Source organism: Lissotriton vulgaris, chromosome 11, assembly GCF_964263255.1.
Source record: "Lissotriton vulgaris chromosome 11, aLisVul1.2, whole genome shotgun sequence".
NCBI lineage: Eukaryota > Metazoa > Chordata > Amphibia > Caudata > Salamandridae > Lissotriton > Lissotriton vulgaris.
Window position 1 is genome coordinate 228,981,001 of NC_141699.1, and position 72,089 is coordinate 229,053,089.

Sequence of the window (72,089 nt, forward strand, 5' to 3'; positions counted from 1 at the left end):
TACTTCAAAGTGAATCCACGCTATGGGCATTGAGAAAGACATATTGTTGTTGAAACGCATCTGGCATTTAAACTGAATAAAATATATTATTGGATACCAATAAATACTTCTGGACAATTTTAAATTGGGTGCAGCCACTTGCACGCATGGAAGGCACCTGTTTGTTAGTGTAGTGTTTGGCTGTTTCAATGTGGTTTTGGTGAAATCGAGATCCCACCGGAACCGCCATGTGTCAAGAAGAGGGTGCATGTCTGGTGATACTCAGTCAACATTACAAAATGTGAAGCACAGTTACTAAACCTGTGCTTTTCTGGATTCGCCTGTTCTGATGTGGCAATCTGTGGCAGAACAAGGGCAATCAAATAATTGAAAGTGGAATTGCTCCTGTTCACTTTAAGCTCTCTCTGGCCAGCGTGGATCAAGTAATGTGAAATGCATTATGTGACCAATGTGGCGGAATACATCTACTTAAGATTTATCAAGTCCATAACAGCGTGTTTGACTTAACATGAATGGTGACGAGTGTATGCTGACAGAGCGTTGTTTGAATTTTTGTGGACAACCTTTTAACCAATGGGAGCGGTAGAGGCCCTACAATAACGACTGCTTCAAAGTGAATCCACTCTATAGGCATTAAGAAAGACTTATTGTTGTCAAAATGCGTCTGTCATTTCAACTGAAAAAAAGGATTATTGGGAACCTGTGAGTGCTTCCAATTGATGTATAAATATATCTATATATAAGTACATACACACACACACACTTATGTATATTGTTTAGAATGAGGTAAGTCACAACAAGGAATACATTAAAGAACCTTGGCTATTTGTTTTGCATCTGTATTTACTTTGGACATCAGGTAGGTCATGCTCTTCGCACATACTACTCCATGTGTGAGAAGAAACTACTGGATAGTTTTTTCACACATTCTAAAGTTTACTGGAAATTTTAAAATTTCAAAAGTTGTTAGACAACATGTTCCACTATCAGATGTTTGGCAATACATACATGCACTGTCATCCTGGAACTTTCTAAAAAGATAACATCCTTTTTTCTTCATCTAATCACTTGAATGTCCCTTTAAGGGTCTAAGGGAGCAACAGATGGTAGCATGAAAGGATTACTGCAGCTGAGGTTAAAATAGAGTGCACATGGACTGCCTGCTTTCTGCATGCTTTATAGGGAGCTATACTCTTGCTTTTCGGTATTTGGAAGGTGACATGGTGCCACAACATGCAGCTGACCAGTTAGGCACTTCCCAGCTAACTGATTCGATACTGGAAAGTCTTGTGGACCTTTGCTGGTGGGGGCAAACTCCTATACTTACTTTCAGGGGGACACAGTTCACCAGATGCAGACCAGAACAAATTAGCCCATAGATTCATAAGAAAATCTTTTTTTTCAGAAAGGGTCTGTACTTTCTATTTTGAGGTACACAACGATCTATATTCTAGGTTTTGTAAGAATGGGGACCAATATACATCTTTACAACACATGTACAGATTTGTCATACACAGAAAGAGCCTGGTAAGAGACATCTAAGTTGAAGGAATGATTCCTGAGGTCATCCTCCTTCCTTTGATCTCTTCCTTTTGAGGGACCTGTCACCTTCCACACATGCTCAAGCTGCCTTGCAGTGAAGCAGTTTTGTGGCTGGGTGTGATACCCCTGATAAGATGTTGAGCCCTGGTGTATCTCCTTTTGGAGCGTATTTTCTCGCCTGGTGGGCTCTTTGACATGACAGCAGGAGGAGTAGAGATGCTAAACACAATTGAGCAGTAATGGCACAGAAATACCACACAAGTGAGTATTTCAATATAGTAAGCAAAAAGTATGCTTCCACCCCTGGGGTCCCAATGCCGCAAGACTCCGTTTACAGTATCCAAAATAATTGCACTGTAAAGGGGAGCATCCAAAGAATAAAGACATCCTACATTAACAAAATATCAAAAAATGAGTCCATTAAAAATACATGTGTGTATCTCTTCTCCATCCAGTCTATTGAGGTCATTGGAGCGAATATGTATTGTATAGAATGTTATTCTTCAAAAGTTGTTTTCTGAGCCCAGCCAACACATTTTGTCAATTCAACAGGACTTCATCATTGATCACAAAGTAATACTGCGATCAAAATCCTCCTTTATCAAGTACTGCCCAATCCATATCTCTAAAGAATGTAGCCATGTCACAAGTAGAGGAGATAAAACAGGCTTGGCACCTGGTTTGGTCCTACTGCCTGCCTGCTCCACTCCTCCGGTGCCCTTGTGTGCCAGGCTTCTCTCTAGGTTCCCCTGTCTCCCCTCCTCTCCCGGACCGACTGACCTGTCAGATCAACAAACCGACCCTGCTGAGACACTCTGCATTGGCATGCCAGCACCAACCATGTCTGAGTCGGGGCAGGTGCTGCAGGGATCAGCCTGAAATGAGAGTACCTGCTGAGAGTGCCTGGTTCAGACTTCCGTTCCCAAGCATTGGCCGTGCCTGCCTCCCTCTCGGCCCGGAGAGTGGGGGAGACCCAGGGAGAACCCAGGGAAGAGCCTGGCACCCAGTGCAATTTTAAGCCAGGTGTGATGGTCTGTGTATCAGCTACAGAAACCAGGTTCTACCCCATCTGAAGTTTTACTTTCACAAGTGCCATAGTATACAATGCACTTGTAATACAACTGTGTACGTTCCTCAATTAGCTAATGGGAAAGGCTATTAGGTATTTCCTCATTTTCAAGGGACTGGTGTGCCTACACCTGCATAGTGCAGGACCATTCTTTGTTATACGAACCTTGAAGCTATTTCTTGAAATCCCTTCTATTATAAGGCAGTGCTCTGCATGCTCAATGGATCAGTTAATCCTCTACCTGTATTTCTATAGTAAAGCATATAGATTCTTGCAAACTAATAATGTGATGCCAAATGATTTTTCCTATAATTGCCTGCTATTAGGTAAATTCTCTGTACAGTTCATGAATACAGGATGATTAAAACAAAGGTTTACAAATTGATTCAGCACAGTTTTTCAAAATATGTTCCACATTAATCTGTAACTTTATGCAAAAAGTATTTTCCTACTGATGACAAAAGCATTATCTTCCTATAAACAATTTACTCTCCCTTCTTCTAAACTCATAGAAGATTTCCTGATGTACTGTTAGTGAGCTTCTGAAAAACACAAATCATTGCTATCCATAGAAAAGAAGTGGAGCAAATAGCAGCGCTAATCATTCTTGGTGTAAAAAAGATTTTCTTCCTAAAGTTCAGGCGAGTGCAGTGCAACATCCCTCTGTGTTCCATACCATTAACTTAGAACGGGGAGAGCCACTGATAGTTAGAGCCATTTTCAAGCCTGAAGCCTGGCTCAGGCTCAGTCTAAGGTCCTGTTGTAACCTCAAGTCCATAACGAGCCGAGTATTCATAAGGTGTCTGCCTGCTGTCCTCACGCTACCCTGGATGTTACTGTATGGCCAGATCTGATGACTTTGGAACATGAGAACCTGATTCACTTCTTACTGTCGGCTCAACATTCTGTGAATCCAGACACTTCACTTAATCTCCCTATTCCTACAAAAGAATAATGTGACTTTGCGCGAATTAGCTGGTGCTCATGTAAAGTACTAATACTTTCGGGTCGAGTTTTCACTACATTAAAACTTTAGAAAAATGCACAAAGCAGTAAAAAATACAGTGTTAACATTAAAAAAGGAAAGATAAATTGAAGAAGCTGGCACACTCTGGTTGGCTGAGGTGAGGCCCTAGCCAGGCAGAATCTATCACTCCCATCAGGGGAGGGTAAATACACTCACTGTATAACCTGGGCTCACCCATGGGTAGCTTGGCACTAAGTAGTCAGGCTTATCACAGAAGCAATGCTTAAAGCATTGGCACAGCACTCTCACACAATAAATACACTGAGGGCCACAAAAGAGACGTCACACATGGTGTATGTAGATAAGGTTTGTATTTGATACACACATTAACTAACACAACATGAACATCATATATTTCTGAGCATAAATCAGATTCAGAAATATCACTAGCAGTACTAGGCCCAACTGTGTTAAAATGACATCAGTGATATGCACACTTGGGAAAGATCCTATTTTACCCCTCCATCACTTATGGCGTGCTAAACGTTGCCACAAAAAGGCCCTGCTTGTTAAGTATTACAATTAATCACAGGTAGTCACTCCCGCACACTCACAGTGTCTCAGTGCCATGGATATCAGGCATATCCATATGGAGCACACTGGCACACAGCACCTTAATGTGGTGCAAATGATATCCGGCAGATCAGTTGATAATGCAAATCCAGACCCCGCGGCCCAAGCCCTCTTCCACCATTAACCTCACCCCGACTACCAAACACCCACAGGCTGGAGATAAATAAAATCTGGCTCACTGATTCTAGGCTGATTGTGGCCAGAGTCACACCTAGTCAGAGTCTTAGAGAAGAAAGTAAAGGAAGGTAGCATTGCTAAATAGGCAGCAGTAAACAAATGGAGCTTTGGCCACTACTTGGTAAGTTCACCCACAGTATGCAGAGCAGAAGTGGACTAAGGGCAATATTTGTTCAATTAATGGGTTCGTAAATAGGTAAAAATGAAAGAGAGGGGCTCGTGATAACCCTTAGGGAAATGGAGCACCAATATACTGCAAAGTAAAGCCAAAAGGTTTTCCCTATGGGAGGTATTATTTCCTGCTTCTAAATCAGGACTCAAAACGACAAACTCAATTCACACCATTCATGTGCCTTGCATTTCGTTGGATGAGAGAACACTTACCAGAAAGGAACACAAACAATCTATTTTTTTTAAAAAGTATACAATTTATTATAAATAAAAACATATGAATTCCAAGTTAAAAACACAAATTACACAAGTAAAACCACCTAATGTGGATGTGGAGAATTTTTTTTTTTTTTTTTTAAAAGACACTACTATCTGTCTTAGTTATGTCATTTCGGACCCTTGTTTGTCAACATTGGGGGAATAATATTCCTTTAGACCAGGTTATTTTGTTGGCAACGCCGAATATGACTCGATGAGAATGCGTCGACGCGTTTCGGAAGCTTAAGCTGATAATGGCTTCCTTCTTCAGGACAGACTATATGTTTTCTCCACTGAATTGTATCATACCATTGCAGTTGCGTTGTATGGAAAAATCTACTGAATGCGTAGTATTCCTGTAGTGGCCGCCTCTAAGGTTCGCCGACTCCCACGGTCCTCTCAGTATGTAGGAGGTTGTTGTATCAAATCAGGTCTTTTTAGTAGTTTAATTTAATGCACGTGGCTATTGGATACGCACGGCAATCTTTCCCGGGCTGCAAAACGTCGGCGTCTGTCCGATCACCGCTCGCGTAGTGGCATTAAATTATCCGGCTGCGTGAAAGGACCCCCGGTGTTTGAAACAGATCGTTGTTATCTCCGATACAACGAAGAGCTAGCATTCACGTTCAAGCAGCCACAAGCATAATATCACCGAGCTGTGTGAAAGGACCCCCGTTTTCGAGGCAGAGTGTTGTTTTTATCGGAATGTGAGGATAACATCATATCTAAAAAAACTACTAAAAAGACCTGATTTGATACAACAACCTCCTACATACTGAGAGGACCGTGGGAGTCCGCGAACCTTAGAGGCGGCCACTACAGGAATACTACGCATTCAGTAGATTTTTCCATACAACGCAACTGCAATGGTATGATACAATTCAGTGGAGAAAACATATAGAGTCTGTCCTGAAGAAGGAAGCCATTATCAGCTTAAGCTTCCGAAACGCGTCGACGCATTCTCATCGAGTCATATTCGGTGTTGCAAACAAAATATCCTGGTCTAAAGGAATATTATTCCCCCAATGTTGACAAACAAGGGTCCGAAATGACATAACTAAGACAGATAGTAGTGTCTTTTAAAAAAAGAAAAAAACTTGTAAATAAAATGCAAATTTAAATGGATTAACGCAATGATAAAACTCTCTCTTGCATATAGTTTTGTTCATATGCACGAAATGAAATAGGTGTTTTGAACCATTTGGCAGTATTGGCATTTTGTTTGGTATTACTACTTGAGATGCAGCAGTAAATGAGGGAACTTAAGAGGGCACAGCTCTCTAGGTCTGACAAGTAGATGGTGTGGGTCCCTTGCAGGAAGTGTTTGATGTTCCTGAGACATCCACAAGAGAACAGGGGGCAAGCCAACAAGCCTTTGGAGAGCACACTTCAGGGTGCCACACTGCAGCAGGTCAGCCCAGGCCAGCCACTATTCCGGAAGGGTGCACGGTCCCTTCCAATGGCAGTAATCCTTCTTGTACTCAACAGATTTCTCTGGAAGTGTGCACCACACAATTCCAGGGTCTCCGGTCCCACATCCCCATAAGTGTATCTCTACCCTGCTGAAGTATGGCACCAGTGGCTATACTGTAGACTGCCTTTGAAGAATGGGGTGGTTAAGAGGGTTTCCCTTTGAACCATCGATGTCTCCCCTAAATGTCAGTTCTGTCTGCCATGGGACCATGGAATGCAGATCTTAATCTTTAGTGGGGCCATGATGTGGCTCCCAGAGGCCAAGTGTCAAAACTTCTTCCTTCAAACCAACCAGTTAGGCAAATGGCAGAAGTCAGTCATTCCAGTTGCAAGCCCAATGTTTATAGCAGTCTCTGAGGATGGCAGAGATGTAATCCCCTGGCCTCCAGTGTGGACTGGAGTCAGACTAAAAGGCCCACAAAGAGTTTCAGAGAGGAGAAATACACACTTACTAGAAGTGGCATTTCTAAGCTATTAATATTCTAAGCTATTAATGATGAATCCCTCATCATCACAGGAGAGTGGTTGTCGTTGTGAATCCAATGATAGGAGACATTATGAGGCTGCTCCAATGTAAGCCACTATTGCAGCTTGAAGTAATTTCAACCATTCGCCCATGTTCACCTATGGGAAGTGCAAACCTCATCGGTAATGAAGACACACATGGGTATTCTTCACCAACTGGGCAGGGAACACACATGTGTACCTGCCCTGTCTTTCCAATCTCACTTTCTTCATCCCTTAAGACTGACCCAGGGGCACCCTACTGATAGTGGAAGGTCCCCTTAGGATTGGCCAGGGGTTTAGAAAGGCCAACCTTATCATAAGTGCAATTGTGCATGCTTGACACATGTTTAAAAACATCATGGGTGCAAGTGCGTACCCACATGCCAGGATTGGCAGGATTGAGGCATGTTTAAAAACATCAGCTAAGCACCATTTCCTAACGTGTAGGAAGGACGTGCAAACTTTCACACCGCATTTTCAGTGGAAAGGTGCCCAGAGCCCTAAGGCCACTAAAAGAGATTATGCAAAACCGTGGCGTTGTACCATTTGAAGAGCTGTTCGACTAGGTAGGAAAAACCCACATGGGGGTTCTTCACTACTCGGGCAGGGAACACACATGTACCTGCCCTGCCTTTCACCAACCACTTGCTTCACCGCACAGGGCTTACCCTAGGGGTGCTCTAGTGTTAATGGAAGGCTACTCAGGGTTGGCTAATGAGTTGGACATGCCAACCTGAGCATAGCCACAACTGCACACTTACTGGTCTGCAATGGCAGGCTTGATACATATTTCAAAGGCTATTCTGGTGAGTGACATAATCAGTGCTGCGTCCCTCCATCAGTCAGTGTAGTACTTGCTCTGGTGTACCTTTTTACAGGGTGCTCACATGTACAACACCTAAACCAACCAAATAAGCACCACTTCCTAGCATGGGTAGGAAGGGTGTGCATGCTTTATTATTGCATTACATTGAGAAAGTGCCTGAGTCGTATTCCCATGAAAAGAAAATCCGCAAAAACCAGGAGCAGAAAAAGCTAAATGTTTAAGCAAAATCCCCTAAGAAGCAGCCATGTCCAACACAAATAGATACCCATTTAGTGTCTGATTTTTACTAAGTGAAATCAGAATACCTAGATAAATTGCGGCTTCCTCACTCAAATTGTGTGATGTTTGACAAATATTTTATTTCACCATCAATTATGAAAACTCTTTTAAATATGTGAGTTCAGAAAAACCTATTGTGTTTAATAGTCAGTAACGTTGTTCTATAATAATCTGGGCTATGTACAAGGTTTACATGACAACTGACTTGCCTTCTTAGTTCATTAATAGCTCATGTTTAAAAATTATCAGTTTTAATAAGTACTTCTCAGTGTACTGCCATAATATGACGTATCAATGTCAAAGCTTCCACTTGCTAAAAAATAAACTTTTTTGAATTTTGAAGAAGCTTTATTATATTTTATGTGATGTTTGTAGTATGATTTACATAGCAAATTGTTTTAGGGCTTGGTTTGTGCAAGGCCTCTAAGAGCCAAGCCAGACTCTTTTTTCAGCTCAGGCTCTATACCTCCCTGTTAATTTTGTTGGCTCGCCCACCTCTACACCAACTCCCTGATAAATTCTACGAGGAAGCATAATGGTGAAGAAACAGCACAGACACCCCTAGGATTCCACACAAATCAATCAATCAATCAATCAATCATATCATTTATATAGCGCACTACTCATCCAGAGGGTCTCAAGGCGCTAGGGGAGGGGGGTCCGCTACTGCTCGAACAGCCAGGTCTTGAGTTGCTTCCTGAAGGCGAGGTGGTCCTGGGTCAGGCGGAGGTGGGTCGGTAGGGAGTTCCATGTCTTGGCGGCGAGGTAGGAGAAGGTCCGTCCCCCTGTGGTGGCTCTTCGGATGCGGGGGACGGCGGCAAGGGCGTGGCCGGTCGATCGGAGCTGGCGTTTGGGAGCGTAGAAGTTGAGGCGGCTGTTGAGGTATCCTGGGCCTTGGTTGTGCAGGGCTTTGTGTGCGTGGGTGAGGAGTCGGAAGGTGATTCTCTTGTTGACCGGGAGCCAGTGCAGGTCTCTCAGGTGTCCGGAGATGTGGCTGCGACGGGGGAAATCCAGGATGAGTCGTGCTGAGGCGTTCTGGATCCGCTGGAGTCTCTTCTGGAGTTTGGCCGTTGTTCCGGCATAGAGGAAGTTGCCGTAGTCCAGACGGCTGGTGACGAGGGCCTGGGTGACCGTCTTCCTGGTCTCGGTGGGGATCCACCGGAAGATCTTACGTAGCATGCGCAGGATGTTGAAGCACGATGAGGAGACGCCGTTGACTTGTCTGGTCATGGAGAGGGAGGAGTCCAGGATGAAGCCCAGGTTGCGTGCGTGGTCTGTTGGTTTGGGTGCGCTGCCTAGGGCGGGGGGCCACCACATGAAATCAAGGGTTTGACTTGAATACGAAACCCTAGGTGCCATGTGAAATACTAAGTCTTGTTTAGTGTTAGCCAAACATGGCATACTTACTACGTAACAAGCTTGGCTAATGACACCATTGGAGCATGACGCTTTATAAATATAGTGCTCTACTATTTTCTGCAAATTGCATAACGAAAGCTGCATGTTTTCACACAGCTTTGTGTTGAGAGGTTTATAATAAACCATAAGCAGTAACATTGCAAGCAAAATAAATGCAATTAGGGAAAATAATGAACGATTTCAGGTTTTCGACTTTGCATATAATCCTCGTAAAAATCGCTGAAAATTGAGGCTGCATGCACTAAAATGTAGGCTGCGGATTGGCAAAGGAAAGGCCAACCTGTCCTGCTTTAGAGAGAATTACTATATCCTTTCATCCTCTCCTTTTCTCTAGACTCTTAGCACTTCTTTGAGACGCCAGATAGGGCTTTCTGTTCTTTAGAATGGACCACAGATTCCGTGTTGCTTAAAAATAATCACATTTGCTGCCAGCATGTGCACCCTGTTATAGTTTTCCGAATGCAAATATTGTGATTTTGACTGCATTACTTGTCTGCTTCGCTTAATACATGCATAGGGGCCAGACCATCTGCATAAAGGCATCTGCATAAATAGTTTGTCCTTATGTTGAAGACTAGAACCTACGCCCCGATGGCTATTGAAAGTGTCAAATGGTGCCAACAGTAGTAGCCTCCCATATTTAAATGACCCTGCGTTTAGTTTAAACCCAGTTGCCATGGCAGCGCAGATGGCACTTAACTCCAGGCTCCAGCAGAAGGTGAAGAATGGCGAGCGCCGCCTTTGTTGGATAAGCCAGCAGCTGGTTTTCGACACAGTCCATTCAACAATGTACAGATGGGTTGATCATTCGGAGCTTTTCAGTCATCCCCCTTCATTCACGCCGACCCTAATTACTTCTGATTGTCAAGCAATGGCCCGAGCCGGCCCTGGAGAGCACCGGGCTTTGTGTGCGTCCGAAAAACCTCCTCATTGTATGTGGCACACGTCCGTCTCGGGTCCCCATCCCCCGGCAGGTAAACAAACGGCCCCCCTTCTCTGAGTGGGATGCGCGCGCTTCATTACATAACATAAGCTCGGGGGCAGAATGAAGGTGACTTTTTTCTGAGCATTAAAATTTAATTGAAGCGGCAGCAGATTGTTTCTGTGCTCGACAAGCACACAGAAAGGTCCGGCCCTCGCCTCGGCTCTCGGAGGGAGGGTCGGTCCCAAGAAAGGGGCGGGGCTTGAAGTCCGCCCTCTTTTTTTCTCCTCTTCATCGCCCACTGCTTTCGCACCCAGAGAGTCTTCAGCACAAAGGAGCTGCCAGCACACCTCGCTGCAGCCAGGGCTGCGAGCATCCCTCTCCCGAACGAACCAGGTAAGGATGCGCCTTTCCTCCCATTCGCTTTCCTGTGTTTAAATTGCTGTGTATTCAATGTGTGTATTTAACAGCAGGGTATCGCGACAGAAATGCTGTGTACGGTGGTTTAATGTTACCGGTGTATTGTAACTTAGCTGAGGGTGGCAAGAAAACAGCAATTAAGCGAAAGAAGGGGGAGCTGCCCCTTATCAGCCGACTGGAGCAGTGATAGCGGACATGATGCGAGCGTTGCACCGCAGTGTCACAGTCCCGTTTCTTTACAATAAACAGTGTTTCCATCTTCAAAAAACGCCAGAAGAAATGGCTGCCATATAAAGCTGGTAAAAACCAGGGACACGTAGGACATGAAGTAATAAATGTATTTTTTTTCTTTTATGTGTACTCTGATCGTTTTCCACACCGTTCTAAATAGAAAAAAGAAATGTAATTAAAATTAAAAAAAGGCTGCCTTCATGCAGGTAGAGGCCACTGTTCACGCAGCCCCCCCCCCCCCATTGAGTGAAACAGTTAATTTCAGGACACGCTTTTTGGCTTCCATTGCAGGAACACATTTTTGTGTTTGCTATTAAAATAATGCATTTGACAATGTCACGTATTTAAAAAAGCAGCATTTTCTATTCTTTTTTCTTAAAAGTCTAAAGTATCATCAGTGCATGCGACGACCTGTACTTTTGCAAAAGGAGGGGGTGGGTATTGCTAGGATAGGTTTGGGTAGTGACTAAAGGTGATAGTTGAAGCTGGTTAAAGGCATTATATTCTTTAATATATGATATTGTTAAAAGTACATGTTTAGGACAATAAATAAACGGATCTGGATGCATAAAGACTGCATAATGTGCTTCACATGATGTGCTAAAGGCTTACAGTCTTATCTTCAGATTTATGAGATCTGGATTTTGATAATCCCCCCTTTAGTTTCCCTTTTAATTGCAGTTAGGAAGTGCAGTCCATCAGGCGCCCCCTCCCCCACTCCTAACAATAGCAGAGATGTGTTGAAGCCAGGGAAACTCTGATGCACACACAAGACGGCACCATTTTACGAAACACCCAATTTCACTCCATTATTAACTACTGAACCATTCTTTGGCATTTTGTTTTGCAGAAACAGATGTGTGCCCGTGTGAAGCTAATCCAGGAGGCAGGTAAATGAAAGAGTGCTTCTGCTGCTATAAACTGAGATGGAACTGTCATTAGAGGAGCCGCCCCTCCCCCTCCCTTTAGTTACAACACCTCCATTTTCTTACAGTGATTGATAAATACGTAGTAAACGGCACAAACGCGGAAAAATGCAGGCACACCATGCGTGCTTTCCTCTAGACTTTCCAGTTCTGGCATAAAATATAGAAATGTCAAATATTACAACGCTTCGAGAAAATATCTTCATGGTTACTTATTTTGTTTAATTCAAAGAAAGCAAATGCTGCTGTTTTATTTTTAAAAGAGATGCATGTACAAATGCAACGAAGTGACTGTAATCAATGTTTGAGTCACAGGTACCTATATTAACCTTCATTAGTTAATGGCGACACGGGGAACACGCTCGCATGTTTAATGTTTTGTTACAGTTATGTGGTGTTATTAACGAGAAATACATAATGGAATTTTGTTTCCCACATCCATGCACTAGTCAGGGTGGTCACACGAAGAGGGGCTTCGCTGGCTGTGACTGACACTGGTGTCTGTGAAATGGGTGGTGTCACACAAATTCAGACTTAGGAGAAAAAGAAAGCAGGCAGGCTTCTTTCAAACCGGATGATGATTGGGGTGTCTGACTGGGCTGCTGTTCAAGCCACCTCCAGACCTCGCGTCGTCACCCAGAGCAGACAATGTTCAAAGATGCACTTGAGCACTCCAGCTAGAAGTGGCGCAGAGTAGACATAATTGTTCCTCACCCAAAAACGGTATCTCTCTCTTTACAGATCGACTATTGCTGCTTTATTTCTGGGCACACGCGCCTCAGCCGGCAGTGTCTGAGAAGTACTATGCATGACGTGCATTAGCCTACAACTGCATTGTGCCTGCTCCATTTACATTCAATGTGTGGTCATTTCAATTCTATCAAAAAACAATAATTACAAAAATGTCCCTTGGATCTTAACCTATACACCAATTGTGCACACCCTGATATGTGAAATAACTCTGGTCATCTGACAAAGCAGCCCCAATATTTATAATCAATAGAGAACTATACAAGTTTAAAAGCAGTACATTATCATGAGAGGTTCATCAAGCTTCAGCAAAATAAAGGTCACACAAAACACCAAAGTAAGGGTTACTAGTACCTTTCATCCTATAGCACCACTCAACATCCTCTCACCTGCCTCCCTCCACTTCAAACTACCCTTTTTTAATGAAAAATAGAAGGCATATCAAACATCCCCTTTTAGCTCATGACCTCTTACATTTCAAATGGCATGAGATCTAGAGTTATGTATTTCTTCTTTTAAAATATTGTGCTTTATACATTTCCAAAAAATAGATCTACTAAAGCATCAAAGGTCACTTAACTGTATTTTATATTTTTATTGTTTAATCTAAACAAGCACTTCGTATATTTCTCCTCAATTAACAACTGAATTCTGGCTGATGCAATCTGAAAGCATTTGAGCTTTAGGATGTGTCTCTAGCACTCTCCATGTTGCTAGATATTTAAACATTGAGACTGCTACATTTGACATTCGTGGAACTCAATGTGGTTTATTATGGGAAGCTTACAGAACATTAACATCCAAATCCCAGGTTCTGGTTATGGCTTTCTAGCTTGACCATGTGTAAACCTGGGCAAAGCACATCATCTACCAGGGCCTTGGTTCTTGTATTTGTGGCCACTGGGTTGCTTAGAAGCAAGCTATGAGCTCTTACAATGCTTAACTATGTAGTCTTATTTTTGGGCAGCATATGTGAGAGCTGGTATATTATAAATATTCATTGTTTTAAAGATAGCAGCAATTTGACACCCATCAAGAAGAGGAAAGCCAACACCAAATAAATGAATTTACGTATCCAATTTGACGAATGCATTATTCATCATAACGATATGTAAATGTCTGCAGTTGCACCTTTAATTGGTTTGCATCAGCAAAATATGAGAGACAGGAACAGCATGGTTTCCAATAGCATAGTTCTCGGTGTGAAAAGGTAACTCTTTGAATTACACTTCATGGGTAAGAGATTGTCAAATGCAAGTATTTCTATCCGGTGTGAACTGCTGCCAATATGTATTTTCTAGCCACTGTGCAAGGTTGACAGCCAGGGCTTTGTGCTGAAGCCCACAATGCGTGAATCTGAGATGAGGCCTTACCCCAGTCACCAGGGACCCTATTAGCAGGAATGAGAGTTTCTTCTCCGACCATGCCTATAAGGAAGAAGTCCCCTGGGAACTGGAGTCCTGGTCTTGTGGTTCCGAGTCACGTCAGCTGATCCCTGGCAGCTCATTGCAGACAGAATGCCAGGACAATTTCCCTCTTAAGTGACTATTGAACTCTTCATCGACAAGCCAGAAAAAAACAGGGGTCAGCCCATATTTCGAAAGCACCCTCACCTCCTCACGTAGATTGCATCAATGCATCATACCTGTTTTATAAATATCTATTTTAGCTTCTTGATTGATTAAAGTTGCATTATCTATCTATCTATCTATCTATCTATCTATCTATCTATCTATCTATCTATCTATCTATCTATCTATCTATCTATCTATCTATCTATCTATCTATCTATCTATCTATCTATCTATCTATCTATCTATCTAACTATCTATCATCTCTGTCTATTTATGCTCCAGCACTAAATACAATTGTATTGAGTCTTTATGGGGACAACTGTTAAACCCATATTGATATTATCTATTTAAGCGGAGGACACTTCATCTTCACTGATTTAGTGCCACTGAGACCACACATGCCTTTAGAATATTTAGCTCAACAGGATATGACGTGAGATGTTCAGAAATGGTTTGAAAAGTCGCTTTCTTCAAGAAATATTATGCCTTGTATCCCTTTGATGGTACATTCCTGGTAGAAGAATAGCCGAGAGCCTTCTAGAAGACCTGCTAAGCCGATCAGTCTCAGCATCAACATCAGAACTGACCCACCTAGATGGAGATTATTTTCTTTGAATTGCTTCTCTGTCTCTGTAAATTTCAGTAATAGTCCAGCAGGCAGGAAGATGATGGCTTTTCCCACGGCAACACGAACTGCAACTATTTCTGTTCTTTATGCCGCTATATGTCGATTCGTTTCCCAGTAGCATCTTATCTGTTGCTGTCCTCACGTGTCCTGTATCAGGAGACAGGAACGCATGGATGTGGTACAAAAATAGCCATTTACCAGTCAATTGTTGGCACCTGTGGTAAAACAGAATTAGTTCCCTGTGTTTCATGCCAGTTTAGAGGAAGAACCAGCACCAAAAATATAGCTTTGAGGATATTTCATAGGTATTTTTGAAATTTGCTTAAGAGGAGTAAGTATATGTATTTGATTTACATGGTGCAAAATGTAACTCTAAGGGGGAGTAAGGTGCTCCGCAATGCACCTCACTCTCTCTTTGGCCTGGGAGGAGTTTTTAGATTGTTCCGCACTGGAAAATCAGCACGAATGGCACCATGCACAGCACAAGAGGGCGCTGCTTCTTTCTTCCTCTCAAGTAGATGTTCTACTCAAGTTTTTCAGAACTCCACTGGCTACGCGGAGTGGGAAAAACAAGCTAAGCAGAATTTTACGCCATGGCCTTGTAGCCATGTGCCATGTCAAATATTTTCAGCTAATATTGGCACGATAATAACTTCTATTCATATAGGACTAACTAGAAATACATTTGTCTCTATATAGGTATATAATAAGCATTTTATCATCCAATTTAATGGCTCTTGTGTTCTCGACTTAAGAAAGGGGAACATCTGTGTAAGTCTCTCCTGAACAGCAGTCTTGAGAGGATGCTCATGCCATTGTGCTAGATTCTCTCCTATCAGGAAGGTGGCTGCACGCAAGCACATTCAGAGGGACATAGTTTGTTACGTACCACAAACATTTCACATACCATCTACCATCGTTATCTAACCAATGCATTTTATCCTGGAGTAAGACCGCATCCGCACAGGGCCAACATGATTATTTCTTACATTTCAAAAACTGCTGAACTACGCAAAATTATGCCCCCTCTTTGCGTAAACTGCTTGCAACCACATGCATTTATCCTACACACCCCCTATTCAACGAAATACTGGTGTATATATTAAATTGTTTAGTCACAAGTGCTGATTTAGAAAATGCTTATTTCCATTTTACCTACTGGGCATCAGAGTATTGAGTTCGCCTGAACACGGGAGTTTCTCGGTTGACACACGTGGCAACTTATTATTAACTGAAGTGAAAGCCTGAAAGTTTTGCTTGCATTGTACTCAGGCTGGCATTTTCGGACCCACCTGTTTACTACAGAAGAATGCAAAATTTCCATATCAATGCCTTTCATTCTCAAAGAGTTCTGAAAGGGCAAACGCGTTGTATACTTACAGTGGGTATTCGAATTTTATAGACTTTGTACTGACAAGCTTTGTGGAGAATTGTAAAAACCTGAATGACTAGGAAAACGTCAAATCCATGTTCCTTTTCCTTTTTATGCAGCGCTTAGATTCTCATGTTGAACACTATATCAATATGATGTATTTTTTAGGATTTGCGTAATTCTGAAACTTTCTTCGCAAGTCCTCTGCGAAGCAGTGCAATCTGCCTTCTAAAGAATCTTTGACCCTTCATGGCTTTTCCTCAGATGGGATGTGGCCATAGAATTCGCAGTTTGCACTCCCAATGCTTTATTAGTGCCAATTACCCATTCAACAATCACTCATTCATTTAGAAAATCACTACCTCTATCACTTATTTCCCTGCTGACAATTTCAAGTTGGTAGTGCATTTTAAAAATCCAACCATGGATACGGACACGTAGCAAACTGGCCTTATCAAGCACCAATATCCTAGCATACAGTGCATTCATTACGTTATCCCAATTAGTTTAGTAAGTTAATGTTGCCTGACAATTCTAATCGCTGATTTCCAAGCTATCATATTCTGAAAGCTGGCTCACAAAGACTGAAAGGTTATTATAATATATTAGACACACCAGTAGAAAGTAAAACAGTTTAAGAAAAGTAATAATGGTAGCAAGAAGACAGCTTATTTTTTAGTATACTTTTGCAAGTTAAAACAAGTATTGGCAAGCGTAATTAGTCTGGGCCATGACAAGCTGGTGCTATGGTTACATTTGTTTTTATTGTAAACATATGCCCCTCAAAAAAAGAAAAAGATTTAAAAAGCTAAAAACAATCCTGTATCATTTTAATATAACAGTACTGAATACTTCATAGTAGACAGTCCTTACTCAAACAAAGAACATTTATAAAAACCTTGCTAGGTTTTATTGCACATCACAGGATCAAGACAAAGGGAGTGATTCACACACGCCCTTACCAAAGGTCTATGTCACAACAAGCAACACATTCATTTGGTTCTCCCAACCATTAAAACCCCACAGTAATTAGGTTAGGACAATAAGGTAGTGACACCTGACACCCTAATCTATGCTTTTCAAGCTGTTGTACTCTCAAACCTATTCTCACAAAAAAATCAAAGCTAGTTTAATGGTATAGACATACCAGAATTAAATAACTATTTTGAAAAAGTGATAGAATACATTTTATTTGTTAGTATGTTTGAAAGTTTAACATTAATTGCCCAATGTTGGTATCAGTATTATGTTTTACATTTATTGGTTCAGTAATCATTTATTTATTGTTTTTATCATTTTTTTCTCACTTAAAACGTTAAGTATCGTGGGACGCGTATACCAACATTTACATAATAAAATCAGTCAGAGGAAAGGAACAATTCCACTGCCTGCCCTCTACTGCACTGTGCAGTTGCTGTGAGGCCTTTACTCTGGTTCTTAGAGAAATCATTGGTTTATGGTGAGTTTCTGTGATGGTATTATCGGTTACCACTGGCATCATGGGGCCTCAAGACTTAAAGCACTGCCAATAGATTGTAAAGTTGGTTAGTTTGTTAATATGGCTCTCCAGGTATAGCTAGCTTCAGCTCTCAAAGTTTCTCCAGGAAGGGGTAATAGATTTGGAAGTGAAAGGCAGCATGGCCCAATAATCACACTCGATAAATTAGTCCTGATACAGCTATTGCTATTTAAAATAATAATTGTTTTGCAAAGCTATTACTGAAGCAGGGGTGTTAAAATTGTCCACAACACTAAATTATAAAAAGGCCCTAGCACTTTGGGGAGTGGAGATATGTCCCTTAATTTTTTTTTCAGAAGTTACACTGTACGGCACTATAGTCCAAATAAAATTGGAGTCCAAAGACACTGTAATCCAATGAACCAGTAGTCACAAGGCATTTGTAATTACTGAAATCATTTAGGCCTTTGGTGTTTACTATGATTTCCGGCTCTGAATAACTATAGATATCAGACTGAATATTACAAATGTGTCAAGTGTATTATGATGGATGTGACCTCTGTTCTAAACTCTCAGTGGCCTTTAATTCAAAGGAGGATAGCACAGTGGGTTAGAGCCCTAGGAGCTGTGAACTCGTCAAAATCTCTGAAACTCGAAACAACACCATCCAAAAAAGAACTAGGATTCTAAATTCGTAAGAATTGTGACTTCTGGATTGACATCAATACTGAAATCAAAGTCTAATTTCAAGTGTCGAGTAAACAGGGCTATAGAGGAATCATCAGTGTTGGCCGCTGCCTATTGGATATGGGATTTCCTAGCGCCAGGGTAGGCTCAGTTTCTCAGTCATTTTCATCACAGATCCCAGTCTGTTGGGCACTGCTTTTGTCCTATAAGACATGTAAGTTCGTCCCTCACGTAGTTTTAGAATTTGCGGAATGTATGCTGAGGGTGGAATAAAAAATACCAATGCACAGAACCAGGGTCACCTGTACAGTATGATGCACCAATCGCTGCATTAACTCCCTTTTTCCTTCTTATTTGTAAGCCCAGGCTTGGAAGAGAACAACATGTGTTGTGGACAAGGTATACATTTATATTGTAGACACAAATAAACCAGGAGTCATGCAAGACGTGCGATTGTACTGAATTCCATTTCTATGCCTATAATAGAGATAGAAATACAATTCTACTCATTTCCTCATGTGCACTTTAAGGTGACTTCTGGGAAATGTATTACCAGTCTCAAGAGGGTAGTGGGTGATGGACCGCCTACCTTAGCCAACCATTTTCCGTGCCATGATAAGAGTCATGGGAGTCAATAAATATTAAAGCTGTTGGTGTGCCTCTGCTACTTTAGCATTCAGAGAGTGCTGGGCTGCAATAGGTTGCACATCCCTTGCATGGACAGCTTGCCTCTCCTACAAACAGGTACGCATTGCAAATTTGGCACTGTGTGCAATATGCATCCACACATTTGCACAGAGAAAAATTATCCTTACATATGTGTAAATGTAGATATGTGACTCTGCCCTCATAATTTTATCCTGTACTAATATTTTATCAAATCATGCATGAAATGAGATTTGGAAAATCAAGGAATGTTACATGAAAATATCTTGTTTGCTCCTTAGAAAATGCTGTGCGCTTCAGGAAATTGTTCAATTGAGAATCTTGCAAACAACACGTGATATGGTAAGGGAAATTATTCCTTATCCTTAAATTGAATACCAAGTTTGTGCTTCAGTTTGACAAACAGAGGAAACTGAACAAGTAGGTGCTCAGTATTTTGTTTATACTGGCTTTAGTATATATTTGGCACATATATTGAGTCGGCATAGCCGAGAATAATGAAATATGCAAACAAAACCTCTTTACATCTATAGACAGTACTGTATAATAGTTTGTGAAATCATCATCAATTTACTGATCCTTGTAGTTTGTGGATCACAGTCTATTGGAGATGCTATGTGTGTTAATAATCAAGTCTCCATTTTTTATTCAGATCTGTTAGATACACAAGACACAGAAGGAAGGCAGCAACTATTCTGATTAACAGCCAAGTGCTTGATTCAGATTGTATTTCTGCGCCCATGAAGGTACACCTACTTATCGTAGATTGGTGATCAAGGAAAGAAGTTGTGCCCCAAAACCATAAAGACACTCAAATGCTCAATACAGATTGGCATCTGCTTGCAATATAATACAGCAATAAATTCCTGCAGCAACAATTCCTAAGAGTTGTAACTTGTTGAATAATTCAGAATGTCCCATTAACAAGGGACAAAATAGTATGTGCTGCTGATCTAGAACACACCTGTGATGGTCTAGACTACTTTAGCATTTGAGTTCATTATCTAAGATTTAAAATTGTTTATATTTCACTCTAGCAAACCAGAGTTCCAGATTCCAGAATTTTGTTAAATGTTGGCTAGAATAATTTGGTGTTGTGTATTTCAAAATTCACCAACTCTTGATTTAGTGATGCTTAAAATATGAAAACTGTGGTGGCATTATGCAGGTGAGAATTGTCGGTGGGAAAGGCAAGAAATGGTTGTTGAGATAGTTCATACTCTTTTACTCTCGTTCCTCTATGGTTCTTCGGTGAAACTGGCATCAAGGTTGGAGTATTGCAACTATTTATAATCATCTCCTCCAGCTCTTGCTTCTTGTCTTGATTGTGTTATTTCGAAATCCCTGCCCATAGTATTTGATGGAGATTTGTGTTTGCCAATGTTAACGTAAGGCTTTATACAAAGGCAATTTAGGGATGCCAGTATCTTTCTTCATATTTATATAGTCTAAATTGGTCTGGTTGGTATCTTCCAACATGAACTAAAAGTGCTTTTGCTTTGTGCAAGATAAATACCAGGTGACTTTGCTACACAGAAAGTATAACTACTTTTACATATTTTGACTGTCGGTAGAACACTCTCACATTTATTTTAATATAAAACAGAATATGTTGCATGTGCTGCTCTTGCTGCGTTTGTTGCTTTGTTTTCTTTCTTTCCCTCAGCTTCTTCCTTCCGATGAGATGCAGAAGTGGATAACAATCTAAATCATGGGCTTATATAGCTGGGAAGGACAGGCTTGTGATAGTGATTGTCATTTCATATGCTATCAGGTAAGGCATACATAGGTGCATTTTATGGTGCAACAATGTATATTCAAAGTGTTTTAATTTATTAAAGACATTTCACGTACTATGCCAGTACTAAATGAAATTACTAGTAATATTATTAATCAGCGCACTGACTAACTCATATAATTAATAACCCCAATGTGCTCATATAATTAATAACCCCAATGTGGGTTGTTCATCTGTCGTATTTTTCATATATTCGTCAATAACTTAGTAAGACTGCCTGTTTGTTTTAATGTGTTATTGATGTATTTGAACTTTCTCCTCTGAACACATGAACTAATTTTTGACAATATGAAGTAAAGATACATTGTTGTGCACAGTTTGTATGTTAAGGCAATCTTATAAACAGGTTGGATGAATACAAGAACCTAGTGTAGCACCAGGTTTATACATTATACTAATTTACTTCATGTTATTATAACATACTTTTGTATATATTATACTATGGCATCATAATATATAGCCATAGACATCTGTGATTAAGAAACCAGTTTTGGTCACCCATCTCTCAGTCCATACTGTTCTTTACTTTTTGAAAATTAGATGCATCAAAATGTGGATGTACCTATAGCTCTTTGAAAACCACCAACCAGATGATACCTGCAGTTGACAATGCCACTGTGTAGGGTGATGCTGATGTTCTTTTGATAGAATGTATGGCAGCAGGCAACAGTAATGAGCAATTAAAAGCATCATTTGATGCCAGTAAAAGACCATCATGGAACAACCTGTCACATCATACAATTGTCTTTATTTATGTCTAAGAATGCATAGTATCTGGACACGCAAACCTCCAATGATAATGTCTTCTAACAAAACCAGAAACATTATATAAAAATATATTCCTATTTCCATAAGAGTTTAACAGCTGTTGGACTTACCTACAACAAAAACCATATACAAAAATGTTTTCTTGTCTTCAGATTCAAAAGCAGCGTGTCTCCTACATTATAGGTGTCTGCATGAGCCGCTTTGACTTAGCTTTTCGACATTTAGTGTTACAAAATACAAGAGCTGAGTATTCTTTGCAAACCATTGGAAGACTGCTGACTTTTTAATGGTCTTAAATTATGCTGGTAAGCACAAAGCAAATAGAGCATTGAACATTATTTACTACCCATTATAGTGGTATACAGTTACAGGAAATAGATATTATCAGCGTGATTGCTTCTTGGATTTGATCCAAGACTTCCGGAGAGCAACACATGATTATTCAGCTAGAGGACAATGGACCCCTCCACTCTGTGCTAATCTCATGCTCCTTCTAGCTTGCCATTTCTTTGAAACATTTCTAACTTTCTAATATACTAATTGCTAATTGCATCTTGTGGATGAACCTTCACGATCCACGTTAAATCTCCACATATCTTGTGCCACATCAGTCCCTGCTAACACTCACATTGCTCAATTGGCTTTCATCATATCTTATTCGAATATTATGATTATCTTTGTTTATAACACTGTTTGAGCAACTGGTTCCTTAAATATATACTCAATACATAGTGTAGACGCAAGTCATTTAAATAATATCGACATCAAACCTGTTGAATAAAAATATGTTGCTCCTATAATAACAACAAAATGCACAATTGGGGCAATACTGATGGAAAATTCTCCTGTCAAGAATGCCACTATCAATCTCTGTACTGAGGATTAAGGTAAAATATTTTAAGAAGTGACAACTATTACCAGTATATTGATGGACAGTGCTTTCCTTAAAGGACTATTCATACCCTGGTCATCTGAGTGAGATCTTGTATAATCCTGACCCAATCTATGATAGTCAAGTCAAGTCAAGAGATTTATATAGCGCGCTACATACCCATAGGGTCTCAAGGCGCTTGAGGCAGGGGGGGGATTACTTGTCGAATATCCAAGTTTTAAGTTGCTTTCGGAATGCTAGGTGGTTCTGAGTAAGGCGAAGGTGAGTGGGAAGTGAGTTCCAGGTTTTAGCTGCCAGGTAGGAGAAGGATCTACCTCCCATGGTGGTTTTGTTGATGGGAGGTACAGTGGCAAGGGCTTGGTTGGAGGATCGCAGTTGACGGGGGGGGGGGTGTAGAAGGACAGTCGTGTGTTGAGGCATTCGGGTCCAAGTTCGTAAAGTGCTTTGTGTGCGTGGGTTAGGAGGCGGAAAGTGATCCTCTTGTTAACGGGGAGCCAGTGGAGGTTTTTCAGGTGACCAGGGATGTGGTCTTTACGCGGGATGTCTAGTATGAGCCTGGCTGAAGCGTTCTGGATGCGTTGAAGTTTTTTCTGGAGTTTTGCGTTTGTACCGGCGTATAGGGTGTTTCCGTAGTCCAGGCGGCTCGTGACCAGTGCGTGGGTGACCGTTTTTCTAGTTTCGGTGGGGATCCAGCGAAATGTTTTTTTGAGCATGCGAAGGATGTTGTAGCAAGATGATGAAACGGCGTTGACTTGTCTGGTCATCGAGAGTGAGGAGTCCAGGATGACGCCCAGGTTCCGTGCATGGTCCGTCGGGATGGGTGCTTTTCCAAGGGCCTCTGGCCACCAAGAGTCATCCCAGGCGGAGGGGGAGGTGCCTGTTTTGTCTGAGTTCAGTTTCAGACGGCTATGCTTCATCCACTCGGCTACTTCTTTCATTCCTTCGTGTAAGTTGGTTTTGGCGGTGTTAGGGTCTTTGGTGAGTGAGAGGATCAGTTGAGTGTCGTCAGCGTAGGAGATGATGTTGAGATTGCGTTGGCGAGCGATGGCCGCAAGGGGGCTCATGTATACGTTGAAGAGGGTGGGGCTGAGTGACGATCCTTGTGGCACGCCGCAGATGACATCTGAGGCCTCTGATTTGAATGGTGGGAGGCGGACTTTCTGGGTTCTTCCGGTGAGGAATGAGGCCTCAGTTCTCTGGAGATTTCTAATTCAGCAGAAGCGAGGCTCAGAAAACATCACTGGTCATAATTCACCAAATTTTAGGTGTCTGCCATTTCGTAATGGTGAAAGTCAGCCTGTCTGCTGCATAAATGAGTTAGGAGTAACTGAATATCTTTACAGGTAGGGTAGAGTAAAATATGAAGCAGCTAATTTCAAGCGCAAGAAGTTTATAATTTTAAATTAAAATTTCAGAATATAGTCATCACAGAAAATGTATAACTGCTAACAGCCGACAAAGAGCCTATCCCTGTTGGGATAGAGAAACATGGATCAAAACATTCAAGGTCTAGTTTGTAGTATATATGGTCAGATGCGCTGAGCCACAGACAATTTGGTTGAGCATACCAATATCCTTACACTCATTCAAATAATGAGTGTAAATTGTTTTTAAAAACAAGGGATGTGTTAAAACGTTGCATAGGAAGAGCACAGATGACACTTGTGTCAGGAGAACAAGTGTGGCATTAATTAAATAAAACATGAGTCTTTTGAGTTATAAAATGGAAGGACATTTCTCTATGTATACTAAGGAAGTATTATATTTCAATCAATCCATGGGATATGTGAAATATAGCTTTAATTTCATTCATATTGAATTTCAGTACCCCTTCTGCACATCTTCATGCTTAACCACAATATTATTTACATTCACTTAACACAGAATTTGGAATTGTGTAGTCTTTTGCATTAGCTACCTGTTGTTCTTTGCAACCTGAGTGGTCTTACATCAACTACTTTTAAAAGTGGGCTTAACCTGCTATAACTGAATATGCTAAAATCTGTCGCTAATCATCCTGCCTCAAACTGTGGCCACTATAAATATGCAAAAATGAAGGGTCACAATATGACACAGCATTACCTCATTTTACAGCAATGAAAGGCAAATCATATGTCATATCATGATTGTTAAGAGAACTTCAGATGGATACACTATGGCTTTACTATTTAGTGGTATGGCATTTCAGCACACATGTACATTGATAAAAAAGTACTTCAAGCACTATACACCATAGACTTAAAAAAAAACGAATTCTATCACATTCACCAGACACTATAAAAAATGTTATTCACCAAACACTAATTTTTTTGTCTTGAATCAATGTGTATAAACTCAATATCAATAACAGTGTTCTCCATAGTCTCCAAAGGAAATAAGCTTGTATAATGTCTGTGTAGTATTGCAATCAGAAACGTACAGGCGCACTGCAGGAACGTGCCCCTTTTTGACATTGTCACTCTCACTTTGTGTCTGGTATTAGATGCAATTTTGACAGAAAGTGCACTGGGTTCCTGTTTACCAGGTCCCCAGAGTCAGATAACTTTCCCTAAACTGTGCAATTGTACCCCAATTGGCAATACCATTAGCACCCACTGTAAATCCTCAGTACATGGTACCATTGATACATAGGGCATTAGGTACCAAAGAGGGTTTATAAGGGGTTAAGTATGAATTGTGCCACCCTAAGGGACCCTTCCCAAAACCCCATGCAGACTGCCATTGCGAGCTGCATGTCTTGGTGCAGACAAAAGTGAAAACACAACATGGCACACAGCCCTGTGTGCCGTGTCTGCAAATACTAAATGCAGTATAGGTAAGTCACCCCTACAGAAGGCCTTACAGTCTCAAGGCAGGATGCACTATACTACATGTGTGGTCAGATATGACCCTGTGCTGGCCAGTTCAATTACTGCCAGTACAAGTGACCAGGGAAGCCATTGGAAATAGATGTGATGGACACTGGTTAAAAACGAGTTCCCCAGCTACATTATGGCTTCAATGAAATAAAAGATGTTTGATATCAAACATCTTGCATTAATAAACTCACTGATTCCAGTGATGCATTTATTAAAACATGCACCCAGAGTGCACTTTAGAGGTGCCCCCTGAAAACCTACCCACCAGTAGTGTGCTGGCTGGCTGACTGGTTCTGACCAGCCTGCCACCACCGGCTTCTGACCCCCAGGAGTGAAGGCCTATGCTCTCAGGAGGTCAGGAGCAGAGCCTGCTCAGATAGCAGGTGTTAGAAATGGGATTTTTGGTTGGCTAAGGCTTGCGCCAAAGCCAGGCAGACACCACCACTCTGGTCAGGGCAAGGGAGTTACAAGCTGAAGATAACTCCTGCTCACCCCCTTGGTAGCTTGGCACGAGCAGTCAGGCTCATCCCAGAGGCAATGTGTAAAGCGTTTGTGCAACAAACACACACACACACACACGCACACTCTAGCAACACACTAGGCATACCACAAAAGGAACTCCACACAAGGTTATAGAAAAAATAGCCTTTGTATTGTCTTAAACACATTAGAAACATGATCGCACATTTACACTGCTCCAACTGGCCTGGGCAATATTCATAGGGGATTATATACAGGACCGGATAAATCAGGCCACGGTCAGAACCATCAGAATGCAGGTAAGTAAATGCAAAACACAACCAGTAACTACTGGTACCATAATGACCTAAGCATTATATCACATTAGACATAAACCCACACTAGGCCCAAACCTCATCAGCATAAACACACTACACAATGGGCCTCACCAGCATGAACACATTATGCAATAACCTCCTAAGCATAAACACGGTACGCAAATAAGTACTCCCTCAAAACATCATAGCATGACATTAGGCATTGGCATATTAGGCCCAAACCTCATTAGCATAAACACCTTACACATTAGGTATCGCCATCAAAAATCACATTACTCAATAGTCCTCACTAGCATACTATAAGGCATCACAGTAACTCGGATAAAGTGCACACGGCACCCTACCAACTAACCCCAGGCCAACTGGCCTCTCACAGGGGGCCCCAATGCCCTCTGTCCACAATGTCTCAATGTTGTGTATCATTGTTAACAAATGTTTTCTACTCTGAGAGTAATATAACTCTTTTAGTATAAACAAATGGGCATTCCTCCGAACCTTTTCTGAACCAAAGCAGAAGAGAGGGTTTTGGAAAATGTCCAAGTGAGATTCAAAGCACTAAAACCCAGTAAATTGTCAACTGTGTCCTATTCAATCATGAGCACAGTGTGAACAGGGAGGTTCTGAGAGGATTGTTTGAGTTAACCAACCATATGCGTTCCATGTTGAAAGTCTTTTGTCATATTACTATTCTGAAAGGGTGAAGATGCTAGTTGTGTCTGAAATTCCAAATCACAAGCATGGATATATTTAAAACATAAACAGATCGGATGGGCCTAGACTAAGGCCATATATAACTATAATTGAATGTGGATTGTCATCTTCACTGATTCATAGTGGGAAGTAGATCCATTCTTTGATGCCCCATAACACCCACTGGGCTTATTTTAATCATCAGCCTATGAAATAACGCACTATAGTACATTCATCCTAATAGTATTTATTGAAAATGTACTGAAGTTTTAGGAAAACAAGACAGAGCTATGGTACCTTCTGTCCGGACATCCTTTCTCTATAAAGCGCTGCACGAGACCTACAGAAAACAAATAATCATTTGTATCTTTGAAAAAGTGGCAATTTTTAAATCCACTGCAAATTCCCTGATCTTGTTTACTGCGGTGCATACTTCGCATTAACGTACACCTAATACTTGTAGTGTAGCACACCAACCACCCGAAACATTTAGCCTTTTAATGAATTCATTGAATAACGATTTATATGCACATGTTTATAATTTTCTAAGGTTTGTTATTCATTAGGCTAAAATGCTCTTTATTTTGTTTTGAATATGCATGGTAGTATTGATAAGCCATAACACAATGCCAATCAAGTAATGGCATGCAGCACTTCATCGTCACGTGTCAGTCAACAAGCAAATCTTTCATTTATTTATATTGTTGTTTCACAATAAACCAACGAGTCACCTTCTTGACACTGTGCAGCACTACAGTTTAGAAAAAAAAAATACTGAAATGGGTATATTATTTCTCCCAAGTTGGTTAAATGGTTAACATTCCTCATTGCTCTAAAGAACACTTGGCAACCTTAGTGCTTTTCATGCGTAACGTATGTTGATATGATTCTACTTCTAGCGGCAGTTGAAAAGAAAGAAGAGTAAGAAGACATCCTCATTCATACAACGCATGATACCAAGAAGGACTGGTTGCTAAAAGAGTGAATCTGTCTTCTAAGCTGTGAAGAGCAAGAAACAGAGGAAGTCATATAAGGTAAGGTATTGCTTCAGATTTGATGTTGCTAAAATGCTAGTCATCGGTGTGGCTGATCCTGTTGTGTTGGGTTCAGCTCAGTATTTATAGTAACAAAAGGCCCTACTGTGAAAGTGAGGCTCCATGGTGACTACTTTGAGTGACATATGTCATCCAGAAAGATGCCAAATTCTTGAGCTTATGCACACATTAAGGGCTCATTAAAAAAAAATCACATTTGATTTAAGGGCTGCATCTTGGTATATTGGTCTTACTGAGGGTACCCAGGGAGGGACCTATATACTCTACTCACATAAGCCAATATGAAGGAAATTCATTGACCCATTTTGGGGGATAAAGGTCACAGTATTAGACCCTTATTACAAGTATGGTGGTCCTTCAGTGGTAGCAGCACCACGCTGTCCAGTGGAGGACCACCAAAGTTGTGGAGCGCCTGTCCACCAGATTACGAGTGCAATCCTGGGCAGGCAGATAGTGCAGGGGCGATCTGACAGCGGCGGTCTGTCTCATAGGAGAGCCTAACATGCAGACCGCTGCATTGAGAGCACGGAGTGGCATGCCTTTCACACCATGCAGCAACCAAGGGTGAAATACTAGGGAGGCATAATATGTACCCCTGTTAGGTGTCCCTTAGTTGCCACTCTGCCACCCTTTTCACGGCAGGCTCCCCGCCATGAAAGGGGCAGTGATGAACCAACTCAGAATATGCTCGGCAGTGCTGCAGTGGCACAACCATTAAGTTGTAGCTCTTGAATGCTGTGTTACCACAATTGGATCCCAAACGGTTGCAGTGGTCCTGTGGCGGGCCGACTTTCACATTCATAATACTGTGGGCTAAGTCCCTTAGGGTGGTTTCTCACTGAGCTCCACTTTCTGATTGGAAGGGAGAACAAAGGTGAAGAGTATTCAATAATGGTAACATTGGCTACTCTGTGTTACTTTGGCCCAGTTAACAAGATAATAATTCTGGGAGAAAGTGTGTTTGTTGACTGTAAGAAACCAACCAAACAATATGGTTACAAAAATACTAGTAATCAAAGGTATGAGTCAAGTTTTATCCAAGGATACAAATGTAATAACTCAAAGTTATAGACATGGGAAAAGAATCCAAGTGAAATCAAATAAATAAGAAAATGACTTTCAGTGTTAGATTAGTGGGAAATTTAAAAAGTGTTAAAAATGATTAAACGTTACCATAAAAGTAATGTAGCAACTTTTTCATGCTCAGTTTTGAGGGTAATCGGTTAGATACAATAAGATAGTCGGCACTGGTCACTGGGTGCATATTTGCATGTATTATCGTTTTTGGGATGAAAAATTCTTTCAGATAGGCAAATCTGGATGCTATACTGAAGGTGTGCCACAGAGCATTCAGATGCTTTGTAAAGTAACCCTTGGTGAACTCCAGACACCAAGTCTAAAAATCAATGATCAGGAAAAGGATATTTCAAATGCATGGTAGACTGTACTTTGATCAGTTCTATACGTGGCCGCTCTAAAGTATCGGTTGAGTCAGTACTTTTACCCAGAAGGCTATATCTGACATGGGAATCTTAAAGTATGATATATTTGCCTCACCATCTTAGTCAGCAGCTTTTATAGAGGTGAGTTTTTTTAACAGAACTATGCAGTTCATGAGTCTGTCAAGGCTGTGCTTTGGTTGAAAGAATGCTCTTGTGTCCGCAGAGTCATCTACAGTTGGCCACGTTGCTTATTTTACTGCACAAGTTCAAACTTTTAATGTAAAGTAATGTTTCCAAGAGCTAGTTATTTCCCTTCTGTTCATGGCTAAACAAGTTCTTTTGAACACATTTGTGGGGGTATTTTTCCACAGCCGTCTCAAACTGATACAGGTCCATTGATGCTTTCTGTTAGAACTGGGGGTCTCTCGTTGGCAGAGGTAGGTACCACTGTCCAAATAGGGACCCTTGCTTCTAGTCATGGTAAGGGGGAAATACTCTTTAGATAACCTCTACTCACGCCCTTGGTAGCTTGGCACAAGCAGTCAGGCTTATCAAAGGCAATGTGTAAAGTATTTGTACCAACACTCACAATAACACAGTGAAAACACCACAATCTGACTCCACAACAGTTTAGAAAAATAAAGGTATTGAATCTAAACTACACATGACCAAAACGACAAAAATCCAACATACACAGTTCAAGAATATGGTTGCGAAAGAGTTCTTAAAGTTGCGATAAAAATAATCCACAGTTGCGTGAAAAGTTCACAGTTGCGTCACGTTTAGGCAACAGTACCTTTTAAATGCAACAAAGTTCCAAAGCAGAAGCTGGTGCGGTGGAAAACAAGCCATGCGTTGCTCCTTAGACCATGGGGAGGCGTTGGCGATAGCCCCGCTGCAGTAGCAGGTGTATTGCAATGAATCCGGTCTGTATGGGGAGGAAGGCGATGACTTGTATGGATTCCGGTGCATAGGTTCTGTTGGAAGTTTGTTCTTGCAAAGGCACAATGCGATGATCCGCAGGGGCTGCGACGATCCCTGGGGCGACAATGCGCTATCCAGCGGCGATCTTCCTCTTGCAACTCCTCGATGTGATGGCTCTGCGACGATGTTCACATCGACGTGATGCAGTCCGCAAGCAAGCGGTACAGTGATCTTACCCAGCGATGACAGATCCTGCGGCGATGCTCGCAGCGATGGTAACCTTCCCACAAACGAATGATGCGACATCTCTGAGAGCGGCAACAGGTGCTGCGACGATCTCGGCCTTTGTAGCAGCAGGAATTTCCTCGCACTGTCGGGAATGCGCTCCGCAAGCGAGCGATACGATAACTTTTCTGTAGCAAAGTCTCTCAAATCTTAGTTTCCAGCTTCCCAACACAAGTACCACTTCCAGAGGTACCACAGCTGGCCCAAGCACTCTAGGAAAGACAGAGTTCTCTCAGCAGAGCTCAGGGAAGCTGGGGGTGAAGTCCTTTTGTTCATGGGATTCCAAAACAGGGAGCCAGCTCACAACAGGCCCTTGGAGATTCCTTCAAGTAAGGGGACAAAGCAACAACAAAGTCCTTCCCCTCTCCTAGGCAGCAAAGCAACTGCAGGTCAGTCCAGCATCACACAGAAGGGCAGTCCTTCTTCTTCAGTCTTCCAGCTTTCTCCTTGGCAGAGGTTCCTTCTTGTTTCCAGGATGATCTAATTTTCTGTAGTCAGGTGTCCTGTACTTATACCCCTAAAAGTCTTTGTTCCCTTTGTGCTGAAGGGCTCTGAGCCCGGTCTGAACCAGTTCTGGGTGTTCCTTGAGAACTTTGTTTTTCTGGCTTCTCCTTTCCTTTCAGAGTGAGGGGCAGGGTTGTCAGCCACCCAGCAGGAGGTGGAGCCAGCATTGTGGAAGGCAGGCACTGCCCTATTCAGGCCCAGGTGCTATCCCCTCCTACCACTCAAGATGCAGATGCAGTCATTCAGCCTAGGGCTGACCCAGCCAGCCTCCTGGGGGATCCCCAGCACCTGTCACTCTCAAACCAGACAGTCAATTCACAAACAGGCCAAGGCACACAGAAAGGTCAGACAAGAGAGCAGCAACTTCCTAAAAGTGCTATTCTCAAACACAGGATTTTAAAACAACCTTTTCTAAAAGATGTGTTATTAAATTCTGAGTTCAGGGATACCAGACTTTTATGTTCTATCTTGCTCCTCTGGGAAGATATGCTGGTAGCCACTGTAGCCAGCATTCCCCATGATAGCCTACGGGGCAAGATAGCCTTACAATAGTGAAAAATGAAAATGGCTGTAATTCACTACCAGAGCATGCCACCTGCACAAGTACATGCTTTACCTTTCACATACACTGCACCCTGCCCAAGGGGGTACCTTGGGCCTCCCATAGATGTGACCAATGTGTACAGAAAGGGAAGGGTTAGGCCTGGCCAGTGGGGACACTGACATGGCAGTTCACAGACTGCACACAGACACTGCGGTGGCAGTCCTGAGACACCATTTTAGGGCTACTCATGTGGGTTGCACAATCAGTGCTGCAGGTCCACTAGTAGCATTTGTATCACCAGCCCTGGCACACTCAGTGCACTTTACTAGGGACTTCTTGGTGATACAAACATGCCAATCATGGATAACCAGTTACAATAACAATTTATACAGAGAGCATATGCACTTTAGCACTGATCAGCAGTGGTAAAGTGCCCAGAGTTCTAATGCCAAAAACCACAGGTCAGGAAAAACAAGGGAGGAAGAAGCAAAAAGTTTGGGGATAACCCGGCAAAAAGGGCCATTTCCAACACTTTCTATTTTCATATCAGCTGGAAATGCTTTGGTTGCAAGCTGACTGTCAGCTTACAGGCACATGGGCACTCAGGGAAAAGTTACTCCACCAGGCAAAATACAGTATTGGGAGCAGACCCCAACAGACTAAGGCCCAAATGTTCCCTAGGATCTGTTATGCCAGCTGCTTCCAAAAGTCCCTCAAAGAGTCTCTGGGGGAGGGAATTATTATAGAGTTTGTATCTAACCTTCCAGTTTTCATCCAACAGGTAAAGCAGGATTTCCTTGGGGCTGCACAGGTGACAGTTTTTTTTTAATAGGAGGTACCCATAAGCTAATCATAATTGTTCTTCAGTTATCCTCACTTCCTGATTTCTAACAGTATGATGTTGTTTCTTCTTCAGACTAGAGAGCTAGTGGTATTCATTTTATGTCACAATTGAATACAGATCACAGGGGTTGTGAATTCAAGGTAACTTCCTTCATCTGTGATTAAGGTTCATTTCTTTAAAAGTTGCAAGCTCTACCGTAACATAAAGATTTGGGAATGTCCATCAAAACATATAGAGGCTCTCAGTATTCTTCTACCTTGAAAGAATGATCACCCCAGATCTGTGTAGAGCTCCTAAAATTTAAAGATGAGGACATTGGGAGGTTATGCATGTGAGGATCTTCTGCCTGTTCCAAACCCCCAGGTGTCTGTACTGTGCTTCCATTTTAGATTTCTTCTAATACTTATATTTTGCTACAATTCTTATGTGATTTTTTTTTACAATTGATTAAACCAGTAGCCCATATGCAAAAGCACATATGATATGATTTGTGTTGTAGCAAGGTCTTCAAACACACCAAAAAGTGATGGACGAAATGCTTGCAAATAGTCTAAATACTGGTAATCACTCACAGTGGCATTCCAACCCACCATTTTTCTCCCAATGTGCTACTCTAGAGATTGTGCCCACCCTATGTAAATCAGTAATGGCCCTGCTCCAATGTATAAGATAATTGACATCACTTTGAGACTTCCTGGGATGTGCTGTACACTAAGATCACAGTACTAACAACCCTGAAATGGGAGGCTTTTTTCACATTAAAACCAGCAATAGGTCACTGACAAAAAGGTGGTTCTTTCTCTCACCGTTTTATTATTTTTGTATGTGCCTTAAATCTTGCAGAAGAGTGAAGAGGGCACACAAACAGGAAGTGATCTCAAGAACAGTATTGAAACATATGGAAATCAGGTATGTAGCGATAGCAGATATACGCCAAACTACTCGGGATATGAGTATGACTCACAGAGAATGTCAGCATGGGGAATTGTTAGATGTTTTGATTTTCTCTATAAAATTAAACGCTGCGCCCACATATTCTTACTGTGAAGTAAGAATATGTAAATCCCTTTTCTAAAAGGAGAAGAGTTATTCTCACTTCCATGAGGATGATTCCTGGGATAGAACACTTGCATTCTAAAGCTACATAACAGCTATATAGCAGTTTCCTGACCTTCCCATACCTTCATTCACAACCACAAATTAAGTTTTCTGCTCTTGCCATGTGCCCTGCTTTTATGGAGTCTAAAGTGCCACAAATCAAAGATGTTAGTAGCTGTGGACCCAGAGAGGACATAGGAGATCAGAAGGTAAACTACTGTTGTTGCTTAACCATCAGAAATAAATAATCTTAGTTCCGGGTGACACGGGACGAATAAGAAACATTAGAATACATGTGTGGGCACTGGACAAAGTGTGCAGTAGACATTTTGATAAAGCAAACATTGTGAAGATGTGCTAAGAATTTGAACCCCCTAAACTCTTGAACCTGCTTTTCTTAATTCAAAATGTGTGTAGACCTCAAATGCAGGATTTCTGCTCCTTTAAACCACACCGAAAAAAAGTTCATAATGATCCAATATTTTTGGGAATATTAACTATCCTCTATTGTCCCCAAATTCTGTTCTAAGCTTTTTTTCAACTCTGCAAACCCAATCATTGTGAGCTCTTGCCATTCAAATATGAGACTGCAGAACTATATTCAGTCTGATCCTGAGAACATAATTCAATGCCATTTCTGCTGTGTTTTAATTTGAATATAGTAAGCGCCTGAAATGGACCTCAATGGTTTAAATAAAAAAATCGAAATAAAATATTTTGCGGTACATATCAATCATTTTCGAGATTTGCAAACCTTGCCACCTAAAATATTGTCTGGAGCCATAGGACCTGCCTCAGTATGCAATTTTAGGTGGCAAGTTTGATGAATCCAGAGCACGCTTCACTATCACTTGCATCACAATTTGGGAGTTCCCTGTTGTGGCTTTGGAACTGCGAACCCTGTTTAAAGAGAGTTAATGTATAGAAGCTTGACCTCGGTAATCAATACATGATCAGGGTTTATAGAACTTTTGAGACATGTGGAGACTGCAAACCTAGCTCTGAGATCTATGCTTCCTCAATTTTTCGATATAAAAAAACAGGGTCAGGCTTTGTAGGGATACTCCCATGCACTGCAGGGGTTAACTGTCAACTATAGGTCAGGTGCAGGGCCTGGCTGAAGACCATGCCATCCGGCAATCCCCACTGCGCAGAGCTGAAGTCCATGCAGCAAGGGTTTAACACCTATGAAAAGTTGGGCACAGGCTTGGCAACCTCCCAGGCTTTGCACTCAATTCTTACGGCTAACATCTGAAGGCTGTGCACAACTGGTATTGGGCCTCTACAGGTGTTTGGCCACAGGGCGTTGCAAGAGGACATGCTCTGAACCCAATCTTGCTGTGCATGCACAAAGGCTTAGTGCAAAATAGATGACAGACCACATCAGGTTAGGTGTAGGGCATGGCTGCACTCCAGACCTGCGCCCAACCTCTGCTGTACACACCCAAAGACTATGTGCAAAGATGCTGACAATAAAGTGGTTCATTAAAAATCCAATACATCCATTGAAAAAAATGCAGCTAAAATCTGAGGTAAGAATTGAGCTCCAAAGTGCAAACCCATTGAAATTCGCTAGAAATGGAATGCAAATTAAACAACACTCACTATAATTGCTGTTGCCTGCCATGCCAAAACATGAATTTTTCCAATGGCAGTTGAAAAAGGGGGCCATGCAAGAGTTAAACAGGGCTGGAAACATCAGTTATGTCGTGTGTTGTGTGTACTGCATACCATAAGTGGTGAATTTCAGTGTTTGTGTGCATTTGAGCCAGAAGCATAGCTCAGTTTTTAACTGTAGGTTTTCGTGAATTAATGCATATGTTGGTATAGTTAGCAACGTTTGGCACAGACACATGATAAATATCTTGCATCGTCGGAAAAGGAGGACATTTTGTTATGTGCCAAATGAGGTTTCGCAAGTCACTGATTTAAGGATGGTCCTGAAGTATAAAATAATTCTACATTCCCTTTTAGCAGCTAACATATTTTAGTTAAACTAAAAAAATTAACAAAATAATGGCCCATCATTCTATTAACAAATTCCTTATTGTCTCTTTGCTGTTTCTGTGTTGTTTGATCAACGTTGAACACTGCTATCAAATATATATTTAAATATTTAATTTGACAATCATTTTAAAAATACATTTCCCTAGCAAAACGTGTGTTAAATGAGCATGCCTTTATTACAATGCATTGATCCGGTCTCCCTTTTAACTCTTATTCACCTTCCCTAAGGGCCCAGTTAAGCAGCTTTCATCCATTGTACTGAGAGCCTGACTCATTGCAGAGTATAATTTTCTTATTTTAGAATCAAAAGAGCCTGGAGCCTTTCTCTGCATTTTTCTAATCAGTTGCCAATTTGCGCCTTGACAGTTGCACATTACCCCAGATTGCATGTTTATAGCTGATTTAGAAGGTGTCATTTTTTCCATCGAGCATACTAAATAGGGAGGGCAAACGCAAGTTCTCTCGTCCTGTTGTCGATCAAATGTGAAAAAGAGAAGTGCTAGAATCCTGAATTCCCTAACCCAATTATCTTTTTTCTAGGGAGCACTAATCAATACGATGATTAAAGGCTTCAGGACGGAAGTCTGCGCATTTGTGACATTTAATTGCCACCTCTCTCACCAATCAGCTCGTGTTTAGTACGCCTGTGTTGAACAGATAGTGGAAATTAAATTAGAAGCATGGAGAATTAGCTAGACGTGGAAGAAATATGCTGTAGCAAATAAAAATGCATCTCCATAAATTGCATGTTTGTGTTTTCTTTCCCCAGAAATGCCCTCCTCCAGTGGATAGTTGTTTCGGAAGCCATTGTGCTGAACTCTGGCCGTCTAGTGTGATGAAACTCAGGTGAAAAAGACTTGAAACCCTTCATCAGTCACACAGGATATCAAACACAATCGGATGCGTCACCCTGATGTTAAGGAGATGTCTTTACTATTGTTCAGAGGAGCTCTATCTGTTAATGCCCTTTTGAGAATGACCACAATGGAAGTAGTTCATGCACCTGAAAAACCGCAAAGAGAAAGTAACCCATCTCGTATAAATTGCTCACATATATTAAAGCAAGTAAATATTGTGTGGGAAGCATTTTAAATAACCTTTGGCACAAATCCCGAAAGAGAATGAAAACAACAGCTTAATACAGTGCCTTTCATGGAGAGATGCAGATGACATGGGCAGCAATTCTGCACCTTTGTTGAAACACAGTCGCTACATGCCATGAAGGATACACCTGTTATGTCTGAGTTCTTTTGAATATGTTGATCTACCATTTAAACTTGCGAGAGTTGGAGAGTAATTAGGGTTCCTCAGTACAGAGGTTGGGGTGGTGGTTAATTAATATGCCACAGAATGAAAGTTGAGGGGGATGTATTACGATTCCACACTATAACGTTGAAGAGTACATCAATTATGTTTCTGCACTGTGAAGGTTGCATAGGAAGTTTATTATGATTCATTAGGATGGAGATTGATGTTGAGTTGGGGGTTGATTATGACTCTGCACTGTGAAGGTTGAGCGAGAACTTTATTATGGTTTGGTAGGTTGAAGATTTAGGCTGATTACGATTCAGAGCTATGAAGGTTGATGTGAGATTGTATTATGATTATGCATTGAAAAGTTTGAGGATAAAGTTTATTATAATTTGCCACTATAAATGATGAGGTGAAGGGTGAATATAATGTTGCACTGTAAAGGTTGAGGGCGATTTTGATTGATTATCAAGTGTTGAAGCCTTCAAGCCATTCACATTGATCATTGGTATTTAAAGAAGGAAAGTCACATATATAGTAGTTTTGAAGCCAGCCTTCAGATTTGTAATCAGGTATAGGGATACATGGTAAGTCAAGCAAGACTGAATTGATTATCTTCTCAGTACAAGTACTGCATGTATTAAACAGGGCCCTTCACTAACATGCCACCTTTCATGATAAGCTGTGTGAAAGATAGTTTATGAAAACTCTGTCGCTCTTCACAACATTACAGTAGTAAACAGTTCCAAAATTTCCCAAGTAGTTTGAAAATGAAGTTATCAGGTGTAGCCACATTTACATGACCATATTAAAGGAGTAAATGGATATATATTCCACAATTCACAAGGTATAAAACATGAAAAAGAGACAACTCCCCGAGTTAGCAAAGAATTCAATCTTTCTTAAAAATTTCTTTGATTGAAGCATGGGAAGTTTAAAATTTAAAATGAAGCATTAGTTTTCGTGAGCGAAAATCTCTACAGGCAACTGTGCATCAAGGCTTTGCATACCTTTCATTTAGAACAACCCATCGAACTAAAAATGATTTCACCTTACCATATAAAATTATTTCTAACTATAGGAATATATAGCTTAGCAATCTAGCACAAAAAAATACAGGAACACAGAAGAATTTATCATACACATGGCAGTGATTTCTCTGATAGCTTAATGAATACAAGTTGCTGGATTGAAAGAATTCTGTTTGTCTATTTCATTCTAGTGAATCTAAGAATTCAATTCATAATGCATAAGTGAATAATGTTTGGGTGGATTTACACAAACACACCTGAAATCCATTGATTTTAGTGTGCGATAGCAACAAAAAGTTACCTATGTCATAAATTCTATTGCACTTTCCTTGCAGCAGTGACACTTTTCTTCACAATTTATTTATCCTTTGACATCATCGGACTAAAGAGCTGTCTTGTGAATCTTTCTTTGCCTACCATCAAATATACATCACAAGATGCACTTACCAGCACAATCAGTCCCACTTTTCAGAATTAATGGCATGGCCAAAATTACCTCAAGCAATCTTTTAATGGTGACTGGTGGAAATGTGCCATATAGAGAGAAAGAGAGAGAGTTACCTGCATTTTCTGGTGTTGAGTAGTTCACTATTAAATACCTCAAGGGAAGATGAGCTTAAATGTCACTTGAAACTTGTAACTATGGGATCATAGATTTTGTCATCAGGAAATAAGACAGGTAGTAGAAGACGTATTCAAAATTGACCAATTGAAATTAATGAAAGGAACGTAATTTTTCATATATTTGTTAATGTGTGTTTACAACATATGCACCTAAGCCACTGCTGGTGCAATTTTATGGACTTCTGCAAAACAAATATCACAACTGATATGCATTAGACAACTCATATGTGCTTACATTAGATTACAAGAATAGTTTTTTACTCCTATACATTTTTCATAGATATTTGATTAACTTTTTACAGAGAGATTCTTAACCTGCAATCTCCAAATATAATTTTCACTTTCAACCAATAAAAGAGGAGTACTAATAAAAAAATTAGATGGCACGCAAGAAATATAAGGGTCGTTCAAATAAAATGCTTTCTGCTAAGTGCAGCTCCCTTAGTTACTTCCCATAATCTACTAAAAAACACATTTTTAATTGGACTAGTCAGCCAGGTTTATAGAGTGTGTCCTTAATCTTTTGTTGTGATTATAGGTTGTGTTTCAATAAATTAAACTCTTAGCATTTTGGTGTATTGGAGCAGCACACACACTTTTACTGTTGATATTGTTGTGAATGCATTCCCTGATGGGGAGGACGATGTTGCTTTTTTGGTTTGTCCATATCCAGGCTTTTAGGGCCATGTAATATTGTTGAAGTAGGAAGCTTCTTTCAGCTGTTCGGTGTCAGATGACTCCACTTAGTCTCTACTCCCTTAGAGGCAGCAAGAACAATCTTGCTTATCTTTGCTACAGTTGTAACTTTAGAACTAGCCCTTTGAAAGAATATTCCACACTGTGTCCCAATTTCACTAGTCCACCCTACATAATCACTGGTGAATTGGGGAGAGCATTACTGTGTTTCTTCATTTACTTTACACCACACTCTATGGAGATCAGAGCTCAGACCACCAAACAAAGTTTTCGTTTTTAAAAGTAAATTAGATACAAAATCACTATAAAAACCCCAGTGTCCATAATATGGTACTGACTGAATTTCCAGGGCTCATGATATAAAAATAAGACAAGCCTGTCTAACCTGCGTATACATTTAAAATGTTACCTTTTCTGAGCTTTTCTTACTCTTCTTTGCTGGTTTTAGTGGTGTGGTTTACTAATTTCTGTTTCTGTTGGGTTTCCTGGTATTTTTGAAACATTTACAAAGGTCTAGATTTTCAGCCAGGAAATGTTCTGCACCTCATAGAAACAGTGTTTGCTTTATGTATTTATACACTAGCTAGGGCCATTTGGAAAAAATGCTAAGAAATACACTGAAAGAAATAGTAAATCATGCCATTAATGTAACAGCAGTAAAGTGAGCAAAGCAAAAAGCTACCTGGAAAAGAGGCTGTTTTTAGTAAAACAAAAATGAAATAAGTCATTTTTTAACAGTGTGGCTCACTCAACTGGCTAACTTATAGGATCCTATACTTCTTATTCTCAAAGAGCATCATTTCCAAAGCATTGTAATATAACAAAAAGTATATGTTTACATAAAGCGTGTTAATGTATTTCTTGAGAACTGCATGCGTATTAACATACTAACAAAAGAAGACACACAGTAATTCTTCACTGAGTCTCCTTATGAATAACCCTGGCTAACAAAACTTACAATTTATGTGGAATGTTTACTGCTTCACTTGCAAACTGACTAACCAAGTAAATTAACTAACCAACTAACAAGAAACTAAAGCATGCTCTACTAACCAGTGTTGTCTGAACTTTTACTAACTCTGGAAGGCAAACACAGCCTTTTGTTAATTCTCTATTTTTTGTTACTAACACCTTTCTAATTCTACTGGCTGTTTTAGAGTGTGCACTAACTTTGTGGCATTTTCTTTCCTATTTACCTTTTTTATATGTCCAGTATGTATTCTAACTAAGTGGAAATGATGGAAATGTAAGACGTATTTTATTTACTAACACACTTTACTAATAACTTTACTAATATCTTAACACTGTACTAACACATTTTAAAATGCACTGTAAACAATTACATGCTATTCTGATTGCTATATGAACAATGGGGACCTAATCATTTCTATGCAGTTCCAGTTGGTTTATTTAGTTATTCATGTAATCAAAAGAAAGTAACCCAATGTGGTCAACTGCAGATATTGTATGTGCAGTGTTAGACTCTAAGGGAAAATCAGATTACATACAGCCCAACCATAAATGGTATCTAAATGGATGAAAACTATGGCAACACATTCATCTACAAATATTAAAGCAGAAACAAGAAATATTTACACACTGGTTTATTCCTTTTTATCCCAATAGTCTTTGATCTGTTCTATTATAAATTCTCCATTAGTCCATCCTAAATATTTTAATAGTTTGGGATTGTAATATTGGGATGACACAAATGACACTTTTTAAATGAAATTTTAGCTTGCATTTCTCAGCAACAAGCTGTTTCTGTCTTTAATACCAGACAAGTTATCTCTAAAACACACTTATGTGCATGGAGGTAACACACTAAGAAATCTTGGCGCAAAGGTAGAAAAAACACATAGTTGCTCATTCAATAGACAATCTATTTATACTTAAATAGATCAATCAGTGACTTTACCAATTTCAGAACAGCTTATTTTTCGTAAAACATCTAACACCAGCCAAAATAAATTATCTAATAAATTATCATACAGAGCCTACAGCCTAAAAGAACAATGGCCAGTGATATTATTGAAGGGTCATTTTGTGCATTTACAAGTGAAATTCTCTTTTTCTGAATTAATAAAGGCATTGCGTACTGGTTGCCTGATTTAGTTGTGCTTCCTGTAAATTGGTTTGTTTTCATCAGTGGCTGTTCTGGTAAAAGACACAATTTTAAGGTGTCATCTTATACATTATATGTCACTCATTGAGTTTTAGCGAAATGAATGATGAAATGAATTTCTCTATTCTCGTGCTACTATTAAAATGGGCTTTGTAGGTTGGGGTCATGTCAATGGGCATTGCTTTTCATATGACAGAAGAAAAGCAAAACTAGACTGTCTCACTTTTTGCTGTCACATTGGTGATAGTCCACATATGCGCCATTAAGTAGCATTACCCATGTAAACAAAGTGTGCTGCTGTTTTAACTTTGCTGCAGCACTGTGCTTTTTATATTGAAAGCTCTAGGTTGCCCAATGTTCAATGGTATTATGAAATAGCATTTGTTTCAGTGCATCTAGAACGCTAAACTATGAGGTGTGCTTTCAGGTTCTGGTGGCATTTGATCCATATTCTAGTATAAAGAAATGTATAGTTTTTTGTTATGTATGTTTGTGGGTTTATGAACCCCTTAGTTTATGTATGTGAAGCCCAATGACAGAAAGCATTCCTCAGTAACAATTCTACTCTTTTCAGTGTACGGTAAGTAGTATATTTTACAATATTAACCGTGACTTACAGTGTAACCATGCTTCTCTAGCTAATTTTGAATCACAATTCTTTGGGATGACTTCTTACTAACAAAAAACTAACCACTAATTCACAGACAAAACATTATGTTCTTACGCCTAACTATCCCGAAGATCTGTTTGAAAGGCCTAATCCATAAAAATTAATTCTGTGATGCTACAAAGGTTGTTCTGTAGTTTTATCACATCATGCAGAAATCATGAATTAGTCTCTATCTCATATAATTTTCATGCTGTCAGTTTTCCTGCCAGTTTACAATATCATATCCTAGCATTTATTTCTAGAACTTCATTAGTCATAGCATGATTTCCTTTTGACAATGGCATATGCACATCCAATTGCAGCAACACACAGTATTCCAACTATACAAGTTGTGCCTAGCCAGCATTTGGTGTAAAGATTTCGGATGTGAACTCGTTTTTGTTCCACATCTCTAAGTTTGCCAATCAAAGAACTTTTATGTAAACAGTTTATTGTAATAGGGCTTTTTCTGAGATTTTAAGAAGCAAGTATAGCCTCAAAAGATCAGAATGATCTAATCTTCCAATAGTTCCTTCAGGTCAAAGAGAAGTTTTCAGGATTTCAAACATGCATGCATGGATGACACCATTACAAATTTGTACTCAAACAATTATTAGTTTTATATACCGTGCAAAAAAAAAGGCAAAATAATTTATTGTGAAAACTATTAGGTTGTATTTCTAATATATCATTTTTGAGAAAAATATTTAGATCGCTATCACCTGGAGTAAATTCCAAAAGAATGAATGATTATTTCTATATAAAAAAGCGAAGCATAGTAACCCAAAAATCAACAATTGTACATTTTGCCTACATATCTTTATGCTCATCGTTGAGTTATGGAAATAGAATCTGAAAAAGTGCACTCTTTGGGTATAGGCCCTAAAAGATCAAAAACACTTGTGAAGATATCAAAAAATGGCAGCCACGGACAGAGCTCCATAGTCACAGGCTCATGGTCCAATCGCTCCATTTTGCCCTCATAATATTTACAGATAGTGTGAAAAAATTGTGTATTTTTATCTGCTTATAAAAATTAATTTTCTACAACTTTTATAAGATTTTTTATGAATTAGGCCCTCTTAATTGTTGCACCTTTTAAGGTATAATTGTATGTTTTAAGGATGCTTCTTACTAATGTTGCTGTCTGAGACACTAACACTTTTGCTTTTGGTTCAATTAGTTGCTTGTATTTTTCTACTAACATGAACTACTCCCTTCTGCTTTGGCCAAAAACATAATTTGGGATGCAACATTGTCTCTGGTACCAGGCTGTCTGTGATCAATCGACCTGTGTTTATATTTTAGTTCTGAATCTAAGATGTCAGACACAGCATTAGTTAGCAGAGTCTAAAGGAAATGAGGCTATTTCACTCATATTACCTGGATTTTGTGTCACTGTGACCTCCAAAAAACCTTTTTGATTACATTAACCAACCATTCATTATTGTATATCCCTTATAGATAATGGTTGCACCATTAGTAAAAAGTGTGCTGATGTTAAAGCCCCTTTGTCCTGCTGGCATGGTCTCTGTTTCTTTTTCAACAATTTGTCATGCTCTAGGGTTACTGTATTGGCCCACAGCAATAATTTGGTGTTATTACACAGGTCAAACAGACACGATCATAAAGCTGTACTGACAACATGGTTGTTCATTGGAATTCTAGGGAGACTGGATACCTCTAATATGTGAGATATCAGTGAATGTCACAAACACCTCCCATAATCTCCCAACTAACAGCATTTGGTATGTTCTTGTAATTTGTACATCTGTACACTTTCCAACACCATTAATAACATTAATTATTTGGATAACAAAAACCAATTTAGTAGTTCACTGAGCTCTAAAATAAAAATAATATTGCTACACATTTAATTTAAATCAACATTCCCTGTTTGCCAATGAACCATGTAGTACACTGTAGCATTCCAGGACAATATTGCATCCCCAATGTGTAGCAGCAATCTAACATTGTGTGGTGTCCTAACATGATTAACAATGTATTTCCTGTCAATATTACTGATCAATAAAGAAAACTAACATCACTAAATATCTATCTTAAACTTTTTTTATGCAGTACTAGTACTACTCCTACTACTACTAACATTGCACTGACCTCATTGCCGTACATGAGGTGAAGTATTGGAGATAAGGGATGGAAATCATAAAGAGCAGACACATTTTTAAGTATGATTCAAACTATAATGTAGAAGGCTATAAACGTCTTGTGACTCTTGAATGTGAGCACTTCATTAAATAAAATAAAGAGTAAGGTCTTATAAGATAATGTTTCTGAAGGGTGGAAGGAACAAAGATATTAGACATGGTTGTATTTATGAATTTGAAACTGTGGTTGACAAAGAAAACTCTTTTGCCTCTTTGAGGGGGGCATTATACAGTAACAGTTGATGATGGTATGAAACACTTGTATGAAAATGTCTGAAGTGTATGAAAGGGATAGAAAAACGCCACTGAGAATCTTGAGACCAAATAGCTTCTGTAAAGATGTAATGGCTAGGAGAAAGGGAAGAATTGACGGGTCTAATTTCTCTGCTTATGAACAAATTGTGTCTCTTCCATTAACTAAAGACATTAAGGAGATTTGACTAGATTGAGAGGTGCTAAGGGATAAAGAAGAACTGATCCATTAGTTATCTGAAACTACATGAGTGTTAGTATCCTGTCAAAATGAACTCAGCATCTCTTATATATACTGCTCATTGATAGCATGGTACTGATACTTCAGTCGGAAAGCAAAGTAAAATAGTTAATATTTTCTCTTTACCAAGCAGTGGAATGTATGTCACTAGGTCAAATTTCATTTGGATTTGTTTGCTTACATGTCCCTTACTATAAAAATAATTTTACATGTAGTTAAGATCCTAGTGGCCTGATCATTTAATACTTTATATAAGTGTATCTGTTACATAGAATCTGTTTTCATTGTAATAATACTTTAATAACTAAAACTGATTATGCTAGATTTATCAAATGTATTTTATTATATCCTGTCTGTAAGAAAATGTTATTGATATTGATTTGTGTTTTGGATAATACGGTATACTATGTAGATACAGACCCACAATCGTAATACTATTTTAAAAATACTTAAGTTTGTATGGTAGTTGCAAGTATGTTGACACTTATGGTTGTTCTTGTAGGGACTGTAAATGGTATTTAATAAATTAGTGGCAATCATTTTTATAATATTTAGCACTGATTGGTTTAGTGGCACTTAAAGGTACAATTGTTACATTTAGGAAAGAGCGAGCACAAAAGTAGAATTTATGAACTGTGGATTAGATTACACCAAGCAAGGTTGAATGATGTCTAATTGTAAAGTGAACAAGGGGTGAAGGGTTGGGGAGAACATCTTTGTGATTTATTATTTGGTTGATGAGGTCAAATAGCTTGCTCCATGGACTTCAAAATAAAGTTTTTGGGAAAGGTTTCTTACCTGATTTTGGACAGTGCTACATTACACCTCATTGAAGCTCAACTTAAGATCATGTCAAGTCAGTGTGTGTAATTGGTTCTGGAAAAGGGAGGCAGGAAAAAAAGTCAGGAATGACGAGAAGGAAAATTCATAAAACGAAAAGAAACCAGTATCAACTCCTGTCTGACAGTACAACACAACTGAAGATAATGATTGAAATCATAAAAGTACATGAAATATGTATATATATATATCTTTGGTGGGCTAGCACCGGAGCGGTAATTGTGTATATATATATATATATATATATATATATATATATATATATATATATATATATATATATATATCTGTGTGTGTGTGTGTTTATCAATTATGAGCAGAACGTTTTTTGCATTTTTAGTCCATAGAACTGAAGAGAAAACAGAGAAAAGTAATGTTGAGGTTAAAATACAGAACTTTACACAACTTACCTCACACCAAATTATTTATTTTATTTATTTGAATAAAATATCTCTTTATTACTCTTAAATAGGGAAGTCAGTTAATTTTCAGTTTTTCTGTTAATAAATGGATGGCTTCAATAACTTCAATGCCACAATTTGAGATGTTATTGCTGATATTAAAGAATGTTTCTTTACTATGCTGGGCGTGCTATGCAATTGTCCTATGAAATCCTCTTCTGCCTCTGGAAAATAACAAGACCCATTACCCCAATGATCGGCAAAGCATTAATAAATAACAAGGTCAGCAATGCCTGACTTGAACAGGTATGATAAGTTTAAGGCAAGGGTTAGAAAGAAGTCTGTAACCATGTTTGTGTTCAAGATGAATTTTCTGGCATGGTTTTAAAGGTACAAAAGTTACAAGACATTGGGCAAAAATATTTCCTGAACATGAGTGTCAATGAACCATAATAACCTTTGCATCTTGTACTCATTTATGTTCTATTTTGTTAACAAAAACACCTTTCCTACCAGTAATCCATTTCTGGGGCATAGTACCTTCCCTGCTGATATTTTGACGATTACAGGCTTTACTAAAAGGTTTGTGATAATGATGTATTCCTAATCCCTATCCACAATAAACTATGTTAAACATTTTGAAAGCTGATTTAGTGAATTCCGAATATTGAAACTATTTTGTAACAATCTGTAGAATGTTTATTAAAAGCAGCTGGAAATCAGTAAAATCATTTTTTATGATTGCATAAAGTGAGTTTGAAAAGTGAATAATATTTTCGTTTGTGTCAGTGTGTCAATGTCTGCCTATTGAGTTATGTTTTATTTCATTGATTTGCTTAGAAGAGAAAGAGGCAAGGAAGTGTACTTTTAGTATATGCTTAACATAATATGGTCAGTATTCTTCAGTGTACTATTCTCTAGAGCTCTGACCTGCAGCATTAAGTGTTTACAAAACCTGTCCAGCTAACATCACCATAACATGAATTGAAATACTTGAATGCCGGTCCAGCCAAGCATGCTGCCAGGCATAAAGTGAAGTGAGCAGTTGTGGGAGTAGAGAAATTGTTGAAATGAAATACAAATCGATAAATGGTAATAATGTTGATGCTTTAGTCATTCTTGAGTGATTATTTACCTGGAGGTTATTGTTCTCATTTGAAATGTCACAAGTTATCGTTGGCATGGGAAGTAATCGTAGATGAATCTGAAGCTAATTCACCGATGTACAACTATTAGACACATACTTTATCAGCAAAACGTTCTGTAACCATTTCTGTACTCATTGAGCCTTTCTCTGCACTAAAGCTTAGACAATGCTCATTATGTACTCTATTTTGCTGCCAGGCAACATTTCCCATGAGGTCAAAGATAAGCAGATTTTCACAAGAGCTGGCATTTGTTTGTGGCCACAGTGAAAGATCTGAATTTGGAGAATTGTGTGATATGTCTCCTACTCACAAATGGAAAAGTGGAAAAAGTGAATTAGTTTATTTAGATTAGCACAGCCCTCTAAGGGCCTCATTATGAAGGGGGTATTGGCATAGACAGGCTGTCAGTGGTGATCCGTCTGACTTCCCGTCCATCAGTCTGACTGCCAAATTACAGTACCGGCAGTCGGAGCACATACATCAGGTGGGGGAGGAGCCACCACCTCTGATAGGATCCAAGATCCCGCCAGAGCGGCGCTCGGAATCCTATCCCTACAATGGTCCCACCACCATGAAAAGGCAGATGGAAACAAACGCTGGGGGTCCCTGTGGCCCACTGCTAAGTGGAGTAGGGAGCACTACCCACATCCATGCACGGTGTGCTAGAAACCTCCTGGCACATGGCGGATGGATGTGCTCAAAAGGGCTTTTTCTACTACTGCTTGTGCTATAACCCTTTACCTGGGTCTCAGCACAAGTCTTGGTAGATAAATGCACTTTCCGACTGCCTGAATGGCAGTGTGATTGTACTAGGCCAAGTGGGATGGCTGATCATTGTCAGACGGTCACCTGCCCGATATGATGTTGGTCCGTAATCCATCCGACCTCCATCATAATGAGGGACTAAGTAAGGTAATATCAATTTTGACTTGGATTGTGACTAGAAAGATAGTGTCTGTATTCTTAAACTTACAATTTGAGATCCTTTTACCAAAGCTGTCTGTAAGGTTCATTGGTTAAGTAGGCCTAACTACTGCAGTGAAATATATGTTTGAGAATATTACTTTTAATGGCCTCCAACAATACTTCGTAAGTCCTAAGCATAGGCAAATACCCGCATATCTATAAGATTTGCTGGTCACGATATTCTAACTGTGCTTTTGAATGCTTGCCTAATTTAGAAATGACTACCAAGCTGCTTATTTTGGAAGCATTTGCTGGAGCCATCATTTCAGAGGTTCCTTTTTATGCTTTTTTCAACATGACGGAGCCTTGCACTAAACAGTTTTCTTTTTAATTTTCAAAAAGGATAAACAAGAAACAGAAATTACTTTTTGAAAATTGAAAAGAAAAGGCTTCCCTCACCATGGGAGCCCTCTTACATAGCAAGGGCAGCAGGCAGCATTTAGCAGTTTATACTGTCCCTTACTGCCAGGGCTTATCTAGCAGTGACAAGCAATGAAAACTGACCTCTGATTCCGCCCATCCAAATTAGGTGTGCAGAATTAGATGTCTGCCTCTCACGGCCCTTACTCCACAGAACCGTTGGAGGTGTATAGTCACTGTGGAGTCTGAGTAGTCTCTGCTGTGATTAAACCTATGGTTAACCCACATTTAAATTGGGTGGGCGAAAAACTGTTTTGGCAGGGAGGGTACACTGTTGCCATTGTGACGGAGTACCCTCCCAGCCAACAGAGGCCCAGAGTCTTTTAACAATGAATTTCTATACATCTATGATTGTATGATACTGAAACTATAAAATTAAACATTGCTTTGATTTTTTATAGATAATTCTTCTGTATTGATGTTCCAATTTGTTTGTAAATTAAGTTCCTTCAGCGCACAGCAGTGTTTGAAATGGGATTAAATTAAATGTCCATAGAAATGCAAATTCATTTAGAGTAGTGTTTCTGAATAGGGCGTGTCTCTGTTGCAATTGATGATTGTAGACTTTGCTATTCTGATCTCTGTGCTGGAAATAAAAAGTCATACAAAATGAAAGTAACATCAAACAACCAATTCTCTACTCCTATTTGCAGCAAGGTAGATCTAAATGCATTTTCACCTAAGCTACTTGTGTTAGAAAGAAGTAAACAAATACAAATATGTGTGTGTTTATACATTTCTAAAATGTCTTAGGCTTCTACATGATTAGAGGGTCACCTATTTGTTAACAACATTTGAATTGCATGTTTGAGAGAAGTAGCTCACTAAAGCTGGAAAGGAATTGCACATTCGAAAACCTAATGGCTCAGGAAAAGTACATCTCTGCTTGTATGAATGCATATTTAGATGGTATTTAAATAGCAAGAACCTACCTGCGTGCATTGTTGCGTCGTAAATGAAATCATTAGGGTGTATGTAATCAGAGAACAGATAATTCAAGATTGTTCGCAGGAGATTTGTATCATTTGATTAAGCATTTTGTCAATTAAGAAAACAAAATCTAACGTCTATCAAGCCTTACATGCAGATACTCAAAGACCCAGAATTCAATAATTCAAATCAATGTATGCTTTAACTAAATAGCTATAAGCCATTCAAGAGACGTCCATTGGCTGCCATTGCCAAGAATCCACAAAATTAATTAGTTCACTGTGGAATTTCTGCTAATATCCTTTCTCAATAGTGGGGATAATTCCACCTGTTTAGTTCCATTCTATCACTTCCTCCTAGAAACTTTAGGTGTTTCCTTTGCTACCCAACTCTAAATCAGGACTGTGGGGGCTTACGCGCAAACTGGGTATAAAACCACCCTAACAGTGCCATAAGTGATTTTATGAGATGAATGTGATGAATGTGAAGTGATTTCTGCAGGAAAAAGAATTTCTGGTAGAGAGAAAGTTAATACTAATACACAAGACTAGCTTTTACTTTAAGCAGGGATGCAATTTCTACATTTACAGTTGTTAGCTGAACCTACGGTCTTTAGAATATTGTTTGTAAGCCTCATTTAATGCAAATATTTGTATTAAATATTTCTAAGCCTATGCATACTGAATGCTTGATGTTTTGTATTATCGATGCAATGCTAAACCTATTAACGTCCATTTTTATTTTTCTATATCCGTGTAAGCGGTGTGACTATAACATTGACAGAAATACAAAATAAAATATTCAAAAAGCTATAACAACATTGTTCTTCCAGCTTCTGTTCTTCTTATTATGTTCAACATCGCAAATATCTTTTTTTGTCCTGCAGCTCTTGATGAAACATGATTCCAGTTTCACTTCTCTTTTGTAACATTTTGGGTAACATCAATGTACTCTCAATTAGGGAAGCTAAAATGAGAAATGCTACTTTATAAAGACAGCACGACAGGGGCGTCTCCGCTGCAAAGGAGAAGGAGCATCGCCCCACTGCTCTCAGAGCAGCAAAAATAAAATGATAATAACGTTGTTATTATCATATCTTTTTTTTAGCTGTAGGGGTGGGTTAGGGTGGGGCGAACTGATGGCACAGGGGGAGGAGTGGTTTGCACACTCCCTAAGTGCACATGCCTATTTGGCCGGCATTCTTTGGCTGACCAAACAGTCGTGCACACTTTGCATGTTCCCCACCAGGCTGCATTACACAGACTGGTGAGGAACATGCAAACCCTCCCTGACCCCATCTCAGCGCTGAACGACGGTGTTCAGACCAATCACAATGCTGCATTGCAGCTTTGTGATTGGCTCAGGAACGTCAGGGAGCTGAGTGCTTCCTGCTGCTGGTGCTGCAGGATGAAGGAAGCTGAGCGAGACGGAGGAGAGGCGGCACCCGGCAAAAAGGTAAGTGGCATTTTTTAATTCTTTTTTTAGTTTCCCTCCCCCACTACCCTGCCCCTTCACCACCATTCCCTGCCAGCCACTACTGCAGAACAAACAACATAAAAAACTAGATCCCCATGATAATAACAAATGCTTAATTTGTAAAAGCATAAATGCAAGGGCTCACGTCGGGCAGCCGCTGCAGATTGCACCACACATTGCCCCTGCCAGTCTGCCAATGATAATAACAACACAACTACTAATCCTCAAATTTCTACAAGCGTGACAATTCAAAGCTTCAAAAATGGCTTGGGCAGCAGGTTATAGTCATTTTAATGTATATTGAATTAATAATTGACTGTTGACATGGTCTTTTGTAAATTAGTCAGACATCACCACCTTGTGGCAAACTGTTACAAGTGCCGGTGTTGACAATAAAGGGTTTGATTACAATCTTAGTGGATGGGATACTCCATCACAAACGTGACTGATACCCCATCCGCTGTATTACAAGTTCCATTGTATATAATAGTATTTGTAATACGGCAGGCGGGATATCCGTCATATTTGTGAGAGAGCATCCCCCACCTGCCAGGATCCGAATCAGGCCCGATGTGTCAGTGCCGAGCACCGGTAACCACTGGCTCAAAGTAAGCACTGAGTGGGTCAAAAAAGAGTGATAGAAAAAGAGAGAAGTTGATTAACACATTCTAATAGCCCTTATTAAGGCTTCTGATCATATGAAATCTAGTGTTCCCATCCAATTGTATATGCCCATAGCACAAAAGTCCCTTTATATGGTATTTGCTAAGGTGTTCACACTGTAAATCTCTTTGTATTTTAGTTGACAGAGGGTTTACAGTGTGAAATCTCTGCTTTTGTCAAAGTGTTCACAATGTAAAGCCTTTGCCTATGTATTTGTCAAATAGTTAAAAAAGCAGAGCAACTTCATGTATTGTTTGTCAAGGGGTTGAGATTGTTAAAACCCTTTTATTGCATTTTTCAGAGTTCACGTAGCAAAACCCTCACTATTGTAAAGTAAAACGTCTCCGAGTTCGATTTGTCTGATAATTCACAATGTAAAACCACTTCCTATTTTATTTATCAAAGAGTTTACAATGCAAATCGAAACACCAGGTTAAACTATGAATATTGGAGAACTTGGAATTGTTGTTGCAGTATCCTGCAGCCAAACTTGCAGTTTCCCTTCTAAATTTAGAACTATAATCTTTCTGCCACAGAAACGCCGCTGGCTCCACTGTTTTACAAATTTGACCAATGGCCTAATTGATATTCGGTCGTTGGTCAATGGATGTCAAATCATCCATCCTTTTCAGAGCGGGTGTTCTGGCGAACTCCAGAAAAGCAAAGTGGTCCCAAACAGGAAATATGATTAACGAACTCCATTTACTGGGGATGTATGGGGCAGTATATTAGGGTCATATTTCGCCAACACATCAAGGCTTCAGTGCCTTCAAAGGAGCCATAATGTTGCTATGTCCAATGAAGACGCAGATGTCTCAGCCTGCCTGGTGGTTAACTTTAAATATGGTGGCCTTTAGTCCATCAGGTCATTGTATTACAGCCATCTGCTGCCTTGGCAGAAAGAACCACAGCTTGCCAAAGGCTTAAAAAGCCAATTGATAGATTCCTGATCCCTTCCCACACATGCTCACAAACGTATTGAAATGCAAATCTATCCAAAGAGAGTTTTTGGAGCAAATCATGGACCACATTTCAGTTAAGTTATACTGACACAGTATCCCTCATCCATCTACCTCTCCAAATACTAATCCTTAGGCAGAGAATTCCTTCAGCAAGTTTCACCTCCTCACAGCAACAAAACCATCCTGTAGAGCATCCGGATTCCCGTCCTTCCTCCTTCTTAGAGAGACTCATTGGAAAGCCTCCCACTGAACATCAGGGCCAGGCCAATACTACAAGAGTTTAAAGCAACACTAAACTGAAATACTTGCATGTGTCCACGATATCCAACTGAAAAAAAATGTGAGAAAACACAAGAATCAAAGGAAAAGAAACAAATGATATTCAAAATAAAACTTTATTGAAAGATTGCAACAAAACAGTTCATGAAGTGTTTTTTCAAAACATTATTTATGGAGTGCATTTGGGGACGTTGTTCACGGCATGAATAAAGCTACTAGATTCATTCTCTCACCTCTTACTCGGGAGGATTACCAAATAGCACTGATTTACCGTGATTAAGATTTGACTCTTGGAATACCTTAGGAGTGCGACAGTTCTTTCCAATAAAAGCTTATTTAAAAGCCCCTTGCACCACTTTTGCGTCACTTTTAAGATGGAAAAAGTGACGCAAAAGCTGCGCAAGGGGCTTGTAAATCTGCCTCCATGTGCATGTTCACATACCTTTGTAAACTGATTAAAGAGGCTGTTTGTGTTTTGGTTCCAGTACCCCCTGTACCCCCACTCTGCCTATTCCTACATTTTACTTTTTACTGCCATAATGTGAGAATGCATTTCATGAAAAGGTCTTGACACCAAATAGGGTTATAAATAAAATAGTATGCATTCCTTTGTAATGTGACGTTTTAATCTTTGTTCCCTTTAATTATAAGTCATCGATCATTCAGGCAGCCTTAGAGCATAATTAAAAATGCTTTCTATGTATTTTTGCTGTTCCAAGTGTGCACAGATCAGTGCTGAAAATAAACGTTAGGGGACTTTTTACTTTTGTACCACTGGGACATCAATATAATGAGCTGGCAACCCTAATCGCAACACTGGGAGATTATTGCAGGATGAGCACAGTATTTATTTCCTCCACCCTCGATCCCTGGACCTTGATTAATGCCATAAAAGCAATAGTTTAACTTATATCTGAAACCCTATGCCAAGTCTCAATAACATGCTGAGTAACTTCAACTGTGTCTGGGAATGCACCCTGCATTCAGACAACTCACTCCTCATTCTCGTCCTTCACTTTCACACTCACCCTGCACTTGCAGGGATCACAATGTACTCACACTGATCACTATGCACTCAACCCACCCTGTATTCACAGTGACCACACTGCACTTATGCAACTCACCATGAACTTACACCGTTCTCCCTCCACTTACCCTGCGGTCACAAGAGCACACTGCACACTCTGCACTCACAGTGATCACTCTGCACTCACAATACTCTTGTACTGTTTACCCTGTACCTCTCCCTGCAGTCATATGAGTTCACCCTGTACCTCACACCTGCAGTCACACGAGCACACTATTCACCCTGCTCCTTCGACACTTCCCTCACCTGTCTCTCTCAAGTGTGCGATCAGTGTTAGGGCCAGCCCTGGCTGGGAATCTTAGTTCGTCCCCCCAAAGTTCTGTCTAGTTGCGCCCCATGTTGCTTCCCACGCCGGAAGTACGTTTCACTGCAAGGAGTTTACAATGGATACATCCTTCCTGAAGATTCCATTCTCTGGCAGGTAAGAGTGAAGAGCTTTTTGTATTTTTTAAAGCCTCGCTCCTTTCCCCTTTGTCCCAATACTAGTGGGAACGTTGGATATTTCAAGCAGGATTGAATTTGGCATTAATGCCATAAGTGCTGCCTTTGGTTCTGGGGAGCCAGGTTCGAGTCCCGGGTTCGGCTCAACATTGTGTGATCCTGGATAAAATCACTTAATTTACCAGTGAGTTACAAAAAATGAATTTGACCTTGATTAAAGTCGCTGATGCTTGTTTAACATGTTCCAATCCCTAGAGCTGAGTCTACAAGTCAAATATAACAAATATTGTGAAGTGTGCCTACCATCTGTCCTCGCTTCTTTCGTAGACCAAATTTAAATGTTTTCTTGTGCAGCTATTTCTGAAGCTTTGGAAGGTGATCTTCTTTATAAGCATTGTTTGCAGCTTTCTGTACAGATGCTGGCAGGCCCAGATATAGGCTATTAGCATAGTCTAGTTGGAATGTCACTAGTGCATGAACAATAGTTTTTCTGCATTCTATAGGCAGTAGGTGTAGGAGTTTGCGCAGAGCTTTTAGTTTCCAGAAACAAGTGGAGGAAACATATTCTATCTGGATTTTGCACGACAATATATTGTCGATTTTAAAACCCAGATTCCTAGCTGATCAGAAAGGGCAAGGGGGTGGATTGAGCACTGAAGGTCACCAAAGGTCAGGTCTATGGGGCGAATGTTGATTAAAAAATAATACTTCCGTTTTTTCTGTATTAATCCGTGGGCAGTTGGCAGTCATCCAGGTGGCTATCCCTGTCAGGCAATGCTTAAATTTGGTGAAAGCTGCCTCTGAATGGTCTTTAAAGGCAAACATCAGCTGAGTGTCATCAGCATATGAAATGACACTAACATCATATTGTTCAATAAGTGGGTCTAGGGGGGCAAGATAGATATTAAAAAGGGTGGGGCTGAGGGCCGAACCCTGGAGAACTCTGCAGATCAAAGGATGGGGTGATGAAACAAACGGTTGAAACCTTATTCTTTAGACTCGTCCCTCAAGGAAGAAGTGAAACCAAGTCAATACTGTCCCTGAGATCTCTAGTTGCCCGAGTCTGTCAAGTAGAATCTTGTGGGACACCGTGTCAAATGCTGCTGACAAGTCAAGCAGCACCAACATTGCACAGCAGCCTTTATCCAGGGTTTCTCAAATAGTTTCCATAACTTCTAAGAGTGCAGTCTCAGTGCTGTAACCAGCTCTAACTCTGGACTGCGTATCATGCAGAAGCTTGTTGGTTTCCAGGAAATTAGAAAGCCATTTTTGTACCTCCTTTTGAAGAACCTTCGCCAGGGCAGGCAAAAGGGAGATGGGTCTAAAGTTTTTTTAAATGGCTGGATCGGCATTTTCTTTTTTAAGGATGGGTTGGATGAGGGTTGTTTTCCACACGGATGGATAAATGCCTGTTTTCAATTAAGCATTCCATAGCACATTTAATGAGGAGTTGATCAGGTGGGCCAGTGTTTTGAAAAATCTAGCCGGGAGGGCATCCAAGGGGGAGCCAGATGTAATTTTTTTGCAATAAATTAGTCGAGGTTTCAGGGCTGAGTGAGCTGAAATCTGACCAGGATCCTAAGTCTGAGGACCGATGTAATATCGGGATCTCATTCTCAGTGAATGAGGTGTAGATATCCTCTATCTTTTCTTGAAAAAAGCTCGATAGGTTCTAACAGAGAGTCTCAGACGGGGTAAATTACTTTTTATAGTCTCCGGTTTCATAAAGCTTTGGACAATTTTAAAAACTTCTTTAGTAGTATTATTTGATGCTTTGATTTGAGTAGCTATATATTCTTTTATGGTGATATGCTTTAATTTATGGCATTGGTTCACAGCTTTCCTGTAGATATTTTTAGTTTCAGTAGTGTACGTTTTTCGCCATATTCACTCAAGTCTTTTACATTGGCTTTTTTCTGTTTGGAGTTTCTGCATGAACCAAGGTGCGGAGGGATTTTGCCTGGCTGATTTAGTTGTTTTCAGAGGGGCAACAGTGTCCAAAGCAGAGGTAACCCAGTGATTAAAAGTTGCTACATCACTGTTTGGTTCACACGGGAATAACAGTGGCGTATTAAGAAGCGCAGGGCCAATAGTTTCAGGGGTGACTTTCCGTCAGTCTTGTTGGACCACATGCCTATTATCCCTACTGTCTAGGCTTGTAGTAAAGATAAAATTAAATGGAACCAAATGGTGATCGGACCATGCCAGGGGGATGGGCTTCTCTACCGATGTGGGTGTTAAAATCCTCTAGGACCAGGTAGTTTGTATATTTCAAGAAGTGGTCAGCTATCAGTTGGCATATATTCCATAACTCAGTGGGTTTGGAGTCGGGTGGTCTGTAAATCAGAATTCCTGCAATACTTAGTGTAGGGCAAAGGGTAACCTTAAAAGACATAGCTTCCAACAAATCTTTGGTCTCTATCCTTTTGTGTTATATTTCCCAATCTTTTTTAATGATAATTGCTAGTCCCCCACCTAGCCTGTTGCCTTCTCTGTTTTCAGCAACAATTTTATAGTCGTCAGGGATGGCCAAATGGATAGTGGGTGCAGTACTATCTCTTAGCCATGTTTCAGTTAGGAAACCCATATCCCAAGTTTTGGTTTCTAAAAGTAACCAAATGTCGTTGGCGTGCCTGAGCAGTGACCTGCAGTTAATCAGGCAGGCTATGATAGGTATGGTAGTTATGTTTCTGCTTGTTTTTAAGTTTGAAGTAGCGGTCATTCCAGGTGGTTTACATTTTGTGCCTAGGTCATCATTAAAAGTAAAGGAGCAATCTTTACAGTGAGGGATTTGGCCACCACAATTGTGAACCAATGTAGAGGGAATCATGCGAATCGGGTTAGTGTAGCCTTTGAACCGGTATGCCAAATTTTGCTCCCTCGTTATTCCTAGTCAAGAAGCTGGCTGCAGATGGATAGCATGGCTGGTGCTGGATGTGGGCTGGTGTAAGCAGCGTTCAGCGTGGGCGGCAGCACAGAGACTGACCCAGCGAAAGAAAGTGCAAAATGTGCAAGCTGTGCAAATGAGCCGGTAGGGGGCTAGGGATGAGAATTAAAAGGTTAAAAACCAGGCACTGTTAAAATAAATCGAGTGGGAGGCAAAGAGTAAGCAGTGTTCAGCGTGGGCAGCAACACAGAGACTGACCCCCTCTCCTCGCTCCGCTGCGCATCCACTGGCCCCAAAGCTGATGAAGAGGATTCCGGAAGTGATTCCGCCCCTTCACCGCTGTTTGCAGCTGACTGAGGGAGAATTTGGCCCCACCCTCCACTCTAACGGCTCCTGCCGTGGTGGACCGGGATTGGGTCCAAAGTCCCAACAAGAGAAAGTGCAAGATGTGCAAGCTTTGCAAATAAGCAGGTAGGGGGGTAGTGGGAGAATTAAAAGGTTTAAAAACAGGCGCTGTAATAATTGAGTGGGGGGCACAGTGTAAGCAGCGTACAGTGCGGGCGGCAACACAGATTGTCTTGTTGTGTCGTTTTGTCGCAGGCGGCAGCGCAATAAGCTTCACCAGAAGACACATGATGCCATAGAGGGGACAATTAGGGAGCTAAAGCTTATCCATCAGCAGACTGGCGCTCCTAGGGCCTGGCACCAGCTGGAGGATGCTCAGGCACAGCTCAATACTCGATCTGGCCCAGGCAGAGTATGCCATGCTTCGCTTCCACCATTTCCTTTATTTGGGGTGTGGCAGGCTGACTGCCAATAAGCTTTGAGCTAAACAACAGGATAAAAGAGTGGGTTCTGTTCTCCATAGCAATGATTAGGTAATCATGGGCGAGGGACCCATTGCGAAGGTCTTTCAGGACTACTATGCAGCACTATACACAGCTCAAGATTTGATCCTATATGGGCCAACATATGTCTCAATGGAGAATGCACTCCCCGATTGACACCCTGCCAGGCGGACTCCGTAGACCAACCTATTCGAATAAAGGAGGTAGTGACGGTGATCGCCAAACAGAAACTCCTCAATTAAATCGTGATGTCCTTATGGTTTTCATGCTATCTTCTATAAAACATTTTGTCACATACCTACTCCTATTCTTACCTGCCTTTTAACTCGTTCCTGGACAAGGGGACGGGATCACCTTCCATGCTTGAGGCCTCCATCACAGTTATTCTTAAACCCGGAAAAGACAAGCAATAATGCTGTTTTTATTAACTCATCGCCTTCATAAATGTTGATGTTAAGCCGTTTACTAGCATCCTGGCAGCATGTGTGGGACCCTATAATGATGGCCTGGTGGACCCGGGCCAAGCAGGTTTCATCCCTCACCATCAGTGTGGGGACAATACTAAACATGTTCTCTGCATCATCAATAAGACTACCCAATCAACAAGGGAGATAATCCTTTTAGCCATAAATGCCATTTTGGCATTTGACCGGGTGCATTGGCCCTCTTGGATCTTCAGTAATTATGGGTCAGCCTGAGCACAGATGATGGTGAATGGGTGGGCGTCCACCTCTTTTCCTATCAGCAGGGGGACAAGGCAGTGGTGTCCACTGTCCCCGCTGCTATTTGCTCTTTACATGGAGCCCATGGACCATCGGGTGAGAGATGATCCGCACATTACCTGAGTGCATTTTGAAAGGGAGGAACATACCATTAGCTTATAAGTGGATGATGTGCTGGTCGCCCTAGTGAAGCCTTCCTGGAGGAGCTGGAGAGGTTTGGGGAAGTGGCAGGTTTTCGGGGTAATATTCAGAATTCACAGATACTAAACCTCTCGATGGATCCCCATTTGCAAGGGTGCTGGCAGGCCAATATACCATACAATGGGCGGCCTCCACAGTGCCGCACTTGGGTGTCCAGTTGGCTTCCACAGCAGGCAAAACAGTAGATCTTAACTCCCAAGCCTTGAACAGACTGATGTGCATGGACCTCGCCAATTGGAATCAATATCAGCTTTCCGGGCTTGGAAAAGTAGTGGTGCTGAAACTGACTATTCTACTGAGAATTCTTTTTTTGTTTCAGGCCCTCCCTCTGAAAGCCCCAGTGTGTATATTGCAATCCCGCAAGGGGTAACTCAGTCACTTTGTATGGGATGGGCGGTGACCTCACATACACCAAGATCTGCTCTACCGGCTGCCTGAGGAAAGGGGTTTGGAGGTCCTTAATTTCAGTCTGCGCAACTACGCTTAATGGTAGAGTGGAAGTGCCTCATTTCTGCTCTCTATAACCTGTTGTAGGCTCACCCACTCCCAAAACTCCAGGGCAGAGGAGATGGAAACGGAAGCTGCAGCAGAATCTGACACATAAGGAGTTGGGAGAGATATATCATAGAGCACGACATACCACACGCAACACAGCAGGCATTGAAACAGCCACTAAGATAGCCACATACAGGTATCTAATGTGGGAGAGGCTACTCAAAGGTAACCCTATGTGCGGCACTGTTGGAGAGGTTTTGGATCCACTGGCACCCTTTTTCACTTGCTCTGGGATTATCCAAAGTCAGTCACTACTGGGGTACTGTACTAAATTATATTGACCACTATTTTGACACCCAGCTGCCCCATTTCCCAGCTTATGTGATTTTAGGCCTACACAATGCACTGACATTGCCGCTAAAATCTCACAGAGGCCACCATGAAGGCCTGGCACTGGGGGCAGTCCTTCAGGATATTCTTTCTTTTTGGGGCACTGACAACCTCCCTACCCACACAACATGGCTGCATAAGCTGTGACGTCTCCTGGGGATGGAGAGGATGTTCCTTGAATTGAGACATCAGCTGGACTCCCATAGAGACCTGTGGCAACCAAATATAACTCTACTTTCTACTGAATTTAATGAATGAACTTGCCCTCAATACCTCCGCCTAATGCGCTTAACGGAGCCTGGCGCAGCGGTGCTAGCCGGAGGTAGGACGGCTGACAGACATACATAGATTGCAAACATGTGCTCTTTCTGCCTTCCTTCATTGGAATGAGTACCTGGGGTGGGGGGGGGGTGCGGAGGGATAGTTGGGGATAGATTTGTTTTTTTACTGGACTTTTTAACTATGTTGATATTGTTTTATATGGCAGGATGGCTGCATCTTTTTGATAACAATGAATATATTTGAACCATAAAACAACACTGAAAACACATTTGTTTAAACTTGAAAGTCATAGAGATTAAATGTGTTCCAAAAAGAGACCCTGCAATGTAAATATGCTGATCTTTGGTTTTTCTTTTTATATACCCTCCTCTACAGTATTCTAGGTGTCAGAACAACAACTTATTTTACACGTTTCTTTTATATCCTTATCGGTTTATGTGACTCCACACTATAGGTCTATTATCCTGCGTAGCAGACGTCAGACCTGGCCTTATTTGCCTAATTTCTTTTAGTTGTTACTTAATGCTAAAACAAATAAAATGACACTATATACGTATGTAATGTTATGTGATAGTCCAATTGTGAACGTAAATTATCGTTATGTGAATACAAAATTAAATATTTAAAACAGGCCATTGGCTCACAACGTTCTATGTAGAAGCACAAATGGTTCTGTCATTGATTTATTTGTTATTACTTGGTAAATGTGAGGAACTGTTACTGTAAAAGCTTTCTTTACAAATCTTGTTTACAGGTACAGGACAGAACGTTATTAGAAAACCTCTAAAGCTAATCCTTAGAAACAGAAAATGCTTGATACAAAATAAAGAGATTGTATGACACACTTTGAGACCATGCCCTTGTTGTAATTCCCCATGAGGACACTGGGCATTATATCACTTTCTGTGAAAATCGAATGAACACCAAGAAATCAATAAAAATGATCTCCAAGATAATAGCATTAAGCTTTCAGGAGTCAGCTAGTACATCATGTTTCGGGTGAATGAGTCACTTGGTCTGTGGTGCACAGAGACTCCAAATGCTCACCAAACACAATGTAACAAGTTAAAAGCATCATCTCTGGTGTTTGATTCTATTTTGCGAGACTAGGAATCATGGGGGTGTTTCTATGTGTAGAAATGTGCTATATTTTCCATTAAAAACGACATTATCACAGTCAGCAGAACGTAACATTGCCTAAATAGGGACTACATTACAATGCTGCACCCAGCTATCAAAGATAAAGCTCCATTGCAGATGGAGGGATCGAAATTCATTGCACATCTTTTGCATACGTGTATTATACTGAGTGTCCTGTTTTCCTGATCAACATTTGCTTAGTTGCAATTCTGTGGGTGTACATATCCAAATAAAGAAGAGAATCACTTCCATGCAGATTATTTGGATTTATGGCCATTTATTGTGTACATGGCATTTGCAGACAGTCCTACATTTTTTCACTCTAAGTACTTGAAGTCCAGAACCCCGTTGTCATAGATAGTCAGTGAGTTCCAACACCTTTGCTGTATAGTCTACACTCTTAGCACAGTTTCTTCTGATATGTTGGTCTTCACATTTCGGTATATTGTCAATGGTTGGTCTAGGGTGGCAACAAGACTCATGTAGGACTGAGTTTACCGCTGATGATTTTCAATGCAATTTACTGTAGAGTTTGTTATATTCAATGTAGAGTGTAAGGTCTAAGACCTCCACTCAATCTCAAGGTATGCTTTTTGATAAACCAAGAGTGAGACCCACATTACAAGCAGATCCTATCCATACTAATATATTACCTTTGAGGCGGGTAATCTCAGGAACCACTGCACCAATCACAGCACCCAATACAGCGTTGGAAAGGGCAGTTGCAACAGAAGGACATAGGCTATGCAGACGCCCACCATATACACTTAAAAGGTAAAAGAACTGTGCCAGCAAAGTAGTCCCTTGTGGGCGTGTCTGCGTTGTGCTGTGGGCGTGTGCTGGGGGCGTGACAAACGCTGGGGGCGTGTGGTAAGTTCCGCCCTTCATGTCATGTCTCATATCGTGTGCTAATCCCACCAGCTCCCTTTAAATACCCCTGCACCCCATAATCATAATCCACCCTTACTCCTTAAAATACCCCAACACCCTTAAACACTAACCCATCTTAACCCTATGAATATACCCTGTACCCCAAAACCCAAACCTACCCCTAAACCCTAAAAATACCCCAGTACCCCAAAACCCACACCTAGCCCTGAACCCTACAAAATACCCCTGTACCTAAAAACCCAAACCTATCCCTGAACCCTACAAAATACCCCTGTACCCCAAAACCCAAACCTAGCCCTGAACCCTAAAAATACCACTGTACCCCAAAACACAAACCTACCCCTGAATCCTAAAATACCCCTGTACCCCAAAACCCAAACCTAGCCTGGAACCCTTAAAATACCCCTGTACCCCCAAACCCAAACCTACCCCTGAACCCTAAAAATACCCCTGTACCCCAAAACCCAAAACTAGCCCTGAACCCTAAAAATAACCCTGTACCCCAAAACCCCAAACTACCCCCTGAATGCTGAGTGATGGTATGCGGAAAGAAAGTTGCGGAATAATGAGTGTTTTCCCTCCCCCGGTAAGTACATTGGTGGCACGGCGGCCCACATCTCCAGCAACATACTCGTATTTTTTCACCACCCATTTGAAAAATGCACATGTCTCTCTCATTGATGGCCAGCACCGACATACACTTTTAGACACACCTCCCGCCACAAGTTCTAGAATTGCGAACTTTAGAGCTGGGGAGCTACGTTCGAATCTCGGGATCAGCTCAACATTTTGTGATTCTAGGCAAATCACTTTGTCTCCCCGTGCCTACCACAAATGAATGTGTTCTTCTGTAAGGTAAATTGTGCTCTTGCCATGTTGTCGAGTTCGCACTATATAATATTGCAAGGAAAAATAAAGTAGGGAAACTCGAGTTCACACACTACTGAACGTGCACTCTTAAGTGCATCAGCAGTGCACTGTGAATCGGAGCGTTTCATAGGCCTGTCACAGATAAGAAATGCTATCAAAAGGACATCCTACAAAACAATGTACTACTGGCCGGCAGCAATTCATACCCAGACATCGTTGGGACGGGCTGCTAGTCACTAATAAACATATAGCACAGATTTTAGAGGTTGTTCATCCTCTAATTAATGTATCTGAGATCAACATAACACACTCGACTATGGATCTAATGGCTTTAGCAGCTGAAGGAAAAATGTCCTAGCTATGGTGAAGGAAAGCTTTAATATTGGACTGTGTCTATGGTCCTTTTAGTCTTGAAAAGACTCATGGGATTTGTAGTCTTTATGTTACTGTTAAGGCTGCTGAGCAGTAAAATGGAGAGAGTTAAGCATAATCTGAGCCTCCGGTCCTGACATAGAATTGGAAATTAAAATACTTCACACACAAAAAGGTAAACAACAATTTTTTTTCAAAATCTACATTGACGCCTACTCTATCTCCAGGCAATACAATAGGCATTATTATCCTAAACACAGATGATTACCATAAGGAAATATCAACAAATAGGGGATACTCTATACTGTAAAAAATTAACACATAACTCGACATCCAAGGTACATAAAAACCTGTCAGAACTCCTGGATAAATGGAACAACAAGGCGCTTCTTAGCGTGAAGGAGAAAACATTTTTATACATAACACACCAGTAAATGGCTACTCTATTGCACTACCCAAAATACATAAACCTGGTTTCCACCCAAAGGAAGGCCCATTGTGGCCACCATAGACTCCATCTGTTCCACACTAGGTGAATATATAGGTAATTAATTACAGTCATTCATGAAGAGCCTTTCCATCACACATAAGGGGCACAAAATATATACTCCTCAAACTCAACAATATAGACAGGCAACCAAACTACATACCGGCTACAATATATGTAGTTAGTCTTTATACATCAATCATCATTCTGACGGTCTAGAAGGTGTGAGGAAAGCTCTTTCGAGCAGATCAGAATATCAATTGGAAAGGAACTGATGGAGCAAGGATTCAAGAAAATGAAACTTGCTCGGATCAATCTCTCATTAACAAGTACTAACTACTAGAATAGAAAAAACTGAAAAATAACATGCGCAAGACACTCACATATGGGGAAAAGAGCTTTAAGCACTCTTAAATAACAAAGAATAACTTGCAACGCGACCGAATCCTGCATGAAACCGAAAAACGCTTTAACGCATTTGTGCAAACCAGAACTACGTAAATAACCATGTGACTAACCCGTTTGGGAGGGAAAACTCTCACGCATGCGCAAGAGTTACTAACTGTAGTTCTTGAGGCACCGCATGCCTGGCATATGCCTGCCCGAACTTTAAAAGAATGCTTTTGCTTAAAGAAAGAAAATATAACATGGGATAGAATAGAAGTGGGTGGTGAACAGTGATAATCAAATATTTGAGAAATTAACATCTGTTTGGGATTCCTTTATTAATAGTGTACATATGGGTTTGATGTTATAAGCCAAGGGAAAAGATGGCAGTGGAAAACGTAAACAAGCTGAGCCTGCGCACTAGAATTATGATGTGACCCGCTGACTGGAACGTTGACAGACTGCCAAGAGCCAAGGACAAGCTATGTGTGAACGCTATCCTCGACTGTAGAATCTTATTGAATAATTGTTTAAATTAATACAACCAATGCATGGGAAAATAATAAGGAAGATTAATAAATGAGCTACAGGGGAAGGATTTTGCTAAACAAAGAAATTAGTTAAGAAATTGAGTATAACAACATGATTTGATGACAACTCCCCTGCCCATGTCCAATCAAAGTCTATGATCCACTGATATTTGCAACTTTTAAGCGTGGGACATGCAGAACTGTAGGCTATAATTAAGGTGTCCGAAAGATTAAGAGTTGGTGCTGCTGGAAATAGCTGGGTTTTTTTCTGCTGAGAGAGGTGTGGTCAAGAGCTGCTGATGTAAAGAAGAGAACAGACTGGGAAGATTCATTTCCGAAAGACAGCCTGATTAGATTGAAGATTGGGGAAGAATATCAAGGAGGGAGAGAGAGAGAGTAAGAGAGGGATGCGTTCCGGTGCGTCAGGGCTCTAGAGAAGTTTAGTAAGTATTATCCTCTCCTCATCCTGTCCTATAGTCTTTGTCTCCTGATTTCTTAATTAGGAGAACCCCACCAGTCCTTTGGCCAGAGGGTTGGTTTTTCCGTTTCACCATTGGGCAATTATTATTCTGTCTTAAATTTGCATATCCTTTGTAAATGTATGATTTATTATTTCTTTTGTCTTTTCATCTATCCACTGTCAATGCATTAAATTGTTGAATGAGTCTGTGAATTGAATGACTTTGATCAAATTAATTTTTCTCTCCCTTAAAAGTTGATGGATTTTGCACTGTGAATCAGTACAATTGAAAGTTAATTTTGACTGAAAAATTTGATAAAATTCATTGAATCTTATCCAGAGTCCGTGATGATTTTATTAAGAATTATAAGTTAATTTGTTAATATCACCATCAACTACTCGAATAATGGTCTATTGACCAAAGGAAGAGTGTTAATCTGTGAAGATTAGTTAGGCATTGACTAATCAAGATCAAAGTGAATATAAAACTTGACCCCAGCGAAACAGCAAGGAAATATTTGAAATATTTGCTGATCAGAACCAGATGATCTGAGATTTATTCTGCTTACGAAGCAACTTCTCCACATTAAATGAATCTCTCTTCCTACAAACCCAAGGGACCAGGACGGGGGCATAATCTATTGTCTCTCACACACACGGACACACACATTTAAATATATATATACAAATGAAAACTCCATAGATCAATTTTGATAATCAGGACCTTTCCTAGATACAATGATCCATAAAGATATGATTTGATCATGACTAGGATAATGTACATTAAAAGTGCCTTGACTCATATACCACTACCTATAGTGATTCTTACCAAAAAGAATTTTTTTATAGTGAAAGCAAAAGAAGAAGAAGAATCCTAGTTGATTATAATAACTCAACAATCAACATTATTTACAATAAAGTTTGTACAGAGACATGGATATTTACAGGGAGCTTTACAAATCAAGATCTATGTGAGTAAAGAATCTTGACTGGAATTCTGTTGGGTGCAACATCGGCGCAGTAAGGTTTTTCTTTACAAGTGCCCGTTCATATGTTCAGCAGGACCTTGAAAAGAAATTATGAAAGACCGCATGTAAATACCCTCAAGTTCTGATGCGAGAATATGTCAACAGATAAACTGGTACAAGAAAGTAAGATGCAAATTCACAACAAATGATGTAAATCCTCAGTAGTATTTAACCCGTTCGGGTATTTGCTGTCTAGTAGTATTATATACTCGGTTTCTTTTTTCCTTAACAATCTTTCTCTGTCACCGCCTCGTGCGAGGGGCGCTACCACATCAATGACATAGTATGATAGATTTGACAAATCATTGTTATGTGTGGACTTGAAGTGGCGTGCCACCGGGTAAGTGCTGTCACTGTTAACTATTGCTCGTAAGTGCTGCAAGATCCTGACGTGCACCTGTAGCTTGGTGCTGCCCACATATCGAAGGCCACATGTGCACGTCAGGACATATATTGCGAACTCACTATGACAGTTGTAATGACCCTGGATAGCTTTCCTGATGGGACTGAACGGTGTATGATAATGCGAGGTGTTAACACCGAATTTGCACGCCCTACAAGAGGAACATTTAAAGGAACCTTTCTGTTTGAGCCAGGCACTGCCACTGCCCAGCTCCGGGCTGTTCTTGACTAAACAGTTGTGCATACTGGGAGCCCTTTTATAAGTTATGGTCGGGGCACTAGGGAGCATATCACTCAAAAGTGATAGGCCAGTGCTTCCTAACAATAGACCTTTTTTGTCTCTCTTGTTTGCTATATGTTAGAATTAGGCGAGGGGCAGAGTTGTCTGACTCTAAATCTTCTCTTTCAGATGTAAGAAGTGCTTCCCTAGGTTTATCTCGACAACGTCTAAGGGCACTATTCAGAATATTTTCTTTGTAGCCTCTCGCTCTAAGTCTGTTGATGGTGTTTTGAGCCTCCTGCTCAAATATTTCTGGAGTGCTGCTGATTCTTTTGACACGCAGCAACTCGCCGTATGGAATATTGGCAATTACGTGCTGTGGGTGTTTGCTACTGGCGTGCAGTATACTGTTACCAGCCGTGGGTTTACGGTATAATGATGTGATAACAGTATTGCTGTCTATGGTTACATGGACGTCTAGGAAGTCTGCTTGTACTTTACTAATGTTGGCCGTAAAGAAAAGATTATCTTTGTTTACATTGAGAGCATCAACAAAGGAACGAGCACTTTCCTCATCCCCCTCCCAAATGCAGAACACGTCATCAATAAACCGTTTCCAGTATTTGACATTTTGAAATCCAGGCGTTGCGATGAGACCGCGCTCCTCCCACCAGCCCACGTGTAAACACGCGTAGCTGGGGGAGAAGCACGATCCCATCGCAACACCCCGGACCTGTCTCCATACATTTTTAGCAAACATGAAGTAGTTATTGTGTAGGCACCAGTGCACCAATTCGCATAACATCTTGTTGTGTGCATAGTATTCACATGATCGTAAACCAAGATAGTGTTTGATGGCATCCAAACCCTTAGAGTGATCTATTGAAGTGTACAATGACTCGATGTCTAATGTTAGTAAACACCAATTGTCTTGCCACTGGATGGAATTCAGTTTGTTTAGAAAGTCCCCTGTATCTTTAAGATAACTAGGTAAGTCTTTCACAATGTCCTGCAGAAAATAATCAATATATCGTGAGATATTTTCTCCAACGCTATTGATGGCTGCTATAATAGGGCGGCCCGGTGTGGGAATTTTCTGCTTGTGTATTTTGGGGATCAAATACAAAATAGGTATCACAGGATGTTCTATGTGAAGATAGTCAAATTCAGTTTGTGAGATCAAATTATTTCTTTTGAATGAGATAAGCATTTTCTTCAAATTGTCTTTGGCTCTTTTATATGCCATCCCATTGGATCTTTCATAACATAAAGGGTCATTAAGCTGTCTCATGGCTTCCGCCCTGTATTCATCCTTTTTCCACAAGACAATATTTCCCCCTTTGTCAGATTTGTTTATAACCACTTCCTGATTTTGACTCAATTTTTTCATTAATGTATTGTATTGAATGATCCTGGCATTGTTCTTATGTGTTTGTGCCTGCACAGTACGGTTTAACTTTTTCAGATCTTCCGTGACACACTCATGAAATATGTCTACCGCATCTTTTGGCATGACAGGCATAAACGTGCTTACCGGCTTAAAAGGACTTTCTCCAGCTCCTTTTTGGCATATATCCACATTCATCAGTTCTCTCTGAGTATTAGGGACAACTCCATCATGTGATGTTGATTCAACAGCCTCCCCTAGGTCACACAGGGTAAGCAGAAGCCTTGCATCTCGTGCTGCTGGGGCTGCGACGGTTGTTACTGTGTCCGTAATCCTTTTGGCATTACTTTCCTTATGTTTGGACACAGTCTTTGAAGAAAAAAACTTTTTAAGTTTTAGTTTACGAATAAACTTGAACACATCCGCTCTGGTGTGGGTGTAATTAAACGAACTCTCAGGACAAAAGTTTAGTCCTAAAGCTAGTAATTGTTCCTCTGCCGCTGTTAGGGTTATATCAGAAAGATTGGTAATGGTGCAATCCTTTATTGTTTCTTTTTGTTGAACCATTGTTTCTTTTTCTTTTGCTGCTGTTGAGGCTGTGATTGCTTTTCTCTTTTTGCGTCTTGCATGGCGTCTTGCGTTGCGCCTTTTGCGTTTGGATTCTTTTTCAGTCTCGGACGCAGTGTTTGAAGCCGGTCCTCTACTAAAAAATCAATCTCTTCGCCGAGATCTAGAATCTTTCCTGCTTGGCCATCTATGTTGCTGATTTCCGAAAGGGATGTACTGGATGTGCTGGCCAATGAAACTGTTTCAGCGTCCGAGTTTTCAGTCAATTCCTCCTGCTGATTAGTTCTAACCAAGCCGCCGCTGCCTCTACTCGCTGCTGCTTGCTTGGATAACTTTACTTGCTTGGCTTTATCATACTTACGGGCAAATGTGTAGATTTGCCCGGTTTCATAATCCTTTAAATCCCTTGTGAACTTGTGCACTTTTCTTATTTTAATGCGGTCTTCATGTTTGTGCAATCTCTCGCTTATCTCCTTGCGAGAGTTCATTATCAGCAATTTGGTGTCAGGATCAGCAATGGCATCCAGCTGCTCATTTAAGTCCTTAATTTCCTCCAACAGCTTTTCGCGATCTATAACCGCATATTTTATGAGGACTTTAACTAAGTTCATTGAAGCATTCAAGTTTAACTCACCCCACTCCTTAAGCATCGCCGGGTTGGGGTCTTCAAAGCTGGGTGCCAGCATGATCCGCAGACCACGCGGAACCCGATCCGCTTCAACATATTTGGTGAGCGACTTGTGCTCCCACCATTTGGTGATTTCTGACTTGGTTTTCTTTTCTAGGACTTTCAAGAGTTGTTTGGCGTCCTGTTGTGCACCACTAGATTGAATATTTGCCGCGTTTGCAATTGTAGCGCCCTTCCGTATATTGTTGAAAAGCGTCTCCGCAGCATCCTCCCTCTCTCTTTCCAAACTTGCTAACATGGTGCGATTTGAGAGGTTTTATGTTAAAAATGTAACACCGATGGCTTGCGCCGCTGCCGGTCTCTTCACTGCATGCCTACTTCTCGCCACCTGAGAATCCTGGAATAACAGCCCCGCTGCGGTTGGACGCCACTCACCACAGCCCGCCAAACAGACCAGCCGTTAGTTCGTCTTCGTCCACCGCCTCCGGAGGCTACTGCTTATATATATATATATATATATATATATATATATATATATATATATATATATATATATATATATATATATATATATATATATATCTTACTGCCAATCACAAGTAGGTAGTTATATTTCAGACCTAATTTTCAGAGAAAAAGTTTTTTTTAACTAGCCTATATCTTTGGCGCTGGTTAACAAACCTTTACAACATTTTCCAGCAAAAGTGTGCAGTTGGGTTTAATGTGCAGGTAAACGTTCAGTCTGATCCATCAAGCAGGGGCTGAGAAAAAAGTGAGGAGGGCAAAAAAGGATGTTTCCCAAATTAATTCCCAAAGGAATTTTGCCCACGACTGCAACAGGAACAGCTCTACAAAATTACCCTACATTTGGTAGAAAGGTAGATATTGGTCCTGAAAGAGCCCTTTTTTGTTATTTGGTGTACATCCATCCAGTGGACTTTAAGATATTAAAGGAAATACAAATTGTATATTTGGACAGTTGGTGTTCAGATATGTTCTGATTGGCCAACTTAAAAGAGGCTAATAAATCCTGATTGGTTGGTGACAACCCGAACAATATGCTTTGGCAGCTGTTACAAGACTAAGTACTTCAATATTATTTTTACCTCCAAAGGCTAGTACGCGCTACAGAGGTTGAAAAACAGCCACTACGAACAGGGAGATAAGGCGGGACAGCCACTGTCAGAGCAGCTCAGGCAGAGGAAGGTTGGCACTGCCATTCCTCTTATCATAACTGACTCAGGGGCGTTAGTTACCAAGCCACAGGAAATTGCAGACACTTTCACATCCTACTATAGGCTCCTCTAATCCCCAGAAATTGGGTGGATGAATGCCTTTTCGGATGGTATTCATTTATCTTGGCTCTCAGAGGAAGGTAGGCAACTGCTTCAGGGAATGAACACTAAAGAGGAGATTGAGCAGGGCATCTCTGATCTACCCTATCACAAAGCCCGGGGGAAGACAGCTTCCTGGCAGAGTTTTACTAATGGATTAGATCTGAGGTGGTGAATCTTCTCCATGAGGCCTTCACTGAGCCTGTTCACATGGCCTTCTTGGGTATATCTTCCAACAGGATGCTGATTTTGGTTGTTCCCAAACCAGTAAAAGACCCTCTTCTTGTCTGTAGCTATTGCCCCACATCTTATACTTGGCACAAATGGCATACATGAACCCTTGGAGCCAGGACGCTTTGCATAGGTTGCAATCTAATGCAGACTCCAAGAGGCCTCATTGGGACTACAGATCCTCTATCATCCTGCCCAGCCATCGGATCCCCCAACTTTATGCTGAAAGCCATGTACGCCACCTGGATACAGGCTGAAAAAAGCTATTTTCAGTTGATCCGCATCTCTACGACACACTCTCCTCTGGAACAATACTGGAATTCACATAGGAGGGCCTTGCTTGACTGGGGCCCCTAGTGTAGAGCTGGGAATCTAACTCTAATGCACCAAAAGACGGGTGGCAAACTCTAGTCCTTTTCACATGCTATTGGAAAAATTTGACCTGCTGCATACTCATTAATGGTGCTACACACAAATATGTCCTTGACTGCTGCGCAAACTGGGTCCTCCACTTTGGACCATCCCCTGTTCCAATGCGTTCTCTTAACTTTAACCTTGGGGTCATTTTGAAGGTGTGATGTAGAGATTCTACAATCTTCTAATGCTCCACCTCTACTACCAGATGCAATTGGCTAGTTTTCGGATGTCCTGTCAGAGTTGCCTGTAGGTGGAATATGATAATGAGGACTTGGTCGCACTCTTGCATGCCCTGGAACAAGGAGTCCGGGAAGCATGGATGAAGCTCAGTCTATTTAAGATTCTTCAGGACTGGTAATGGATCCCAGCATGGCTTCAGGTTGCAGGATTACTCTCTCACTTCATCTGCTGGTGATGCAATGACCGCCCTGTGATGTAGTTCATATATTACTAGATTGTCTTGCCATTCCTCCCTTCTGGACAGCAGTGGGGTCTACACTCTGGGAATCTATACATTTGCCCTCGCCACTTCCGGACCCCATAATTCTCCTCCATAACTTATCAGACCTTTTACGAGCTGACCTGCCATGTCTGTCATCTGCTCATCACTGCACTTGCAGCTGCCGAGGTTTGTATTCTACAACATTGGTGTTCGCTACAATTGCCATTGCATGATGAATGGCTCATGGGAATGACTCTCCACCTCCAGCACGAGTGACTCCCGCTCCAACACCGAACACCTCCTCTTCCAGATCCAGAACAGCCCTAGAACTTCGCATTGTGGCACCCTTCACCTGCAGA

At 40.7% G+C, this 72,089-nt stretch overlaps 1 long non-coding RNA gene across 2 annotated transcripts; it reads left to right on the top strand.

The window, feature by feature from the left end:
• Nucleotides 1-10,558: 10,558 nt before the first annotated feature.
• Nucleotides 10,559-39,796, top strand: LOC147679567 (uncharacterized). 2 transcript variants are annotated; one of them, XR_015300886.1, is made up of 7 exons: nt 10,559-10,639; nt 11,745-11,784; nt 19,238-19,298; nt 19,609-20,730; nt 27,659-27,793; nt 33,201-33,266; nt 36,232-39,796. It is a non-coding gene; the product is annotated as an uncharacterized LOC147679567 (long non-coding RNA). The 2 variants fall into 2 exon arrangements; XR_015300885.1 differs by lacking the exon at nt 33,201-33,266 and having other exon boundaries at nt 36,232-38,795.
• Nucleotides 39,797-72,089: the final 32,293 nt, after the last annotated feature.